At 45.6% G+C, this 61,928-nt stretch overlaps 1 protein-coding gene across 1 annotated transcript; it reads left to right on the forward strand.

Moving 5' to 3' along the window:
- Nucleotides 1–34,408: 34,408 nt before the first annotated feature.
- Nucleotides 34,409–60,657, forward strand: LOC113450199 (membrane-spanning 4-domains subfamily A member 8-like). Its single transcript, XM_087920800.1, has 7 exons — nucleotides 34,409–34,486; nucleotides 40,610–40,857; nucleotides 41,574–41,702; nucleotides 41,882–41,938; nucleotides 50,861–50,975; nucleotides 56,444–56,598; nucleotides 59,795–60,657. Exons 2-7 carry the CDS (start codon nucleotides 40,642–40,644, stop codon nucleotides 59,906–59,908), a joined length of 786 nt encoding a protein of 261 aa, XP_087776926.1. The 5' UTR covers nucleotides 34,409–34,486; nucleotides 40,610–40,641; the 3' UTR covers nucleotides 59,909–60,657.
- Nucleotides 60,658–61,928: the final 1,271 nt, after the last annotated feature.

The following is a 61,928-nucleotide window of genomic DNA, read 5'->3' on the forward strand; positions in this document are numbered from 1 at the left end:
CACAAACAAAGTCATCTTCTTTCTTATTGTATCTATTAAAAAATCCTTAAAACCTCATCATTCAGTCCTGGTTGTAATAAAAAGAAAAACCAATAAGATTTAATGGCGGAAAAATCCTATCTATTTTAACCTTGGTTGAATAAGCATTGATGGAATGTACTGGGCCTGATTTTGAGGAGGGAGGGGTTGAATTCCAAAGAAATGAGAGACTTGGTCTGAACATTACATGGAGAGAAAGAGGGTGAAGACAACCCCTCCCTAAGAGTACCAAGTTTATATGCTTCATGTAGGTAGTAGTCTGCAGTTTGGCAAGATTCACTCTATAGGTGTAAAATAATAATCTGCTTAGAAGAATCGCTATATGTCATCTGTACATGTAGTGATTCTTCCAAGCCAGACATGTCAAACTCAAGGCCGGTGGGCCACATTTGGTTAGATCTGGCCTGTGGAGTTGCCCTGAGACACAAGGGGGCAGCTGCTGCCTCCTCAGCCCTGGTCCAACCCAGTCCAGCCGGGTGCTGGTGGTGGACACAATGCTGCTGGGGCAAGACAGTGCTCATCAAAGGTCAGCTGCATGCCATGTACCTCCATCGCTTCCATGGCCCCCACATAGCCCCCTCAGCCTGTGAGCAATTCCCTTTCACCAGAACGGACCCAATCCTACCCCACCTCCCAGAGGTGGTATTCAGCAGGTTCTGACCAGTTCTGGAGAACCGGTAGCAGAAAGTTTGAGTAGTTTGGAGAACTGGCAAATACCACCTCTGATTTTTACAGTATCCTTCCTTCCCCTGCCATGCCCACCAAGCCACGCTCACAAAACCAGTAGTAAAAAAAATGAATCCCATCACTGCCACCTCCCACCCCACCCCTGCGTGAGAAAGCTAGTTTCACCAGCAGCACTATCACCTTCTACCCCTCCCCTCCTCCCTTCCTGGTTGTGGAGGGAGGGAGGGAGGGAGGAAGGAAGGAAGGAAGGAAGTAAGGAAGGAGATGCTATAATAGAGTCTTTGCCTCTTGTTCTTTTGAATCCATTTCAAACAAAGCTGAAAAGGCCAGAAAGGCAACAAGCTCTGGGTGTGTGTATTTTACAGATAGATAGATTAAGACTTCCCAAGGATGAGATTCTCTAGAATAGAATAGGCTGCAAAGTGGTCTGGTAAGTGAAAATGTGTGGATATTAGACATAGTCCTTCTATCAAGCTTAGTTCTTTATATTCAAAGGCTACAAAAATCCCCTATTTCCTCAAGACTGAGATACAAAAGATGGCTGTGACTTCTGGTTATTTAATGAGAAGGGAAAAGCTGCGTACCAGTGCTGAAATGCACCGCAGAGTTGCTGGGCATGAGAGAACCAGCCCTCTCTTATTGATCATAAGGATGGTTCACATTCCTTCTCACTCCAAGGTTCAAATTCCTGCTCCTTCATAAAGCTTACTTATTGACCTGGTCCCATTGCTGTTTTTAGCGTTTAGCTAATGGTAGGGAAACTCTCTACATTGGACTTTGGAAAAAAGATTAGATGTTGGGCAATGAATCAAAATAGATATTCAGATTTAATTTCTGGTGAAGCCTTGATCCACCCACTTTTCAAAAACTCATTAAGGAGCTGCACTCCAGAACTAGGCATCCTTTCCTGTTTTTTTTCTTAAGCCTCATTGTATTCTTACTGAAAAGTGAATTACGATACATATCTAAATCTTGCACTGGTTGTAAAGCTTCAGCAACTCTGGATAAAGTGCTATGGGTCATCTTTTTCCAATAAAAGTGTAGCCTAGAGATAAAGGGGGGCTGACATCTTTATCGTAATGTGTAAGGTGCTGGACTAGAAGGCAGGTGTCTGTGAGTTCTAGTCCTCCCAGAGGCATGTACTTCCCTTCTCAGACTTCTCAGACTTCCAGACTTGGGGTATGAACTTAGTAATATGGGCTGTAGGCTTATCTTTTCAGAGGTTCTACCAGTATACAAGGAACAAAAAGGGAAAGGGCAGCATGTACCAGAGTTTAATATGTGGCTAAAGGAGTGGTGTAAAAGGGCTTTGGTTTTATTAGTCATGATGTCTGCAGCTGGTCCAATGAAAAACTGTACAAAAGAGATGGTTTGCATCCATCAAAGAAAGGGACTGAGTTACTTGGCATTAAATTCACAGATTTCCTGATTAAACATTTAAACTGAACAGTGGGGACAGAGAATTAATGGATTCAGAACATTTCTGTCCCCAGCAACCTAAAACTAATAAGGATACCAGTGCATGCAAAATAGATGTTTGTGCAGGTAAGATTATTAACCTTGATGCCAACCAAAACCAGGCATTTAATAGTGAGTGACATACCATGTGCACTAATCAAACAGGTGGCAAGAAAGTAGGGGCAGGCAGGCACAACACAGGTTATATAGACAGTAAACAGACATAAAGAACTCAAGTGCCTATATACAAATGCACAAAGTCTGGGGAACAAACAGGGTGAACTCGAACTACGAATACATTAAGGTAAATATGATATAGTTGGAATAACAGAAACTTGGTGGGGTGAAACCCATGACTGGAACATACTGGTAGAAGGATACAAACTATTCAAAAAAACCAGACCCCATAAAAGAGGAGGTGGAGTTGCACTGTATTAAAGGACCACTATATTGCTACAGCAATGCATGAAACCAAAGATGAAAACCTCCTAGAATGCATATGGGTCAATATAAAAGAAAAAAGAAGTGACATGACCATAGGTGTATATTATAGGCCACCCAATCAAGCAGAAAATATAGATGTCCTTTTTGCCAGACAACTGACAAGCATATGCAGGAAACACACAACAATAGTAATGGGAGACTTTAATTATCCTGATATCATTGGAAAACTAATTCTGCACCAAGTGAGAATCAGATAAGTTCCTAGCCAACCTAGCTGACAATTTTGTTGTCCAAAAGGTAGAGGGTGGAACTAGAGGGACAGCCATACTGGACTTAATTCTTACAAACAGGAGGGAACTATTACAAAAGGGAACTATTTATCTAACTATCTTTGTTAGTGTCTTGGAAAGAAAGGAAAATTAAAATAGATTCCATGGAAAAGGCCCAGGAATTCTATGAGCGGCTAGTGGGTCCGGAAGACCAGAGCAGTAAGGAGGAACTGGAAACAAACTCCCAGGAAGATCACAGTTGTTACAAAAATAAAGATGGAACTGTAGGAAATCAAGGAAATACTCATTTACATCAGGAGACAGAAGAAACTACACACCTTCAGACACAAGGAGAGATCGGAGTCATTACAAGACGTTACAAAAAAGAAAGGGATTGCAGTATATGTTAAGGAGGATTTAAAAGCAGAGTTAATATGATCAGATTCTGAGGGAAGAACTCTGGTTTTGCAGATCTGGATCAATGCCATCCCAATTCTCTTAGTGGTAATCTACGCCCCGAATGGAGATCAAAAAGAGTTTTTAAAGCATCTTTATGGGAAAATGGTAGGATTGGAAAAAAGAAATATTTGTATCATAGGAGATTTCAATTTTATTGCTGATTATCAAAAAGACCACAGTAAAGGAGGAAAGAATAAAGGGGGGAAAAGAGAGCTTCCCAAGATTTGTAGGGAAATGAAGGAGTTAAATTTGACTGATATATGGAGAAGATTACACCCCGAGAAAAAACAATTCACATTCTACTCAAATCCCCATCAAATATGGACACGAATTGACATGGCATGGATGAATGGGGAAATAGCAAATGAGATAAAAGAGATTGAAATTTTACCTAATGAATGGGCAGATCATAATCCAATTCAGATAATATGGAAGGGTAGGGCAAAACCAAAGAAAAGATGGACGCTAAATACTCAATTAATAAGAGAAAAAGAATATACTAACAAACTCAAGGAGGAATTAAATTATTTCTTAAAGGAAAATGATAATGGAGTAACCACGAAACAAAACATTTGGGGTACAGTGAAGGCAGTAATAAGAGGTATAACAATCTCTTATAATGCCAAGAGGAATAAGGAAAAATATGTCCAGCAAAATAAACTACAACAAAAAATTAAGGAACTAGAAACTCAATTACAGAGTACCCCAAAGGATTCAAAATTGCAAAATCAGATAATGATAGCTAAACATAAATTGAATTTAACTGAACAAGAGAAAATGATTATAAATTTGAATTTGACTAGACAAACCTATTTCGAGCATGCTAATAAGCCAGGAAGATGGCTATCTTATAAACTAAAAAAAAAGGAAAGAAAAGAGACTGATATATCAGCTAATAGATGGAAAGGGGGATATACAGCAGGAGATAGAACAGAAAAAAGAAATTGCTCATAAGTATTTTGAAGATTTATATAAAAAGGAAGGTGTTAATGAGGATAGAATAAGAAACTATTTAGATGAAGTGAAGGATAAAGCAATTGGGGAAGAAATGGTAGAACTATTAAAAAAAGACATTACTCGGTTGGAATTGAAATCAGCAATAGAGAACCAGAAAAACAACAAAACCCTGGGCCCAGAGGGGATTCCAGGGGAGCTATACAAGGCAATTGCAGAACAAATTGGACCTCTTATGGTGGAAGTTTTTAATGATGTTTTATTGGCAGCCAGGATGCTGGACTCATGGAGGGAGGCATTGATTTCGCTGATCCTGAAGGAGGATTCGGATCCCCAATATATAAACAATTATAGGCTGATTTCACTGTTAAACGCCGACTACAAAATATTTACTTCTATTATAGCAAGCAGACTAAAAAGAATGCTAAACGCGCATATACATGAAGACCAAAATGGATTTCTCCCAACCAGACAAATTAGGAACAATTTAAGAACAGTACTAGATGTCTTAAAATTTTATGAAGCTCACCCCGAAAAACAAATTGCACTTATGTTTTTAGATGCAAAGAAGGCCTTCGACAATTTAAATTGGCAATTTTTAATCCAAAAAATTATAATATGAATTTAGGCACCAAATTTGAAAATATTATAACAACTATTTAAAATACACAACAAGCTAATATTATAATAAATGGGGAATATACCCACCGAATAAAAATAGAAAAAGGAGTCAGACAGGACTGCCCACTCTCACCCCTGCTCTTCATATTAGCATTAGAAACATTATTAATACGAATTAGACAGAACCCAGACGTAAAAGGATTAAAGGTTAAGAAAGAAGAATATAAGTTGCAAGCGTTTGCGGACGATATGATTTTTTAAATTGAGGAACCAATAGAAAGAGGACAAAAACTGATGAATGAATTAGAACAATTTGGAGCAGTAGCAGGACTCAAAATTAATAGGAAGAAAACTAAATTAATGACTAAAAATTTAACAGAAAAACAGAAAAAAGAGAAGTTATGGAAATACAAGTGACAAAGAAAATTAAATACTTAGGAATATGGTTGACAGCACATTGTAAGATACTCAAGGAAAATGATTATGATAAATTGATGCCACAGGTAAAGAAGGATTTAGAATCATGGGGTAAGTTGCAACTTTCATTATTAAGCAGGATCGCTGCCATTAAAATGAATATTCTTCCAAAATTTCTATATCTATTTCAGACGATCCCAATTAAAGTACACAATTTTTTTTGAAGAACTCAACAAAATAACTGTTAAATTTATTTGGCAAGGAAAAAAACCTAGAATAAATTTAAAGGCAATGCAGGATATGAAGAGCAGGTGAGGACTGGCACTTCCAAATTGGTATTATATTGCTGCCTCTTTAGTATGGTTGAAGGAATGGGTGAATTTAACTAACAAAAGAATATTAATTTTAGAAGGCCATGATTTGCAGAGGGGGTGGCATGCTTTTTTATGGGATGTAGGGAAAACTAGTCAAAAATATTTCCACAGACATCTAATCAGAGACTCATCATTAACTAATTGGAAGAAAATACGGAAAAAACACTATATAAAAGTACCAATCTGGATTTCAACAATGGAGGCGATGATCCACCCAAATAATCTGGATATCACTAAAATGATTAAATATAAGGACCTATTGGATACACAAGGAAATTTGAAATCTAGGCAAGAACTTCAAGAGCGAGGACAAAAAATTGATCAGTGGGCATACCTTCAAATTCAAAGTAGATACAAACAGGACAAGAAACAATTCGGAATCAACAATAAACTCCAGCAATTAGATAAAATTTTATTAGGATCAGGCAAAAAAACAACAACAAAATTTTATAATTATTTATTAGAAGTCGAATTAGAAGAAGAAATTGTAAAAGGGAACATGATTGCCTGGAATAGAAATGTAGGATGTAGTATTACCTTAACAGAATGAGAAAAGGTCTGGGGTAGAAACAATAAGATTACAAAATCGGTAGCATATAAAGAAAATGCCTATAAAATGTTTTATAGATGGCACCTTCCTCCTTCGAGATTAGTGAAGATGCACCCCAATATGAGTCCGAATTGCTGGAAATACAAAAAAAAAACAGGGAACTTTTTTCCATATGTGGTGGTCTTGTACAAAAGCTCAAAAATATTGGCAGAACATTAAAATTTGGCTGGAAGAAATGACAAAAGAGCAGATCGAATATAACCCAGAGTCCTTTTTGTTAGGGATCTTTGACAAACAAATATCAAAAAAGCGAAATACATAATAATACACATTTTGACAGCAGCCAGATTAGCCTTTGCCCAATGTTGGAAGCAGCCTCAGGTTCCTTCAGAAGAAATGATCATTCAAAAAATCTCAAGTTATGCAGAAATGGACAAATTAACTCTGGCACTAAAAAATAAAGACACCTCAATATACTACAATAGCTGGAACTGCTGGTACAAATGGATAGACCAAAGATAGATTTTATACTATAAGGCAAAAGAGGATAGGATAAATCCATAGCAGTGATATAGAGATATATGTAAAGATTAGGTGTGTGTATATGGCATAAATTAAGGGTTAAACAGAGAGTGCCACCTAGTGGTAAAAGAAAATTTTAAGCCTGGCTCTTTTAAAAGTGGAATTTGATAACAATAAGAGAAAATGTGGCAATAAAATAGAAACCCTGGAAAAAGGAAATACAGAATATTAAAATAAAAGAAAGAAGCAGGAAGAAATTACTCTGGGACTGTTTGGTGATCTTGGTACAAATTTAAATTTATGGACATTGGACTATCTGACGAATCTGGGAAAAACTTGGAGGAATTAATAAAAACTGATCGTTGGAAATTAATATTAAAGACATTGGTTGAATTAAATTACTGGACAATCGGATTGGATTTAAAGAGTAAAGAAAGAAAAAAAAGAAAAAAACAACAAAAGTGTTTAAAATGGCAGAACCTTTTTTGGAACTAAAAATGGAACTAAGAAACAAAAAAGAAATGTTACATGAAAGAGGTGACTTGTGCTGCCTTGCCTTACAATCATTAGAAATGGTGATTCTGGACTATGAAGAAAAACAAGGAGTGCCAGAAGGGAAAGAGTTGGTTAAAGAAGAGGCCATCTTCAATGAACAATTGGAGCAATGAACATTAAAATGAAGAGGAAAAAGAACGGGAATTAAAACTTCAAGGAGGCAATCAAAAAGGGGAATGTCTTGAAAGCCAAATCAAGTAAAAGGAAGCAGAAGAAAAGGGAATTACAGAAGAAAGCTTTAAGAGGGAGGGGGATAAAAACTGGAATAAGAAAAGGAAGGGAAAAAATGAAGGGAAAAAAAGTAATAAGAAAAAGAACCAGGAAATAAAGAGATTTGGAAATGGAACAAAAATGAAAATAAATTGTTTATTTAACAGACATAGAGATAATGGTTAGATAAGGATTAAGAAAGGGGATTCTGCATGGTAATGTGATGTATTATATATGTATTTGAAGTAATTACTTAGAATGTAGGAAAATATAAAATTTTTAAATGAAAAGAATAGAACTGATGTTTTTTTAAAATTAGAATATTTGCTTTTTGTTAAATTATATACAGAGATATATGGAATAAATGTGAAAAAGAGAAACTCTGATAAATACATTAACTATGTTTAATAAATTTAAAAATATAGTAGAAACGAATTATGAGGATTGCTGTAAAGAAATCAACATCAGTTTTTATGATCAATTGAATAGATTAATTTTTTTCTTTGAAATTATAAATGATTTCATGTAACTGAAGGGGAAAGTGCCATGCGGAACCTGGCCTAAAATGCACATGTGCTACATAGTTGTTAGGAGATTATTGTTATTAATCTTTAAGGTGATAATTTAAAAGTCAAATTATTATTGGGAATTAAAGAGGAATTAACTAAACGATGTATCAGGTAAAGGGGTGGTACATTCAAATGGGTAACTGTGGGGGAAATCTTTTGAATAGTTTGAATTGGGAATGGAAGTTTTGAAATGATGATATAAGAATTTGCAATGAAATTGCAAACCTGACAGATAAAAGTATGAAGTTTAATGAATGTAAAGATATAGGAATTATTTAAAGTTAAAAGAAATAGGTTAAGAAATGAAAAGAAAATATATAAAATAAGTTTGAGAAAAGTATTTGAGAAAATTTATAGAAAATATGTAATGTAATGATAGGATATGAAATTAAATGTGAAAGATGACTATGTAACTAAGGTCATGTTTGTATGAAAATGTGAAAACCTGCAATCATGCTGTTCACTAAAAAAGATGTTTTTGAAATGTGAAAAAATTGAAAAAACTTTTTACAAAAAAAAAACCCTGACAGTCATAGATTGAAGCACCAAGCAGTTTATTGTAAAATACGTTCTTGCAAGAACAGGTGACCAGCAAGTAGGCATACCCAACCATAGACTTCAGCAACTTTTTATTCTCTAGACCCGAGCACAGTTCCCTCCCCTGTATTCCCATTTGAAGAGGAACATCGGGTTTACAGCCTATCCAAAATGCCTAATCAACTCTAATCAAAATGCCCAGGATCTGTTTCTTGTTATTTGTTAACATAGACAGAAGATGATGATAAGCAGATAATATCTTTACTAGTACAAGCTAATGTGGTTAAACAACCTGTTCTTTGAACTACAGATGTTTCCCATTACTTAACTTTTGCTCTTTCCACTGCTCCTGGTCACATACATATTCCCAAAGGGTGTCAACATGGTTGATGCAAAAACAACACTTTACTATTTTCCACACTAAGCATAACACATCTCCTTTTAAAGTCCAAATGAGGAAATTGTCGAAGATACTATTCTAATTTATTATTTATATACCATGTTTCCCTACTCAGAAAGTAAGTCCTAGCTTGATTTTTACACATGCGCACAATATAAGCCCTTCCCCCCAAAATAAGCCCTAATTAAGACCCTTCCCACTCCAAAAAAATAAGCTAGGGTGGGGATGGGGTGTGTGTGGAGCTTTCCTGCTACTTACCTTCGGACAGTTGCAGCCAAGCCTCTCACACCTTGGCCCATTTCTTCTGCAGCCAGGAGGGCTTTCCTGAAGGCCTCTGTAGGTGATAACAGAGCTCCAGATTGATCCAGAGCACTTTATAGGTTACAGAGGCCTTTAATAAAGGCCTTTCCTGAAGGCCTCTGTAGCCGATAACAGAGCTCTGGGTTGACCTGGAGCTCTGTTATCGGCTACAGGGGCCTTCAGGAAAGCTTTGCTGTCTGAAGAAGAAAAGGGCCAAGGTGTGAGAGGCCTGGCTGCAACTATCCAAAGCTGAAGTAGTTCCTGAAGGCCTCTGACACCAAAAAGGAAGCTGTGGGCAACGTGCACAAGTGAGGTGATTCCATGGACAACATCCCACCCCAAAACAAGACCTGGTGCCTTTTTTGGTGGCAAAAAAAGGTCAGAGTCTTATTTTCGGGGAAACACAATATCCCTTTTAGCATTTGAAACATCATCCCGTGTGACATTTTTTTCTATATAATTTTTATAGCTTTTAATGTTTTAAATTGGTATCCAAAAGAGCCTGATCCTCAGTTATATTCGTTTCTAACACCTCTTCCAAATCCATTTTTATGATAGCTGATAATCTTAAATAGAAATTTCGGAGTGCACTGTTGCCAAATATATTTACATTTCAAAATTTGGTTTCCAATCAATCTGGCCTTGTAATTCATTTGTTAGTTTCCAAAATAAAGTTCCAGTCATAGCAATTAAGCATTCATGTCTACCCTCTAAGATCAATTCTGCCATTACAACATTGTTCTGAAAACATTTGTAAATGTTATGAGTGGGGAATTTTGTTTGATAAACATTTTACAAACACAGCTAAATGCAGACATGCTTAGTTGAGATCAGTTAAATTAGTGTTTCCCAACTTTCACAGCTTTAAAATGTATGGACTTCCAGAATTTTTTCTATCCATGGTGTTCTATATTAACATTCTCGAAATCCTGAGTTCTGATTGGTCCATGCGGACCACAACCTGATTGGCTAACTAAACTACTGTGATTGGTGCGCTAAGAATCCACCGCAATCGGCCGAGCCGATCGCGGGAAATTCAAAGAGCTGCCATTGACCGCCGAGCCTCCAGCCGGCTGAATAAAGCCAAGCGGCTCGCAGGTCTTGGACCGAACTGTAGGGGCAGTCCTCAGTCACACCCTACCAGACGGGAAGGAAGCACCCATCGCCTTCTTCTCGAGAACGCTGTCCAAGCCGGAGAGGAATTACAGCCAGCTGGACAAAGAAGCCCTCGCAATCATCTCCGGAATGAAAAGTTTCCACGAATACCTTTACGGTAGGACCTTTTCAATCATCACGGACTACAAACCTCTACTTGGGATACTGGCAGGGAACAAAGCCACCCCGAACATCCTGTCACCCCGGATGACAAGGTGGTCCAAGTTCCTTGCCACCTACACCTAGGAACTGACACACCGGCCCGGCAAGGACATTTCGCACGCAGACGCGCTAAGCCGATCCCCCCTACCAGATCTGGATGATGACCCAGTGCCCACGACAACAACCCTGCAAATAGAGACTCTACCCAGCCCGCTCCTAACCGTGCCAGACATTGCCCGAGAAACAAATAAAGACAAACGGCTGGTGCAAGTATTGAGCTGGGTAGAGAGGGGGTGGCCGGAAAGCAACAGCAGTGAACAGTTCAAAGCCTTCAGGAACCGGCAAACCGAACTGTTAACACAGAAAGGGTGCATACTTTGGGGAGACCGGGTGGTTATACCAGAGACACTACAAAGAAGAGTACTAGCAATGCTACACGAAGGGCACCCGGGCATAGTCAAGATGAAAGCCCTGGCCAGAAGTTATGCTTGGTGGCCAGGGATGGACAAACAAATCAAGACATGGGTAGCCGGGTGCAACAGATGCCAAGAGACGAGATCCACCACCCCCCGCCGCTCCAGTCCTGGAATGGGAAACCCCCAGAGGCCCTTGGTCGCGAATACATATAGACTTCGCTGGGCCGACCAAGGGACATACATTCCTCATCACTGTGGATGCCTACTCCAACTGGCTGGAGGTAAGCACCATGAGAACAACAACAACAGAAGCCGTCATAGATAAACTTAACAGACTTTTCACGACACATGGTTTGCCAGATGTTCTAGTGTCGGACAACGGCCCACAGTTCATGGCACTAACATTTGAAAAATACCTGGCCGAACGGGGAATCAGGCACGCGTTAACCTCGCCAGCTCATCCGGCGGCGAACGGACGGGCGGAACGGAGGGTTCAATACACAAAGAAAACCATCCAAAAAATTGAAACTGGCGAAGTACAGGAGAAAATAAACAAAATTCTACTCATACAGCACATTACACCAAACACGACCACAAATAAAAGCCCGGCAGAACTACTGATGGGCAAAAAACTAAGATCCCCGCTGGACCGACTACACCCCACATACAACCCAGAAAAACCCCAGACTCATCCAGCAGGCACTGAGCATTTAACATCTGGGACACGGTCTATGCGAAGAACTTCACGGGAGACCCACTCTGGGTACCGGCGCAAATAACCCAGATAACGGGACCCCGGTCGTACAGACTGCAAACCACCAATGGAAGGAGCTGGAAGCGGCACATCGACCAGCTACGGTCAAGACTAACCGCCAACAGCCCCGACACCCCAACAATGACTACAGAAACCAGAGGGGAGGGGAAACTACAACAACCAAGCAGGGGGAAGATAAAGGGCCTAAAACGCAAAGAGAACACCCCAAAACGCAAGCAGAACACCCCCCATCTAGGACAAGCCAACCCCAAATAATAAACCAGCCATACTCACCAGTAGACCTCGAACCGTTGCAGATGGGAGCTTCACCTGGAAGGAACAGCCAAGCCAGTTCAACCAGCCCAGAAAGACCAGGCGGGAACAGCAGAGACCGCAGCTCGACCGACCCAGGTAGACTGGGCGGGAGCTGCAGCAATAGGCCTGGCTCACCCTTCCAGGCGGTTCCATCGAAGGGGTCGAGAGCAACGAGGAGCCTGTCCGAACTGGCTGACGATCGCACACAGACTGAGCCGTGCAAGTCAACTAGGCAAGTACGGAGCCCCGCCTACCTGCGTGATTACATCACCACACTTCGTTGGGCGAAACCAAGAGGGGAGGGGTGTTCTATATTAACATTCTCAAAATCCTGAGTTCTGATTGGTCCATTGGCTAACTAAACTACTGTGATTGGTGCGCTAAGAATCCACCGCGATTGGCCGAGCTGATCGCAGGAAATTCAAAGCGCTGCCATTGGCCACCGAGCTGCCGGCTGGCTGAATAAAGACAAGTGGCTCGCAGGTCTTGGACCGAACTGTATATTCAATAAAGAGCTGAATGTGCACTTTGAGTCTCGCCTCTCTATGCGACCCGATCTACCCGGGACCGATCTCCCGGACTTAACACGTTATCTGGGGAAAACTGGGAATTGAACTCCACATGACTTAAACAGGCCAAAGTTGCAAAACCCTGAGTTAACTCATAGAAGTCAAGATTGCAGCAACAAATGAAGCTCAACCTTATTGGGATGATATTAAAAGTCTAAGTTTATTTGAGTTCAATTGAAGTTAATACATATAGTGTGGCCTATTTTGTTATCTGCAGCTCTAGTTTGCTTCCCAACATAATTTGGCCTATGTCATCTAACAAAAAATACTACCTAGAAATTGGTGAACTTTGCACTCATATAATATCTTTAGAAAATGGATGAAAAAAAAGTGACATTTTAAAAATACAAATGTAGGAGAAAACAAAATGAATAAATTTGCCTTCCCAAACAGAATGCTTTAAAAGAGACTTCCTTCTTAAAATCTGGCTCTGAATCCTTATGCTCTCAGCCAGACTTTGGAAGCTGAATTTGATTCATTCCCTTCTTCTTTGTTCTGATGGTTCCCCCATATTTAATAATTACATGGCAGGCAAATTTATCCTGGTTTTTGGCATGTTAGATAGAGCTACTGACATTGGGAAGACCAAATGGGCGAGTTAAGTTTGGTTTGCTTGTTATTATAAACATTTGCCAAAATTCATATATTTCTACGATATGAGTGGAAAGAATTTTATATCCCCAAAATTTCAAATGAGGGAGTTACATCTGATCACATCTGAATGAGGATCCTAGTTTTCTGATTGTCTTAAACATCTGTCATCGGAGAAGCTCCTTGATTCTACGCATATCTGGGCAAATGACTGGGCAGCTGTGAATTTCTGCATCTATGGAACTAACAATTTAGAATTACCGTTGGATTGTTCTTCTCTACTTCTCTACTTTATTATCCCACATGAACAGATTTTTGTGGTGCGTAAGGGAGTAACATGGCTCAAAAATGTGTGCTATTGTGCAAATATGGGTCAGAAATATGACTAATCTACATTTGACTTTTGATATCTGGAATTATTCTTTGGAATAGCGCAAAACATAAAAATGCTAGTATTCTGTAATCCACTGTATACTGTCCTGATTTTTCCTGGTACAACTGTTCCTCCAATTGATTCCAAGGAAGCAGCTGGAAGTCCTTTCTAACAGTGCAGCACTTAGCTGGACCAATTTCTCAGCAAATAACAACTGTATGTTTGCACATGTCTCCATATTCCACAGAATGCTGCCCAAGATGGCCTCTCTGGTGTGCTACTGTTGTTCAGCCTTCTGGAATTTTGTATCACTGTTTCATTTGCACATTTTGGGTGCCAGAGAAATTGCTGTGCTAATTTGCAGGTAAGTATTTGATCCTTGGATAATAGTTTTAGCAGTTCTTATTGTGTCTGGACCAGGTGGGCAGATTTTTATCAGATAAAGGTGCTTAATGGCCAGAAGCTAAGTCATTTGGATGTTAATTCATATTTTAAGAAATTCTCTATCAAGGGTTTTGAGCTCTCAAATTGTTAGAATTATTACAACAGAAATTCAAATCCAGAAAGCACACAGAAATATGCCTTACATCCCTGTAAATTCAAACCTTCTGTAAACTGGTCGATCTTTTGCAAAACTTTGAAGCTGGCATGGTCAAGCTTTCTGTGCAAGAGATGAACACATGAATCATGCTGTGCCACATTGCCAAATGTTTGTGCACACGGAACATTTTGTCCTTGCAACACATAAAGGTTATCTTGCTGTATGCCTTTTGCACATACAATCCCATTTTGCTTTATGAGACACTTCCCATTTACAAATGTGGTCTCAACCCTTGCTTGTCTAAACTAGAGTCACTCAACAAATTATGTTCCATTTCAGGCACACATAATATATCATTAAACCTTGTTTCTAGATATGGAATTTGCACATTGCCTCTTCCAATGCCTTTAGCCTTTTTGCCATTTGCTAAAGCTATTGCATCTCCAGCAGCTGGTTCCATCCTGTAAAACAATTTAGAATTATTAACAATTGTTTGACTAGCCCCACTGTCAATTAACCATTGATTTCTACTATTACAATTGCTGGCTTTTGCCACAGCAACTTGTCCATCTGCTAATTGTCTTCCTTTCAAGTAGTTGCTGTCTTGCAAATAATTTCTTCCTTGCAAAGTTTTTCCTTTGCAAACAGTCCCTTTTTAGGTGTGTCTGTTCTCCACAGATAAAGCACCGCCTCTGTTGCTGGGCTGTAATCAGATCTCTTCTGCTGCTCTGGTCTCTGGAGACAGCCAGTCTGTGGAATTTTCCATTCTGCTCCTTGGGCCCACTCCTCAGGAAGTTTTCCTTGTAGCTTATTAGAAAAGCTTTTAATGCCTCCAAATGCAATTCCTGCTCTGATTTGCATTCAAATATTGCAGAAACAATGTCCCACGAGTCATCTAGACTGTTTAAAACCAACAGCACTTTTTGATATTCAGGAATCTGCACTCCACGCTGTTTTAATTCCACAAACAAAGTTTGCAAATTTACCAGATGCTGCTCAACAGATTCTCCTGGTTGTATACAGGCTCTGTATAACTTTCTTGATAATTGTACAATATTGCATGCAGATACACTCACATCCATACTTCTTAACTTCAGCCAGACTTCCTTTGCAAGTCTTTAAATCAGCTACATTGATAAACTGTTCATCTTGTAAACATAAGATGATATAAAGCCATTGCTTTATCATGCTGCCTCTGATTGACAGCAGCTAATGGTCCTTGGGGTGGGTTTTCAACAATATACCACAGTTCCTTAGCTTTCAGGAAACATTCCATCTTTGCAGTCCAAATAATATAATTCTTGTGACCCAAACGAGGTAGAGAGCTCTTGTTAATTTTCTCAGCCATCCTGCAAAGCCTTCTCTCTGCCTTGTTTCTCCTTTTTAAACACAGACAGTCTCTCTCAACTTAATTACAGTTCAGTCTTTTTGTGTGCTGGGCTTCTGGGCCCATAACCTGTTAGATTTTGCAGCAGAAATTCAAATCCAGAAAGCATACACAGATGACTGATTCAGCAGGATTCATTAATTTCTTTATATACATTATAACATGTGAAGTAAAGTTTACAATACCAGTAGTAGATTCTTCCAATATGGAAAAATTACAAGCAAAACACAAGCAGCAGCTTCAGAGCTTAGAGCAGAGACTAGTTTCACTTTAGAGCTGAGAGCACAGAGCTAAGCCACGCCCAGACTCCTTCCAGTCTCAGCCCCCAATTGGCTCCCACTGGCTGACCTTTCTAACCATGTCTCTGCCAGTTCATGAATATTCTGACAGGTTTCAATCTATAGTTGTGGCTCCCAGCTTATTCCAGGCAAGCTCAGTGCTAAAGTTAAAAATACACAATTGGGGAAGCTATTCCTCCTCCCTGGAGTCAGATGCCCCCAAAGACACAATCCATATTTTTGTGCATAAGTATTATTTTCTGTTACAGAGAACCCCGGTTTTTGTGCCTTATCAAGTCAACAGAGATGCAACATTTGCATGTGAACCCAATCAACATTTTCCACCAGCCTATGATAATGTGGTTACTGAGCCATAGTGGGGGAAAACAAAACAAAAATCGCACCAACACCAGGAAGTAATTGTGATGTACCAGATGTCTCAAGAGAAGCAATAAATTTCATGCTGTTTTACTTTTGTCCTCCAACTTGTTTATTTTTCAATTATAGCCTTTAAGTACCACGTTAAATGGTGGCAAGTTTTAAAAGTGATGCTTCTTACCTGATTAATTATAATGCCTACCAAGAGGCAAGAATTTATGCTGCAGATCATCTTTCTGAGGAAGAATCTCTACAATGGTTGATGCAAGCAGCTTGCTAGTCCTTTGTTTATATTCTGGGTGGCATTTAATTTTTATGGCAAATATTGAATTGAATAGGAGGTCTGAGGCTACAGTTAAGAAAAACAGTAAAAGTAAAGCAAAAATTATTAATAAAATGTGTAATTGGCATAATAGTAGCAGTTACTTAATCACTCTGATCCCAAAGAAATTTGTAGAAGTCTGTATATAATTAAAATCAACACTATAGGTTTATGATACTGTTATTTCCTGTACATGTACAATAAATCTAATTAGTAGTGCTAATAAAATGTGTCTGTATGAAATGGGCTATCCACTAATTGAAAGAATGTTCCAATTGCATATTCAAATATCCTCCCTCCCCTAGAAGATGTTTTTAGAAGACAAGTTACAGAGAAGGAGGATCAGAAACCATAACATAACTTTTATCGTCTCCTTCCTGATGCCTCCACACCAGCCTTAATTAACATTTTTACTGGTAGAATCTGCAGTTCTGATCATCTGGCTGTTTGGAAAAACAAAAGCTCCAAAAATCTAGGATACAAATATCTAGACAAATTCAGAAGATTTTAAAGACTCGGGTTGTCGCAGCGAGCGACCGGTCCGTTGTTCCGTCTGCGTTCTTTCGCTGCCTATGGAATTCCCCGCAGGGAAGAAGTTTAGAGGGACCCTCGCAAGGGTGAATACCAATAACAGACACCAGACATCCGATTGTTTTCATAGGAGGGAGCACTTCACACCCGGGGCAGATGGAATGACCCAGGCAGCAGCAGCCGCAGCAGGAGGAGCCCCGAGTGCTTTGCACAAAACCTCATTTATTGTTCTATTTCAAACGGGAGGGGGAGCACACAGGGGGTAGCAGAGTTTTACCTTATATGGAAGAACTCATAAACAAAGAACAAAGAACAAGGCATATGATAGTTTGCAAGTTTTGCTTATCATACTGAGCTAACGTGTCCTGGGATGGAAAGTAACAACAGTCAGTGTTTCGTGATCATATTGAAACATTTTGCAGTTGGCTAAAACAAGGTCATTAGATACGTGCAAACATCCCAGTATCCGTGTTTGACAATGTCTGCTTAATGGTGGAATAGCTACAATTCCTCCTTTTTATTATTTTTGTGATGCCGTCTCCAGGTAAAGTCCTTTTTCCTCTGAAATGGATTCAAAGGGTGGCAACAAACCCTTCGGTTTGTTGAGACCCTGCTGCACCAGTTCATACGAGGAGGAACACTCACCTTCTGACTCTTCATCACTCATATCCAATAAGGCTCCTTTGGGAGCATAGGAGGCATTTGTATCTATTTCATTCTCTGACTCTTCATCAGAAGACCATTCCAGCAGAGGCTGTTTAACAGAATCCTTGGATACAATAACAGATGTGAGAAAACTGACCGTTTTTTGAGTATTACTGATTTCACTATCAAGTGCTTGTAAGCGACCTTGTAAGAATTTTAGCAATCGTCCCATAACACATGGACCTCTTAAACAGGCAAGGCATAGCAATATCAGAGGACCGGCTACAGCAGACAACAAGGTAGTTAACCATGGAGAATAATTGAACATGCCTTGATACCATGCTTGATTCTGCTGTCACTCATTTTCTCTATCCTTTAATCGTTTGCGTAATTCAGCCATTGAATCTTTAACAATACCTGAGTGATCAGCATAAAAACAGCATTCTTCTTTTAAGGCTACACATAATCCCCCTTTGTTTAAAAATAGCAGATCAAGACCTCTTCTATTCTGCAGAGCGACCTCAGCCAGAGAAGTGATCAAGGCCTGGAGAGCAGAGATCGAGGTCTCAATACATTTGAGATCCTCATCTACTTGTAAACTGAGTGCTGCTACTTGTTGATGACCAACAGCCAGAGCTGTGACCCCAGTTGCTGCACTGGCAGCACCAAGGCCCAACAACACAGACAATGTGAGAGCTGTGACAATTTCTCTTTTTTGACGAAGTGGAAATTTTGGGGGTTCTAACACATTAACAAGTTCTGGCTCTGGGTAATAAGTTATCTTGGGGAGCAATTTTACTTGTATGCAAAAGGATTTTTGAGCAATGAGAACGTCCCCATGAACACAGGCTGTGGCTCCCGTGGAGCATGCCCAAACAGAGTTGTTTCCCGGAATGAAATACTGACCCCGGAGGCGAGCAGTTATGTCGTCTCCAGAAGAGGTATATAATGGGTTATATCCACCATGCCCGGTAAAGGATGTGATGGCTAACCGTTCTTTGGTCAAATAGACTTGGCAATGATGACCTAATGAAACATTATGACAATACTTGGAATAATTAGCAGGGATATTTCCCAAACAGCATCCCTGACCTACTATGTCAGTAACCGTGATGGAAGAAGTATTCCATCGGCATCCGTTATCTGAGGTGGAATTGCAAATGGGTTCATCTGAGGCTACTGCATCATAAAAGGGTGGCAGGTCAGATAGGCAGAGCCAGCATTGGTCCGTTTTGGAGGAGTCATTAAGGGTGGCTTTTAACAATGCAAAAGAAGAATTAACCAATTGAATTAATGGATTGGCCTGAGTGTCAGATTTTTGTAAAAAGGCAGACTTCAAATTTTGATTTGGACCTATGTCATACGTGGGCAAAGACATTGTTAAACGAATAGTGAAAATGTTGCCTTCATCCTTTTGACCATCCCATTGGCGTCCCCCCCATGTAAACCCTGACATCCATTGTTGTTGAGTCAATGTCTTCCCTTTTTCGGTAAAGGTAATGGTGAGCGGGTTCAGTCTCTGGCCACAACATGGCCACGAAGAGCAGGGAAGGTGCCCATGAGTGCGGGTAATGTTGATATAATCTCCTTTGGTAGGGGGTGACCACCGAATGTGGCCAGTGGACACACAGTTCCATTTTTTACAATACCTATCGATTGGACCACCACAAGCAGCGCGGGATTCGCCGGTACTGTGAGCAGGACAAAAGTACAAAGGAAAGTTATGAGCAGGAGCTGGAGAGCAAGAGCCCTGTTTGTCCCATTTATCAGCTTGCAGTTTTTTGTCAGCAAATTTCTCGACCCCAGTACCCATTTCAGCAAAGTCCATGGATAATGGGGGAAACCATGGCCACCGAGTGTAGTTGGTGGTGCTATTAAGAACTTGTCCTTGAAAGTCCAGGATAGTCCAGGTATAGGTATGTGGCTGATGTGCATTCGTGGAGACTGCTCGAGGGGATCGACGGACACAATGAGTGATGTGTGGAGCGTGCTGTTGATACAAAGTGAGAGTCAATCGGGAGGGAGTAGCAAATCCATTGACCATTTTTGTAATTTCACACTGGTAATGTCCATAGTTAGCCAATCGCACATGGTGAAGGGCCAGGGTTGTAGCACGAAAATGAGAAGTGATGGAATATTGGGTGTCATCTGTCAACAGAGTGTCATTTCGAAACCACCTCCAAATAGTTCCCTTCTTTTTTATCGGAGAGCGTTGGACACATTCCATGGCGTTGGAAATGGAGCTGAGACCCGGAACCGCAGGGTATCTGAGGCGATGCGTCCGGATGAGTGTGGTTGTTTTGTGAGAAGTGCCATCGAGGATGAGGCGATGTCTGCAGTCCGAGGGTGGCTTATAACGGCCTGGCCAATAAGATGGAAGAGTGGATCTCCAAAGGGAGGCAGCAGAGTCGCAGGGTGGAATGCAGCAGTGAAGGTGTCTCTCCAGACGTTCCGAAAGAGGAGAGATGTTGGAGTCAAGCAGCTGTAGCCAGGATAGAAACGGTGGGGATAGGGGAGGAAAAGCAGAAGAGGGGGTAGACAATAAGAGAACAGTATGATTGAGGTAAGTATGATTAAAAGAAAAGCCTAAACAAGAATAGGAGCCAATTGTTCGCGAAGTTACCTGTATAGTCAGAGAAATGAAGCAAGGGAAATAATAATATGAGAGAGTGATTTCTGAAGCAGGCAGAAGAGGGCGGCCATTATGCTGAAAGGCATAATTGCAGGCAGGAAGAGAATTGTCTTCATAAGTAAAGGTTACTGTGCTGTGAAGGGGGGCTAGGATAACCCCCGGAGATGCATTAAAGAGTGAAAAGACTGGAAATATCATTGTCAGCAAGAGGGTGAGAGATAGAGGAGTCTTGGCCATTGGGTGGCCCATGGTAAGGGTGGACACAACGAGCAGGAACCCAAAGCACTTTGTCAGGAAGTTGTACTGCAGCGTATCCTTTTCCCCACGTGATGAGCTGTGCAGGGCCTTTCCACGCAGGATCCGGGAGTTGCCTGAAATAGACAAGAGGGCGAGAGGAGGGGGGCACTGGCTTGGTAAAATGGCGAGAAGCAGCCGTAGAAGAGGGAGAGCCAGTGAGGTTAAGAAAGTTAAGAGCATAGAGTGTAATGTTCAAGATGTTTTGTAACGCCGGGAGGTTCGGGGGGCCTAAGCCCTTTTTTCCCGTTTGCCGATCAAGGGCATTTTTCAGAGTTTGGTTTGCCCTTTCCACAATAGCCTGACCCTGGCTATTGAATGGTATACCGAATTTATGAGTGATGGCCCACTTATGACAAAACTCAGCAAAGGGAGAGCTGACATAAGCAGGACCATTATCTGTTTTGAGAATTTTTGGACATCCCAACGTTATGAATGTTCGAATACAGTGATTAATAACATTTTTAGTTGCCTCTCCTCTTTGCAATGTTGCCATAATAAACCCTGAATAAGTGTCTACGGACACATGAATGTATTTCCAGGGAGCAAAGGGAGGATAATGAGTAACGTCCATCTGCCATGTGTCACAAGCTTGGATACCCCTGGGATTAACACCCTCAGGGATACCTCTAGCCTGGAGACTACATGTGGGACATTGTTGGATTATTGCTGTGGCTTCCTGGTACGTAATCCCGAATTGCTGTACCAGGGCCTTCTTATTTTGATGGAAATAGTCATGACTCTCCCCAGCCGAAAGTGGTTGAGGAAAAGGGGAGGAGGTCATGATTTTGCAGGCCTCATCGGCCATATGATTGCCTTCTGATAAAAATCCGGGCAAGTGTTGATGACTTCTAATGTGAGCCACAAATAAGGGCTTACTTCTTTCCTTCAGTAGCGCTTGGAGCTGTAAAAAAAGTGTCATGAGAGAGGGAGGGGTAACAGGGGAAATATAGGCATCAAACATGCAAACAGCCATTTGAGTGACATACATACTATCAGATATGACATTTAAAGGTTGCTGTGGAAAAAGAGACAAGGCCAATGAGAAAGCAGCCAATTCAGCCTGTTGTGCTGATTTCTGCGGGGTTAAGCGTTTATTCCATTGAGCATCTATGTACCACACACAAGCCCCAATAGTCTTAGAGCCATCAGTGAACACAGTAAGGGCTTCTTTCAAGGGCTGTTGAACAAAAGGTGACTTCAGAACAAAAGGGACTGTTCGCAAAACTTGTAGCCGAGTATCAGGGGGAAGATGGCATGACACTTGACCACACCAATCTTCCAATGCATCCTGCAATACCATGGAGGTTTGCAGGAGAGGTTCCCATTGAGCAATCTTAAAAGGGATATATAGTGTAAAAACATCCATTCCCATCAAGGCTTTGGTTCGTTTTCGCCCCTTCTCTATTAGGGAAGCCATCTGAGCTGCTCTAGTGGTTATAGATGTCTTGGGAGTGTGTGGTAGGTGTAACCATTCCAAAATGTGGAGGCGTTTTTCATCCGAAATTTGAATCACTATAGCAGTTAATAGCTGTTGGGTAGAGAGAATGGCAAGGGAGGGTGGTCTATCAGTGAGGGCACGGTCCACCCATCTAGTGGCTAAGGCTGTATTTACCTGGTGCAAAGCGTGTAAGTGTTGTTCTGAAAGATAGATTTTGTCTGCTGGATGTTTCAGTCCTACTAATGCCTGAAACAGAGGTGACAGCATATGTGTGGTCAATGCAAGATAAGGTCTAGCCCAATTGATGACCCCTAGGCATTGTTGCAGCTGAACCAAGGTGGTTGGTTGAGGAAGTGTAAGTGAGGGAATAGATGGAGAAGCCGTGGAGGCTAATACCTTGTGACCTAAATACTGCATTGGGTAATGAGACTGGATTTTTTCAGGTGATATGTGTAACCCTGCTTTTGCTAATGTGGTTAAAAGGACTGGAAAGGTTTTCTGAACTGTTCCTTTTGGCCCATCTGCAGCAATCAAGATGTCATCCATGTAATGATAAACAAGAAAAGTGGGAAATTGAGACCTATAAGGCTGTAACGCCTCGTTAACAAAAAATTGACACATAGTTGGTGAATTTAACATGCCTTGCAGAAGGACCTTCCACTGGTACCGAGCCGTGGGCTTTGAGTTGTTGAGCTCGGGTACTGTAAAGGCAAAAATGATCCTGTCCTTTTGTGCTAAAGGTATGGAGAAAAAACAGTCCTTCAAATCTATAATGATAAGATCATATCCGACAGGAATTAAGTTAGGATTAGGCAAGCCACACTGCAGAGGTCCCATGGGCTGCAAGATAATATTCACAGTCCTTAAATCTTGTAATAAACGTCATTTGCCTGATTTCTTTTTGATAACAAAAACAGGAGTGTTGTAAGGACTTGTAGATGGCTCAATATGCCCCTCCGTAAGCTGTTGCTGAACAAGAAGGTGCAATGCTTCTAACTTTTCTTTGCTAAGAGGCCATTGATCAGTCCATACAGGCAAAGATGTTTTCAATGTGAGAGCTAATGGTGCAATAGACATATTGAAAGAAAGCAAAGATTTTACACAGAGGTGTTAGGGTAGCTGGATATAGGCATGAAACTGAGAAAGCAAATCACGTCCCCACAGATTGCAGTGCAGGGGAAGAGCATAAGGCTTAAGGTATGCTGTTATAGTTGAATGTGGAGTAGAAGCAGAGAGCCAATTAGAGCTGACCTTAGCGGCTTGAGCTCCGCCTACGACTTGCACTGAAGCAGCCTCGGTAAGAGACCATGTAGGGGGCCACTCAGCAGAGCAGATGACAGAAACGTCAGCACTGGTGTCAATCAGGCCATCAAAAGTGTGACCATTCAAGGTAACAGACAGGGTAGGTTTAGAAGCGTGTACAGGTTGCTGTAATGCAAACAGGAAAGGCGGATCAGTAGGTGGCATTAAGATAAGCGTAGCGACCACGGTCCCCTTTTTAAGGAAAACAGCGATCCCCTATTGCAGCGAGAGCCAAGTTATTGAGAGCAGAGGAGTCATATAGGTAAGGAGCAGCGACGATACCTTCTATGGTAAGAGTGGAATTGGGAATGAGCAGAATAGGCAACGAGGGAGGCAAGGGTGTTAAAAGAGTTGCAGTTAAAGGAAGCGTTACAACAGCACCAGGGTCATCATACACAAGGTCTTCAGATAACACTACCGGGAAAGTGGTAGTGGGGAGGTCAGCCTTGGTAGCGGGGCTAGCTGAAAGCCCCATAGTTAGTTTCCCGAAGGCTGAGCAGAAGGGGGGTTACTACGACACTGCGAAGCCCAGTGAAAGCCTTTATGACAGCGAGGACAGATAGTTTTTGGTTTTTTAGAATCAGGAGGCGGAGGGCCCCTAGCTTGGCCGCGGGGTGCCCCTCCTCCTCCCGGCATCCGACACTGATTTTTAAAATGTCCAGGCTTGCCACAGTTGAAACAGTTGCCATTACGAGTTAAAGCAAAAGCGTCGGGAGAAGAAGCAGAAGCAGGGAAAGAAGAAATAGCCGCTGCAAGCGCATCCATTTTATGGGAGGTTGTGCCAACAATTCTACAAAGCTGGAGAAACTCAGCCAAAGTGACCCCTGGCTTGTTAGCAACAGGTTGCAAAATCTTTTGACAGTCATGATTAGCATTAGAAAAGGCCAATTTCATGAGTAATTCCTGTTTAGCAGTAGCGTTATCAATCTGACGATCCAATGCAATTTGCAAGCGACTAATGAAAGAGGCATAGGATTCATCAGGATTCTGCATTACTTTTAAAAAGGCTTGGGTGGATTGTGAGTCTGTATCATCCACCCGTTTTAAAGCATTCATTGCACACATATGAATGATGGCAAAAGCACGGCGGGGACAAGTCTGTTGTTGAACTAAAGTGGCAAATTGCCCTGTCCCTTTAAGATGGCCTTCCGTGACTGCTGCCGGCAAACCTTGCCGTATTTCTACATCAACACATTTTTCATACTCAGACTGCCACACAACATATTGTGCTGGGGTCATGAGCATAGAAAACAACATTTTCCAATCATAGAGCAACATGACAGTATTACCAGAAACTAAGGAATCAAGTATGCCTCTAGTGTAAGGTGAGTGCAGACCATAATTAGTGGCTGCATCTTTTATGTTTTTCAAGACCTTAAATTCAATGTTAGTATGTACAGGGTTGCCGCCACCTCCCGGGGGAAGGGCAAGAGGGAAGGCAGAAAGAGTTTCAGAATCATCCAACGGTAGAGGGGAGGAAAGGAGATTGCTAATAAGGCCTCCTCGAGGAGTTAGTGGAGAGGAAGAAGGAGTGGGGGCAGAAGGGGGAGGATTAGAAGATTCTGCAGGATTGGTGTAAGGTGGTGGAAGAGAGGGAGTTTCCACCTGTGCCACAAGAGGATCTCTAGATTTAGCAGGATTAGTAGAGGAAGAAGAAGAGGGAGGGGGAAATTCAGAGGTAGGAGGTGCAGCATTCTCTTTTGGAGGATAGAGTGTGTTTAATGCTGCCATGACAGCCCGCCAAGATGTTAATATTTCAGGCGGGGCTCGGGGGATATCGTGTAGGTACTTCCCCAATTTCTGCCATGAAGAGTGTCGAAGTGTTCCCTTCTCAGGATAAGATGGACAATGTTCCTCTATATATGCCAATAGGTTAATGATTTTTTTGAAAGAGGATATACAGTGGTGCCATTAAGTTTTTGAAATGAATTAGCCTTCTTCACTATAGTATAAAGTTCGTCCCTATGACTTGACGAAACTTTGGAAAGTGAGGAGCCCATTACTTACGATTGCGCGATGCCTTTGCCAGGTGCGTAAGAATGGGAGTGAAGGAGATGCACCTCTAGACAGAGATCACACCTTTGAGACAGCAAAAGGCAGACGGATCCCGGACGAGCCCCCAGTTGTCGCAGCGAGCGACCGGTCCGTTGTTCCGTCTGCGTTCTTTCGCTGCCTATGGAATTCCCCGCAGGGAAGAAGTTTAGAGGGACCCTCGCAAGGGTGAATACCAATAACAGACACCAGACATCCGATTGTTTTCATAGGAGGGAGCACTTCACACCCGGGGCAGATGGAATGACCCAGGCAGTAGCAGCCGCAGCAGGAGGAGCCCCGAGTGCTTTGCACAAAACCTCATTTATTGTTCTATTTCAAACGGGAGGGGGAGCACACAGGGGGTAGCAGAGTTTTACCTTATATGGAAGAACTCATAAACAAAGAACAAAGAACAAGGCATATGATAGTTTGCAAGTTTTGCTTATCATACTGAGCTAACGTGTCCTGGGATGGAAAGTAACAACAGTCAGTGTTTCGTGATCATATTGAAACATTTTGCAGTTGGCTAAAACAAGGTCATTAGATACGTGCAAACATCCCTGTATCCGTGTTTGACAATGTCTGCTTAATGGTGGAATAGCTACATCGGGTAAAATTAAAACCAGAGGCTTTTCTTCAAGATAAATGGACAGAGAGCGAGGGAAAAAGGTCGTGAAACTTTGTTTTTTTAGGCATGACTGTTGCAGGCAGATTACAAAATGCTCAAAAGTTATATAATCCAGAATAGAGGAATGGTTGCTGAAAATAATGGAATTTGCAGATGTGACTAAATTGACTTCCTTGATTAGAGAAAAGACTGGAAACCCCTTGGAAACTTTTTGCATAAAACAGAAAAAAAATGTGTTTGCAACTAGACTTTTTGATGATTTAAAAAAAATAGATAATAGAAAAAGGATCACTTTTGTAATAACAGATAATTTTTGGAATTATATTTGCATTAGAATAGATACTAAGGGTGTAGGAAGCTTTTGTCTTCTATTTTTGTCTTTTTTTCTGCACTTTTGTTTTTATCATTTTCTCTCTGTTTTCTTTAGTTAGTACTACAGAGTACTTCTGATATTCAGTTGTTTTTTGCAATAAAACAATATGTCCTTTATATAAATTAAATATTGATATTTTTATATAGCCACATTGTCCCTCAATACATCATCTCACTCTTGGGGTTTTTTTTCAAAATTTTCCTTTTCTTTGCACCTTATAAGATAACCATTTCCTGTTTATTCACAAATTGAAAATGTCTGTGTTGTGCATAATTCAGTTTTATTGCCAGTTATTTTATGGTTAACATGGGTAAGTGTTGCTATAAATCTTAATTTCTTGACAGATTTATATTCCCTAGGAAATTCTTTAACACATATTTTTATTTCATCCAAAATATTTTGGGTTTCCTCTTGCCTTTTCTTAAATTCAGAATTATATTGTGTCAGGTAACTGGACCTGCCACATTCAGAGCTGGTTATCTTCCCAGTGATAGAAACACCTGCTTAATTTCCCCTTGAAATGAACTGCTAGTGTGAGAAGCGTTAATAAAGAATCCTTTTTATGACTCAAATCTCATGTTGAAAGATAGATTATGTCCTTGGAGTAAGGGAGTGCAGTACCAGGCATATGCCTTTGAAGCGCTGGGAATTATCACACTCTTTTGGAATGTCTTTGAAATGCCAGATACCGGGTAAGAAAGTGTCTGTTATGTGCTGGGTACCAAAAAGATAATAAAATGTAACTTGTATCCTGAAAGATGTATTGTAAATCAAGTCATTTGTATACGGGGGAGGGGGAAGGGGGGGTGTAGTTTTAAGGTATAAGAGTAGAGCAAAAGCTATGCTTTTTGTTCCTCCCAGCTGCCAAGGGTGGAACCCATCTGCAGATGTATATCCAATAAAGCCTTTTTCCTTGGATCAACTTTGAATCCTGGTGGTTTTTCTTTAGCCACAATCTCACAATTTGGGGGCTCGTCCGGGATCCTCGATGGTGGTCAACTGGAAAGCGGGGACCAGGTAAGAGAGTGGCCACAACCTCCCATTGAGAGGCACCTCTCCCCGAATTCGGTCAGACTCCCGAGGTGACTTTGAATCCAGACGGTCCTTGGAAAAAGAACTGAGACAAAATGCCGGCTGAGAGTTTGTGAAATCGATCTGAGTTGGGGACGCCCACACATCCTTTGACTGCGGAGAGTCCAGGAGGGATCAGATCAGGTAAACTTTGTTCCTTTCATTTGTAGCCCAAAAGAGAAAGATCCTTAAACTCCCTGGGGGAATCCAGCACCTGCTGGAGGATTGGGACTAGGAGACTGGAAGAAAGAGGTCCTTAAACTCTCTGGGAGAATCCAGCGCTTGCTGGAGGACTGGGACTGGTGAGTCAAGGCTCTGGGAGCCTGAAAGAATAGAGATGGGAAAGGGACAAAGCGAGGGTCTTGGAGACCTGGAAGAAGCCTGTCTGGGACAGGGAAGATTTGACAATGGCAGAAAACCTATTCCAGTAGATTCGCCACTGGGACAACTACTTAAGCAGTAGTTCTCCCCGAATCTAAAGGAATTCACCAGACATCTCGAAAAGAAAAACATGATTTATCTTTGTCGAAATAGATGGCCAAAATACCCTCTGATTGATCCTAAATTTCCATATCACTGGAGTCTGAGGGGAAAACCAGTACCTATTGGATGACCCAATTGCGAGATTATATTCTCCAACACAAAATGACCACCCAAATTGCATACATAGAGGTATGGTTTCATGTGAAATTTGCAACAGGAGGGCAATGAAAGCGAGACGGATGATTGGCTTCAGAGTCCACCGCCCTCAAATCCTAACTTGAATAATGTACCAGCCAATGTTCCAGCGGCCCCGCCATTGCCGGCACCACAACCCCCTCCTCAGCCGCCTTATCCGCGGCTGAGAAAAGAAGTGGAACAGTTGAGAAGAGATGTTCAAAATTTTCCCTTCAGCCAAAAACCTGAAGTGGATGCATTTCCTTTTAGGGAAGTCCCTAATGGGATCAATGCTGCAGGCAATCCGGTGACAGTCTTTGTGGCTGTCCCCATAAAACCAGCCGAGTTGCGAGAATTGAAGAAGACTCTTCCAAAGCTTCATGAAAATGCTCATGAGGTGGCCAAACAGTTAGAGCTATGGTTGGGTCCGAATGATTACACTTATCAGGAGCTGATGTACATTTTGGGACATCTATTTACTCCTGAGGAGCGGAATCTCATCCAGACCTCAGCCTGGAGAGCGTGGAATGAAAGAGTGAATGGGCAACAAGGGGCAGTGGCAGGAGATCAAAAATTCTCCATAGAAAATTCAGAAAATAGATAATTGGGGAGCTGTGGGAATGGTTGATCTCCTGAAAGCAGCCCAACAAGTTTTTGTGAACAGAGACACTGTAAAAACCAGACAGAAATCACAAATGATGGTTGCAGCTGTACAGGCTGCAACAAAGAGCGAAGTAAAGAAAAGTGGGAATTTTGGGAAGGGTCCAATTGGAGAAAGAAGAGAGAATTTTGGGGGATACAATCAGGGAGGTTTTTGAGGTAGAAGAAGAGGTTCCAGAGGAAGAGGCATGGGAATGAGACAGCCTGGAATGGATAGGAGTTGCTTCAGGCGTGGGAAGGAAGGTCACTTTGCGCGCGAGTGTTCTACCAACCGAGAAGAGTGGAGTTATGCATTGTATGATGATTAGGGCTGTTCCAGCTCCTTTAAGAGGACCTGCGGGGAGCCATTGGTAAACATTTTAGTGGGTCCTAACCATCAGGAGCGGCTGTTCCTGATAGACACCGGCGCAAGCCAGACTTCTGTGTGTGACCTGGTAGAAGGTGCACATAGATCAAGGAAAGTGATAAAAGTAGTTGGGGTGAGTGGAAAATCGCAGGATGTGAGTGTGTTTGAACAAATTAGACTGGAAATGAATGAAGTGGTGACTGAAGCTGAAGTGTTGTATATTCCTGATTCTGGAGTGAATTTGCTGGGGAGAGATTTGTTGCCTATGTTCGGTATCCAGCTGTGGGATACTGGGAAGGGAATAAGGATGATTAGTTAATGATTTGAGGAGGATCTTCTGATCCCGATACTATCTTGGGACGAATTCCTCCCAAAGACAAATGGTTTACTGTGATAGATCTGAAGGATGCCTTCTGGGCATGCCCCCTTGAGGAGGGAAGTAGAGACCTGCTTGCATTTGAATGGGATGATCCTGAGACTGGGAGAAAACAGCAATTGAGGTGGACAGTACTTCCCCAGGGCTATACTGAGAGCCCTTTGTCGTTTGGACAGGCTTTGGAAGAAAAGTTAGTGTCTTTTGAGAAAGGGAAAGGGATCGTGTTGATTCAGTATGTGGATGACTTGTTGTTGACTGGGGAGAAAGAGAAAAAGGTTAGAGCAGCATCTGTGGCTTTGTTAAATTGGCTGAAAGAGCAAGGATTGACAGTTTCAAGGGAAAAGATCCAGTTTGTGGAAAGGAAGGTGAAATATTTGGGGCATTAAGTCAAAAGCCCTTGGATTGTTGGGGTATTGCAGAGTCTGGGTGGACCAGTACACTGTGTTAGCTCAATTCCTGCACAGGAAGCTGGTAGGAAAAGGAGAAAGTATAGAATGGTTAGAGGGAGATGATGAAAAATGGGAAGGTTTAAAGAAGGCACTGTCATCCGCACCGGTTTTGGCTTTGCCCAATTTAGAGCTCCCATTTCATCTGTATGTGTCAGCAGCCCAGGGAACGGCACTAGGAGTGTTGGCGCAGAAGAGTGGGGGGCAATACCAGCCCATCGCCTTTCTGAGCAAAACTCTGGAGCCGGTGGTGAGGGGATGGCCAATCTGTGTGCAGGCTGTGGCTGCTACAGCTATGTTGGTGGTAGAGAGCAAGAAGTTAACCTTGGGGGGGTGGGGCTTGTGGTGCATTCTTCTCCTCAGGTCACTTCTGTGCTAAGTCAGTTGGCAACAACTTGGATGACAGAGGGGCGGATTCTCAAATATGAGACCATTTTGAGAACCAGCCCTGATGTAGTGATTGGGACAGACAGGAATTTGAATCCAGCAGAATTCCTAGAAGGGAGAAGACAGCAGTGGGAAGCTGAGGATCATGATTGTTTGTTGCAAGTAGATTTGATGACAAAGGTGAGGGAGGATCTGGAAGAGACTCCTTTGAAAGATGGGGAAAGGTGGTTTGTGGATGGATCAAGCAGGGTTGAGGAAGGAAAAAGGAAGTCAGGATTTGCAGTCGTGACAGGAGAAGGGGAGGTCATAGAAAAGGGCTCTCTTCCTTCCTCATGGTCTGCACAGAAGTGCGAGTTGTTTGCTCTGAAAAGGGCCTTATAGTTGGCTGAAGGAATTGATGTGACACATCTGGACTGATTCCAAATACGCCTGGGGTGTGGTCCAAACCTTTGGTAAGATCTGGCAGGAGAGGGGCTTTATCAAGGCTGATGGGAAACAAGTTGAACAATTACAGCTTGTGGAACAGGCCTTGGAGGCCCTGCAACTGACAGATCAAGTGGCAATAGTGCATGTGAATGCTCATCAGAAAGGGAACACCCCAGAGGTAGTTGGGAACAGGTGGGCAGACTAGTGGGCTGGCCTTTCCAGAGAGCACAGATTGATTTCACTGAATTACCAGAGAAAGCGGGGTGGAAATATTTACTTGTGATTAAAGATCATCTGACAGGGTGGGTGGAGGCCTATCCGACTAGGAGAGCCACAGCACCCACAGTAACCAAGATCCTGTTAGAACAGATCATTCCTCGTTATGGGATGATGGAAGCTATTGATTCTGACAGGGGGACACATTTTACACAAAAAGTGTTACAGTCTGTGATGGGAGCTGTAGGGGTGAAATGGGATTTACACACCCCGTGGCACCCAGAATCCAGTTCTAAAGTGGAGAGGGGGAATGCGGAATTGAAGAAACATTTGACCAAATTACAATTGGAAAATGGGTTACCATGGATAAAGAATTTATCCTTGGCACTACTCAGAATCAGAACATGTCCAAGGAAAGACACTGGGGTCTCTCCATTTGAGATGCTAATGGGGCGACCCTACTTGGCAAAAATAGGGAATCCAATTCCTGAATTCAAAGATTTGTTCTTGAGAAAATATTTGCAGACACTGTCCAGGTCTTTGCTTTCTCTTCATAAACAAGGATTGTTGGCGCAACGACCACCTCTTGCTGGCAGCCAACATCCCCATGAAGTTGTAGACTGGATCCTGATAAAAACTTGGAAGAGCGAGAAGCTGCAGCCCAGCTGGGAAGGCCCGTACCAGGTGCTGTTGACAACTGAATCTGCAGTTCGCACTCAAGAAGGAGGCTGGATGCATTACAGCAGAGTCAAGAGGGCACCGGAATCTGAGAAACCTTGGAAGGCCATTCCAGTGGACGGTCAGCCGTTGAAGTTAACTCTGAAGCGGTAACATGCAGCTGATTTGCCTAGTGACTATTTACCTACTCATGAGCAGGATAGGAGGAGAGACTGAGATAAAGACAAAAGCTAAGACTGAGGGACAATGTGATCAATGCATAAAAACAACAAAAACAGGGACACAAGTGACAAAGACTCTAATTTTCCATACTCAACTGAGTTGCAGGAAAAGAGACTCCGGGACTTGTATCTACAATGGGACATCTTACTCCATTTGTAAGGATGGAGGGAGTGTCAAATGTTATGACCCGAATGGTCCCACACATAGGTACTATAAAGATTCAGGCAGGGAACAAGGTAATGGTGAACCATGACTTCTATAACCCCAACGTGTCACAGTCAGTAACCTTTGATGCCTGCGAGGCAATGGATGAGGGAGATAATGGGTGTGGGTCTTTGAGTTGTAGTAGAAATAATCACAAATGAAACTATATTGACTATGACACATTTAGCTAAAGAAAGTGCACGCTCAAGAACATATATAATGCAAAATCGCTTGGCTCTGGACTATTTGCTTGCTAAGGAGGGAGGAGTATCTGGGAAATTTAATCTAACAAACTGCTGCATCGAAATTGATGAGAGTGGAAAGGTGATCCAGGAGATAGCAGACCGAATGGTAAAAGTAGCCCATGTACCAGTCCAGACTTGGGAAGGATTCAATATGGGGAACCTGTTTGGATCCTGGTTTCCTAAGCTCCCAGGGTTACAAGCCATAGTAGCACTCATTGGTATCATTGCAGCGGGATGTGTAATACTACCATGTGTTCTTCCTATAGTCATCCGCATGATGACTAGCACTCTCTCCCTGATAGCCGAAAGGCAGGTTGTTGAACAAATGATGGTGTTAAGACAATAATATAACCCATTGGAGAACCTGGAGGAATCTCCTGAAGAAGGATGGAAGACAGCAGACTTATTATTAACTGAGTTTGAGTCAAGGATGGAATGAGAACAGGGGGGATTGTGAGAAGCGTTAATAAAGAATCCTTTTTATGACTCAAATCTCATGTTGAAAGATAGATTATGTCCTTGGAGTAAGGGAGTGCAGTACCAGGCATATGCCTTTGAAGCGCTGGGAATTATCACACTCTTTTGGAATGTCTTTGAAATGCCAGATACCGGGTAAGAAAATGTCTGTTATGTGCTGGGTACCAAAAAGATAATAAAATGTAACTTGTACCCTGAAAGATGTATTGTAAATCAAGCCATTTGTATACGGTGTGTGTGTGTGTGTGTGTGTGTAGTTTTAGAGTATAAAAGTAGAGCGAAATCTATGCTTTTTGTTCCTCCCAGCTGCCAAGGGCGGAACCCATCTGCAGAGGTATATCCAATAAAGCCTTTTTCCTTGGATCAACTTTGAATCCTGGTTGTTTTTCTTTAGCCACAATCTCACACTAGGAATTGAATTAAAGACCAAAAAGCCAATTATAATATAGGGAAATTATCTTGGCATCTAGAAGAGATAACGGCAAGCAACTTTTTAAAAAAATGAAATCTAGGAATAGCGTAGCTCATAGAGGGGGAGGGAGGTTAGAAGCCGCCTCCTATTCCAAAACGCTATTAAAGCATTGAAGCGACCTGCTCTCCACACCCCCAGAGACATTCGTAGAACAGCCAATGCAAAACAGCAATAGGAGGATCAGGACGCCAGAGGGCGCTCCCGTGTAACATACAGAGTGAAGGAATGGGCTCTCTCAACAGAGCAGAAGTTTATCTCGCCAGTGAAGGCGAATCCTGTTATAAACGATCTTCTAAAGAGAAAATTCTCTCTATACTTGGGAGGAGTCAACCAAAAAGCAAATGTTCAGTGCGGAATCCGTGCAAAAGGAAACATAATAGGTTAACCCAATATAACTTTGCCAATGCACGGAGGGGACTTCTGTAGCATCTTCTAAAACCACCTGGTCCAGGTGTTTCAGCGGCTTTTTAGGTTCTTGGAAGCTTTCCAGGGAGAGTTTCGCCAGGAGCGGAAGGAGGCTGGGATCGACTCCCACCAGCCTCCCCTTCATGCCGTTGCGGCTTCGCCTGTTCAAACGCCTGAAAGAGGAAACTGAAAGCCGTAAGGGGCGTCCGTGGAGGGAAAGATGAGGAAAAAAATCTCCTCCGCTGGACAAGGCAACTTAAAGAGATCTGGGAGGGGGACGGACGGACGGACGGATGAGAAGGCTGTGTGGTCGCAATGCGAGTCCTCTTGTTTTTCTTTTGGCGATTCCTGCAAAGCCTCCGAGGGGTTGAAAACGAGCCCCTCCAAGCGCGGGTCTTACGTACTTTGGGAGAAAGAGAAGCGAAAGAGATGCGTTTGATTTCAGTGATTCGTTTTAGCCTGGGAATAACAGGACTTTATAAACTTAGATAATTGTCCTCTCGTCTCTGAACAAGCAGAAGGTTCCTGGCCCCAAACTGTTATTTGTTGCAACAGTTGAAGGGACAAGAAAGAAGGTTTACATGCGGTCCCCGATTAAGGTGAGTAAATCCCGCCTTTTAGTAGGCAGGGGAGCTCTGCCCTCCATTTGTTCTCTTTAAGGAAACTTTCGTTTCCCCTGAGGCTTCCGTGTACTTCGTCTTGAGCGGTCGCCGTGAGTAAATTCTGGTTACTTCTTTAAAAATTAATATGGAATTAATACGTGGACCATCCCGTGCCTGCCGGTTCTTCCCTGCAGCCATGCACCCGCGGTCCTCTCAGCCACCTGAGGTCTTCTAGATGGGAGTGTTCTGTATTAACATTCTTGTAAACTCGCATTCTGATTGGTCCACCCGGACCGCAACCCGATTGGTTCACTGAACGCCTGTGATTGGAGCGCTGAGAATCTACCGCGATTGGCCGAGCCGATCGCGGGAGATTCAAAGCGCTGCCATTGGCCACCGAGCCGCCGGCCGGCTGTATAAAGCCGAGTGGCTCGCACACTTTAGCTGTCCGTGTTCTGAAGTCACAATAAAGAGCTGGTTCACTTTCGCGTCTCGCCTCTTATGTGACCCGATCCACCGATCTAACACTGGTGACGAAGGTGGGATCGTGAGGCGAGGACCAACTAGCACGTGGCAAACGGCGCTCAACGACCTGCAAGATGGCCAGCACCCCGCCACCCGCTCCGTTCGACCCAGCCACCGAGGACTGGGAGTCATACACCGATCACTTCCAGATGTTCCTGGAATGTAGCAACCTCAAGGACGCCAACGGCCAGAGGAAACAGGCAGTGTTTCTGACGCACTGTGGCCCCACGGTATTCAAGATGGCCAAGGCGCTGGCCAAGCCCGCCGATGTAAAGGAGATGGACTGGGCTGACCTCGAGCCCATCTTGCGCTGCCATTATGCCCCTGCCGTGCCCATCCTCATCCGTAGGCACGACTTCTACCGCCGAGATCAGCGCGAAGGCGAAACCATAGGTGACTTCGTGGCTCAACTGCAGAACCTGGGAGGCCCCTGCGGATTCCCTGACCTGGACGAGGCACTTCGAGACCGAGTTGTCCTCAGACTCAGAGACCCCGTGTTGCAGAGCCGGCTAATGGCAAAGGGCAACATCTCCCTCGCCGACGCCCTCGCCGAGGCCACCGCCACCGAGGCCACCCGCCAGTCAGCAGCCCGGATGCGACAAGCAAACACGACTAAACGGCCACCGGCCAACGAAGCGACCCCAGCCTCAGCGAAGCCCGGAGAAGCCAGCCGCCGAGAAACAACCACACATCATGGTGACCTCGAACCCCAATCCGACACCGAGGACGAAGACGAGGAGATCCATCGGCTGCAGACCGAGCGCGACCTCCGGGACCGCAGGGGACGTAAGTCAGGCTTCCATTGCGCTGGCTGTGGCGGTGACCACCCCCACTCCGAATGCTGTTTTCTCGACGCCATTTGCCGGCATTGCGAGAAGCGGGGGCACATCGCCAAGGTGTGCCGGAACAAAAAGAGCTACAGCCCGCAACGACGAGGAAACAGCCCCCGACGATGAGACAGCACTCCCCCCAGGCACCGAGACTGCCAGACCGAGAGCCGGTGGAGCCGCGACAGCCGCAGCAGACGACTCAGCGAAGCACAGCGGCGCGAGGAAACCCACCAGACAGTCGTCATCGGCCATTCATCAACCATGGATGCCCGAAAGGTACACGTGGCGCTGTGCATCGAGGACCAGCCCTGCGAGATGGAAGTGGACTCCGGGTCCTACCTCTCAATGGTCTCTTGGCACACAATCAAGCGCCTAGTACCGAGCATCCGCCGCAACGAACTAGACGACCAGAAGCTAATCCTGAAAGACTACCAGGGAAACCGCATCCCTGTGGCCGGCATCGGGCATTTTAAAGTCACATTCAAGAACCACACCGACATCTTGCCACTCACAATCGTGGACCGGGACCGCCCCAGCTTGCTCAGCCTGCAATGGTTCTCCCCGCTGGGAATCGAGGTGACGGGCATCCATCACACGGACGAGGCCGACTGGGAAGCGACCCTCGTAAAAGAGTTCCAGGAGGTCTTCGATGACTCACTAGGCAAGTACCGAGGGCCCCCTATCTCTTTCAACCTTAACCCTAACGTCGCCCCAATCCGCCTCGGCGAGTGCCATTTGCGCTCAAGCCATTTGCGCTCAAGCCGCAAATCGACGAGCAGCTAGACAAGCTCGTCGCACAAGGGGTACTAGAACCCATCGACCATGCCCGCTGGGAAACGCCCATAGTCACCCCCATCAAACCCGATGGCTCCATAAGAATCTGCGGTGACTACAAGGCCACCCTCAATCACGTGCTGCAGCAAAGCGCCTACCCCGTCCCAGTAGTACAGCACCTTCTGCACTCACTGGGGGGGAGGCCGGGTCTTCGCAAAACTCGACTTGGCACAAGCGTATCAGCAATTGCCGGTCGATGCGGAGACAGCCGAAGCGCAAACGATTGTTACACACCGGGGGGCTTTTCGATGCAACCAACTCCAATTCGGAGTCAGCGTCGCCCCAGGAGTCTTCCAAAGTCTCATGGAAAGGCTCCTCCAGGGAATAAAAGGAGTGGTCCCTTACTTTGATGACGTGCTGGTCGCAGCCGCCAACAGAGAACAATTGGAAACCCGTTTAAGGGCGGTGCTTAGCAAATTCAAAGACGCCGGTTTTAAAGTCAAAAGAAACAAATGCCAACTCCACACCGAGAGGGTCGAATTCCTGGGGTACCTCCTGGACCGGCACGGAATACACCCAACCGGGAAGAAACTCAGAGCCATCAAAGAAGCCCCCACACCAACAAACAAGGCGGAACTACAGGCATTCTTGGGACTGCTTAATTTTTACAATGTTTTCCTACCCCAGAAGGCGACCGTGGTGGAACCCCTACACCGGCTACTCGATAAAGCAGCCATCTGGACCTGGGGAAAGTGGGAGGAGACTGCGTTCCAACAAACAAAAAACCTGCTGACATCAGACACAGTCCTGATCCAGTATAGCGAGACTCTACCACTCACGGTAACTTGCGATGCATCACCTTTTGGCATCGGAGCGGTCCTCAGCCATACCCTACCCGACGGGAAGGAAGCACCCATCGCCATCATCGCCGGAGTGAAAAGGTTTCACGAGTACCTTTACGGTAGGACCTTTTCAATCATTACGGACCACAAACCCCTGCTTGGGATACTCGCAGGGAACAAGGCCACCCCGAACATCCTGTCGCCCCGGATGACACGGTGGTCCGAGTTCCTTTCCGCGTACTCGTATGAACTGTCACACCAGCCCGGCAAGAACATTCCGCACGCTGATGCATTAAGCCGGTCACCACTACCAGACCTAGACGATGACCCAGCGCCCACAACGATGATCCTGCAAATCGAGACCCTACCCAGCCCACTCTTAACCGCGCCAGACATTGCCCAGGAAACAAATAAAGACAAATGGCTGGCACGGGTATTGAGCTGGGTAGAGCGGGGGTGGCCGGAAAACGAAGGCGGCGAACAGTTCAAAGCCTTCCGAAACTGCCAAACTGAGCTGTTCACACAAAGGGGGTGCATACTCTGGGGAGACCGGGTAGTCATACCGGAAGCACTACAAAATAGAGTGCTGGCAATGCTGCACGAGGGACACCCGGGGTTGTCAAGATGAAAGCCCTGGCCAGAAGCTACGCTTGGTGGCCAGGGATGGACAAACAAATCGAGACATGGGTCGCCGGCTGCAGCAGGTGCCAAGAGTCGAGAGCCACCACCCCCCGCCGCCCCAGTCCTGGAATGGGAAACCCCCAGAGGACCATGGTCGCGAATACACATAGACTTCGCCGGGCCAACCAAGGGGCATACATTCCTCATCACCGTAGATGCTTACTCCAACTGGCTGGAGGTAAGCACCATGAGGGCAACAACAACAGAAGCGGTCATCGACAAGCTCAACAGACTCTTTGCAATGCATGGGCTACCGGATGTCATAGTGTCGGACAACGGGCCACAGTTCACGGCACTGGCATTTGAAAAATACCTGGCCGAACGGGGCATCAGACACGCCTTAACCTCGACGGCTCACCCGGCGGCAAACGGTAGGGCGGAACGGATGATCCAATACACAAAAAAACCATCAAAAAAATCGAAACCAGCGACATCCAAGAAAAAATAAACAAGCTACTCTTCATACAGCACATCACGCCGAGCACGACCACGAACAAGAGCCCAGCGGAGTTACTGATGGGAAGGAAACTGAGGTCTCCACTGGACCGACTACACCCCACCTACAACCCAGAGAAACCCCCAAACTCCTCCAGCCGGTACCGGGCATTCAACATCGGGGACACGGTCTACACAAAGAACTTCACGGGAGACCCCCTCTGGGTACCTGCACAAATAACACAGGTAACCGGGCCCCGATCATACAGACTCCAAACGACAGACGGAAGGAGCTGGAAGTGGCACATCAACCAGCTACGGTCCAGACTAGCCGCCAACACCCCCGACGCCTCGGCAACAACAACCAAGGAAAGCAGAGAGGGAGGGGAAGCCTCAACAACCAAGCCGGTAAATGACGAAAGGCCAGAATCGTCAACGGCACACCCCCCAACGCAAGCCGAACACCCCCCACCAGAAGACAGAAACATTCAAATAAATCAGCCATACTCACCAGCAGACCTCGAACTGTCGCAGACGGGATCTTCACCTGGGAGGTACAGCCAAGCCAGCTCAACCAGCCCGGAAAGACCGAGCGAGAGCAACAGGAACCGCAACTCGACCGACCCAGGTAGTCCGGGCGGGAGCTGCGGCAACAGGCCCGGCTCACCCTTCCAGGCGGTTCCATCAACGGAGTTGAGAGCGACGCGGAGCCCGTCCGAACCGGCCGACGATCACACACAGACTGAACCGTGCAGGTCAACTAGACAGATTCAGAGTCCCACCTACCTGCGCGCGACTACGTCACGACGCTGCGTCGGACGAAACCATGAGGGGAGGGGTGTTCTGTATTAACATTCTTGTAAACTCGCATTCTGATTGGTCCACCCGGACCGCAACCCGATTGGTTCACTGAACGCCTGTGATTGGAGCGCTGAGAATCTACCACGATTGGCCGAGCCGATCACGGGAGATTCAAAGTGCTGCCATTGGCCGCCGAGCCGCCGGCCGGCTGTATAAAGCCGAGCGGCTCGCACACTTTAGCTGTCCGTGTTCTGAAGTCACAATAAAGAGCTGATTGTTCACTTTCGCGTCTCGCCTCTTATGTGACCCGATCCACCGATCTAACAGGGAGGATTTCAGGGGAGAATTAGCGGACAGGAAAGAGTTTGCAGTTAATCTTGTGATGGATGTGCCCAACGCGCGCAAAGGCGCCGTGTAAACTTACTAAGATTCAATATTGAAGTCCACCATTCAAAAGAATGTAGATGGGTCGACTCTCACTTAACTTTGACTTCCAATTAATACAGCTCAAAAGGGAAGTAGCTTCCTCTTAAGGGCTGTACAAATCCTAACTGGTGGGATTAATTCGGGGCCTTTGGTCAGAGTTTTAAAAATCCGGAGGGCTATTAGATGTGATGGCAATTGGAATTTTACTGTACCCCTTCCCTGCTTTCTGAGGTTGTCCAGAGTTTTGTTAGGAAACCCAGGCTGATGGTCCAGTTGTGTCCTGATAAGAAACCTCACCACATCAATGAAGCAAAGGTGGGATACAGATCCTGTTCTTGAGTCCTTCCCAGTAACTTATGTCCCAATCAGTACGACTTTCCTGGAAGATGGCAATCAACATGATCATCCATGCTTGATGCCTTTAGATCCATTTGCCAGTAATAGGACAAGAGGGAAGTACAATAAAACCTTGCCCAAATGGAAATGCCATTTAGCTGGGGATTCCGAGGTGGTGCTAAGATCAGAAAGAGACCTTTTGCATTGAAAAATATTATGTTCTCTCTATTCTCCTTAACTTTTTCTCAACTGATGTCCATGGAGATTCTCAATCTTCCAGGTCATGGTTGTCCCAAAGATGCTTTTCAAAAAGCAACTGGAGTCTTTTGGGGTTTTTTCCTTGAAAACATTTCACTTCTCAAGTAAGAAGCTTCTTTGTTCTCGCTAAATGGTAGGCAAAAGGAGGATTTCTATCCCTGAGAAAGTCGTATGTTTTTACTACCTGTTCCCTGAACCCTTCTGACAATCTTCTTCAGTTTCACTACAGGCAAATATTATCTCGTAAAGTGAAATTAAGGAGAAGGACCAGAATTTGCCTCCTTGATGTTAAGACCTTAACTTTTCCTCACTTGTTTGTTTGCAGGTAAATTAGCTGTGGCAACACTGCCAGCAAGCATGGCCACTGAAACCACAATTGTCATCCCCTCTAATGGAGCAAACATAATCCAAATGACCCCTGGATTGCCCAGTGTTGCTCTTCAGGCATCTGGAACAACTCCATATCCTCAGTATGGAGCTCAGCAACTTGGGATTTCCACCAGTGCTCCTCAACAAATCCCACAAAAGAGTCCTTTGGAGAGATTCCTCAAGGCTGAGCCCAAAGTGCTTGGGGTATGCATGCTTTGTTATGTTCCTGTTTGAAGTCCATTAAAGTTTTAGAGCTATGTAGATACCTGAGACCCTCATGTTGAATTTCTTGAAGTTGGCTTGTCTGTTGTCTGGTTCTGGAATCTACTCCAGAAACCTCTGTTCTTCCTGGTAGTTTCATTTGTGATTATGCAAAACATTCTGACTCAGATATTCATTCTTTTGCTTTGCTCCTTAAATGAGAAAGTGGAGCTCAGCCAGTTGAGAAGTGCAACTGTTGGGCATTTCTCCAGAATGACTTAGTCATGGATTGGTTCCAGCCCAAGATGGTTGAAGTCACTTTGCGCTTATGACTGCATATAACTTCCTACTTCAGAGGAGTCTGCAGTGAAAGACATAGCATTTCTCTCTCAAAGGCCCAGTATGATATTTTTACAGACCATCTTCCTGACAAAAACTGTCCCAATGAGGGTCAAACTAGATCATAGTCTGAAGTAAATGTCCAGTACATAGTGACAACGGTGTCTCAAACTGTCCCTTCTCCCCATTAGGATTTTTCACCATAGGAAACCAGGACTTAGGTCAACACCTGCACTGCAAGCTTAGAAGCCCCAACCCCCTTGAAGGATTTTTCTAAGATGGATAGAAATGATATCTTTCCTGGGGTGGTAACAAATCAGAATATTTTTCTCAGATTCAGCAAATGAAGTTGTCTTATTTTGTGTGTTTTCCTTCTGCAGGCTGTCGAAATCATGATTGGGCTGATCCACATTGGCTTTGGAACTGTCTCGTTTTCTTCATTGGTTTCCTCTTTCAGGTTTCTCCCCATCTCTGCAATTGGAGGCTACCCCTTTTGGGGAGGGATATTTGTAAGTATGTGTGAATTTTCGTTGAGTCATGCACCATTGTAGTAATGGCTAATGGAGACTTATAAAAGTTCTTGTTTGCACTGGAACCTCCCTAGCCTCTCACGGGTGTCATCATTTTGTGATAATTTCTCTCTTTTATTCCCAGTGGACCACCATCATTTGTTTTTCTTTTTCCATAGTTTATTTCTTCTGGATCACTTTGTGTAGCAGCTGCGAACCTTCCAAATTGTGGTTTGGTTTCTTTTATGCTGCTTCTTTGTAAGCACTCGTCCTTTTATATGGTCTCCAGATACTGCTCAGTTTTAAATCAACATTTGTGAAAGAAAAGCAATCTCAAAAGCACACACACACCCCAATCAACAGTAGAGAATGTTGAACCATCCAGAATTTGAGCCTCCCTTAGTCCCCATTCTGTGATGGGCTTCTTCCCAAATTCCCTTCCTAATGTGCAACCTGCAACACTGCAAGTTCTATCAGTTCCATGATGAATATGAGAGATGCCTGAGAGAATTAATGACCATGATGTGTGTTGTGTCCCTGACAGTTTCCGTTATGTCTTTGGAACTGGTTGGAGTCCCCAACCAGGTCCGCTGTTTGAGCAGGAACACCAGCCGCTCCCATTGGTTGGCTCCGTTTGACAGTCGGCTATAAAAGCCGGCTGTCGAGCAGAGCAAGCCAGCTCAGCTCGCTCGCTCGCTCAGATCTCTCGCCCTCTGGGCTGCCTGCCCAGCCAGGGCAGCAGCTCGCCCTCTGGGCTGCCTGCCCAGCCAGGGCAGCTCTTGCCCTCCGGGCTGCCTGCCCAGCCAGGGCAACCGCGGCAACCTGTTATGCTTCAATAAAGTGATGTTAGCCTTCAGCTCCGTGTCTGCCTCCTGTGTCATCCGACTACACAACACTGGCGACGAGGGTGGGATCGCACAAAGGAGAGGCAACCGGACTGAATCAGCTGAGCTAGTCACTGAGAGCGAAATCACGGGCCCTGAAGCCGCAGCCGCCGGCGCTCACAAGGAGCACGAATTCAAAAGCCTCTGTAGCTTGAGCTGAAGTCGCTAAGAGCGAAGCCACGGGCGCTGAAGCCACAGCCGCCGGCGCTCACAAAGAGCGCGAAATTCAAAAGAGCTGTGATCACTAGAGAGCGAAGTCACAGGCGTTGAAACCACAGCCGACGGCGCTCACAAAAGAGCGCGAAATTCAAAAGCCTCCTCAGCCGAGGAGACAGACAACGCCTGACAGGCGCAGCAGCAAAAAACGCTCTTCTCAGAGCGCAATTTTCGAAGCCTCCGTTTGCTGAGGAGAAAATGCCCCCCCGCTGGGCGCTGCCGCCGGCGCTACTGAAAACACGACGCGCCCTTGCTGAGGAGAACGCCCCGCCAGGCAGCGCTGCTGAGCACGAGAACGCCCCTCCGCCGAGGCATTGCCGCTGGCACTACCGAGAGCACGACGCTCAGAACCTCCATTTGCCGAGGAGAAAACGTCCCCCGCCAGGCACTGCCGCTGGCGCTACTGAGAGTGCAAAGTTCGAAGCCTCCTCACTGAGGAGACGAATGCTGCCCACAGGTGCCACTGCCGCCATTTCCAAAAAGCCGCCGAGACGAGCCGGTCTACCTGTCAAACCTCAAGGAGCCGATCTACCTGCCAAAGGCAGAGACGAGCCGGTCTACCTCCTGAAAAGCCGGTCTATCTGCTGAAGGCAGAGACGAGCCGGTCTACCTCCCGAGAGCCGATCTATCTGCTGAAGGCAGAGACGAGCCGGCCTACCCTGAGAGCCAACCTATCTGCTGAAGGCCGAGATGGGCCAGCTACCAGTCAAGCCCAGAGAGCCCGATCTACAAAGCAGACGTCCAACGGGCCTGGTCTACCTGTCAAATCCAGAGAGCCCGATCTACCAAGCAGCTGTCCAACGGGCCCGGTCTACATGTCAAATCCAGAGAGCCCGATCTGCTCAGCAGTCGTCGACAACGATCCCCAGCCAAAAGAGCCTGGTCAACCCGCCGAGAGTTCCCTGCAGGGCCCGAGCTACCTCGCCGACGCCGAGAGCTCTCTGCACGCTCCGGTCTACTCACCCAACGCCTAGACCAGGTCTACCAACGAAACGCACGAACTCCCAAACAAACGGCCCGGTCTGCCTTGTCAAACCCCGAGAGCCTGGTCTACCAAGCCAAGAGGTCCCTGTAGGGCCCGATCTATCTTGCCTAGAACTACGCAGGGCCCGGTCTACCGAGCCAACGCCGCACGTTCCCTGAAAGGCCCCGATCAACTCAAGAGACACTGAACACTCCTCAGCCGGACCCGGTCTACCGGCAAAGGTCTACCTCAACTGGGAATCCCCTGGGACTGGGGGTCTAATTGCAGGTCTACCTTGTCCCTGGCCATGGGGAAGGGGTGTGTCCCTGCCTAACCACAGTCCCCAGCCTGGGCTGCCGTATCCCTGGCCAGGGGGAAGGGGTGTGTCCCTGACAACTACAGTTCCCAGTCTGGTCTGCCATGTCCCTAGCTAAGGGGGAAGGGGTGTTGTGTCCATGACAACTACAGTTCCCAGTCTGGTCTGCCATGTCCCTAGCTAAGGGGGAAGGGGTGTTGTGTCCCTGACAACTACAGTTCCCAGTCTGGTCTGCCATGTCCCTAGGTAAGGGGGAAGGGGTGTTGTGTCCCTGACAGTTTCCGTTATGTCTTTGGAACTGGTTGGAGTCTCCAACCAGGTCCGCTGTTTGAGCGGGAACACCAGCCGCTCCCATTGGTTGGCTCCGTTTGACAGTCAGCTATAAAAGCCGGCTGTCGAGCAGAGCCAGCCAGCTCAGCTCGCTCGCTCGCTCAGATCTCTCGCCCTCTGGGCTGCCTGCCCAGCCAGGGCAGCAGCTCGCCCTCTGGGCTGCCTGCCCAGCCAGGGCAGCTCTTGCCCTCCGGGCTGCCTGCCCAGCCAGGGCAACCGCAGCAACCTGTTATGCTTCAATAAAGTGATGTTAGCCTTCAGCTCCGTGTCTGCCTCCTGTGTCATCCGACTACACAACAATGTGGGTGCTTGTTCTACCAGAGCTTCCTTAGTTGCTACTAGTAATGGTGAGCTGCAGTGGGGCAATGGTTAGAATGCAGTACTGCAGGCTACGTCTGCTGCCTGCTGGCTGCCTGCAATTTGGCAGTTTGAATCTCACCAGGCTCTAGGTTGACTTAGCCATTCATCCTTCCAACGTGGGTCAAATGGGGACCCAGATTGTTGGGGGCAATATGCTGACTCTGTCAACTGCTTAGAGAGGACTGTAAAGCACTGTGAAGCGGTATATAAGCTTAATCGCTATTAGTATTGCAAGTCCTGAGCAGAGGTGCCTAGCGTGCTCTAATCTTGAAGCAGACTTTCAATATTATTCCTCCTCCTCCTCCTGCTCTTCCTCCTCGACAGATGGTCCAGTTTCAGAAGTATTCCTACATGAAAGCAATATCAGAAAGAAGCTCAGCATGTTAGGAGTAAAAGTATGGAACTCGAGTGGGAATCCTTCTGGGAATCAAAGGGAGGAGAGAGCTGATGGTAGCTCTCCTACAAAGAGCTTGCTTTCTCCCCTCCTCTTGATTTAAAGTGTGTTCATAGCAACACAGAAATGTTTTTATCTTGTAAAGGAACACAGTGTGGATTGAAGAGAAGAAAAATGATCATCTTGATAGAAAAATACGACAGAGCAATTTTTAAATGTTCAGAATTCTCACTACTGGCTCCAAGGATTTCTCCATTCCCACCTCTCTAGTAGCCTCTCTGTAATGTCTTATAGCGAAAAGAGCATTTAACATTAAAATTTAATACTTAGAGCATACCATATCTTACAATAAATAGTGTGGGATTCCGTTAAGCAAAATGTTAAGGGATGAAAAAGTTGTAGCATTTTTCCTGTCCCTTTTAACCACAAGGCCTTAAATGGAGGCTGACATCTGGAAACAGAAAAAAGGAATTTGACAGTGTTAGAAAAGTTAGAAAATGGAGTTGTGGGCTTTGCATTTCCACTGTGGGAAAATGTGTTGTTGCTGATGTTTGATTCCTAGGATCTTTGTGGATGTTGTCTGTTATAGAGCGGCGGAGGAACGAGGCTGAACCAGAGTGCAATGTAACAGGCTTTATTACAATGAATAAAGGGTTGCCGCGTCTGCCTTCTCACTAGGCAGGCTAGCTGGTGGCAACGGGGCTGGCACTGCTCGGCAGCCGTCTTTTATAGCCGGCTGTCAAACGGTGCCAGCCAATGGGAGCGGCTGGTGCTCCCGCTCAAACAGCGGACCTGGTTGGGGACTCCAACCAGTTCCAAAGACATAACACTCCTTTCCCCCAGCTGGGAGCATGCGTAGTCCTTCAGGTAAGTTGGTTGTCTGCGCTGGCGGCCGGAACGTCGCAACCCGGGCAAGCTGCTGGCTGGCGTCAAGTCCTTGCCCCCAGGCATCGTCTCAGAGGTTGTCGGGAAGTGGGTTCGGTCAGGTGTGGTGCTCTGTGAATTAGGTAAGTCCACATTTTCGGGTTGACCTTGGTGAGTCGCTTGGTCCGGCTGGCAGGCTGGTTCGCTTGGCTGTTGGCTCGGTGTCCCTTGTTGACAGCTCGGACCCTCCAGCAAAGCCTCCTGGTCGATGGGGTAGCTCGGATCCTGCAGGGAGCTCCCGACTGGGTAGGCTGGTAACGGCAGGGAGTCCTCGGTGCTAGGAGGCAGGGTTGGGTTGGTATTAGTTGTGCTTCTCCATCGCCTTCGGAGCTGGTCCACGTGTCTACGCCACAGGCGTCCATCTTCCAGGAGGATCCTGTAGGATCTAGGACCTGTGACTGACACAACTTGACCTGGTATCCACAGAGGATCCCCTGCATAATTCCTGGCGTACACCAGGTCATGCAAGGCAAAGTCCCTGACCAAACTGTCAGATCCCAAAGGGGTCTCTGGGCAGTAGTGGGGGTGCAACCTGTCCAGGGTGGTCCTCAGGCATCTCCCCATCAAGAGTTCGGCAGGGGATTTATTTGTAGCGGTGCATGGCGTCGTATGTTGGCTCAGGAGGTAACGTGACAGTTTGGAATGCCAGTTTTCCTGGCCAAACCTGGCAAGTGCCTCTTTTGCTGACCTGACTGCCTTCTCAGCCATCCCGTTGCTAGCGGGGTGAAAGGGGGCTGTAAGGATGTGTCTGATGCCCAAGTTGGCAACGTACATGCTAAACTCACATGACGTGAACTGGGGGCCATTGTCAGACACCAGTGTGTCAGGGAGCCCATGGGTAACGAAGAAGCGGGTCAGAGCCTTAACAATTGCTTGAGTGGTTGTCGAGGGTAGTAGGGCCAAGTCTATCCACTTGGAATAAGAGTCTACTACAACCAAGAAGGTCCTGCCATGTACTGGTCCAGCCAGGTCGATGTGCAGGCGAGACCAAGGACCACTAGCGCTCTCCCACTTGGTAGGCGTGGCTGCTGGTGGGGCAGCCCTGGTTTCTTGGCAAGGTTGGCATGAGCTTACCCAGTTGGAGATTTGGGCATCCATGCCGGGCCACCAAACGTAGCTGCGGGCCAGAGCCTTCCTCCTTACGATGCCCGGGTGGCCCTCATGAAGCACCTTCAGGATGGGTACACGAAGAGTGGCTGGAATGACTACCCTTGTCCCCCACAACAGACATCCTTGTAGTTTCGACAATTCCTGCTTACGGGTTTTGAAAGGAGCAAAGTCAGCTGTGTATTGCGTTTCCGGCCACCCCCTTCCCACCCAGTCCATAACTTGGGCAATTATTCTGTCTTTTTTTGAGTGCGCAGCAATGTCCTCAGCTGTAACCGGCAATTTAAGTTCGTTAACTTCAAAAATGGCATGAACAGGTGCTGGGTCTTCGACTGGGACTGGTAGGGGGCAGCGACTAAGGGCATCGGCGTGACCCAAGTTTTTTCCAGGGCGATGCACCAACTTGAATGAATAAGCGGCCAGGAACAAAGTCCACCTGGTCATTCTAGGTGATAGTACCTGTGGGGTTTGCTTATCCCCTGATAACAGCCCCAGGAGTGGTTTGTGGTCAGTTATAAGTTCAAAATGGTGTCCAAACAAAAATTCATGAAACTTTTTTACTGCAGCTACTGCAGCCAAGGCCTCCTTATCAATTTGGCTGTAGTTCCTTTCTGCAGTAGAGAAGGTCCTAGAGAAGAAAGCGATTGGTGCCTCGGAACCGTTGGGAAGCCTGTGGCTCAGAACAGCCCCAATCCCAAAGGGGGATGCATCAGCAGCTAGGACCAGGGGAAGTCTTTGATCAAATTGGATTAAAACTGCATCAGATGTGAGTAAGGATTTGACTGCCTTGAAGGCATGGGCTTCCTTGGGTCCCCAATGCCAGGGGGAATCTTTGTCTAACAGTCTGTGTAAGGGTTCAGCAATAGACGCTTTGTGCGGGAGAAATGAGGCGTAAAAGTTTAGTAGCCCCAGAAAGGCTTGGAGTTCCGTCTTGTTAGTTGGTGTAGGCGCCTCATGGATAGCCTTTACTTTGGATTCGACTGGGTGAATGCCAGAGGCATCTATCCTATATCCCAGAAAGTCCACTTGTCTAGTGGCGATGGTGCACTTCTCCCTTTTAAGTTTGAGGCCATGCTGCCTAAACTTCTCTAGGACTGCTCTGACTCTCTGTATGAGTTGGGGTCTGTCAATTGCTGAGACTAAAATGTCATCGAAGTAAGGGACAACCCCTGGGAGACCTTGGAGGATCCTTTCCATGAGGGATTGGAATATACCCGGGGCTACACTTACGCCGAATTGGAGGCGTTTGCACTTGAATGCCCCTCTATGTGTGACTATGGTTTGTAACTCAGCTGTCTGATCATCCACAGGGAACTGTTGGTATGCCTGGGACATATCTAATTTGGCAAAGATGGTGCCGGGTTTGAAGGTGTGTAACAGGTGTTGAATAACAGGGACAGGGTAGGCGCTGACCTGTAGATAACGATTGAGGGTGGTCTTATAGTCTGCACAGATTCTTAAACTGCCATCTTTCTTGAGTGGGGTGACTATGGGGGTCTCCCACTTGGCAAAGTCAGTTGGTTCTAACACCCCTTGCTTTAGTAACTTATCTAATTCTAAGTCTAACTTTGGACGGATGGCGAAAGGCACCCTGCGTGGCTTAAGGCGAAGAGGGATTGCCTGGGGGTCCACAGAGAAGGAGATGGGGGTGCCAGAATAACAACCCAGCTCGCTGCTAAAAACATCAGAGTAATCTGAGAATAGGGCGTCTACGTCAGAAGTTGAGACAGCATGGATCCCAGTTACACTAAGGCCAAGGGAGGGGAACCAATCTAGCCCCAACAGACTGGGGAGGGCACCATTAACAACCACCAAAGGCAAATGGCCTTTAAAGGCTTGGAATTGAACTAAAAACTTGCCTTTCCCGAGGACAGGGATGTTCTTGCCCTGGTAGTACCGCAGTGTCAGGTGGCATCTCTGCAGCTTCTTCTTCGCAAATCTGGGATGGATCTTCTTTAGGGTTTCCCAGGAGATGATTGAAAGTGCAGACCCCGTGTCTACTTCCATCCTGCAGGGCTTACCTTCTAAAGAAACAGAAATAGTGATTTTATTAGGAGTCTGGGAAGTTTGGTTAGCATGGTAGCAGGTATAGCAGTCCTCCACTCGCCTTTGGAAAGTAGTAGGTGGTGGAGGTCTTTGAGGAAAAGTTCGCCCTGCTTGGCAGATTCTAGCGAGGTGGCCTTTCTTTTGACAATTCAGGCAGATGGCGTTCTTAAACCTGCAGGATGCCCTAGAGTGGGAGCCCCCGCAAGCTAGGCAAATGGGAGGTTGCTTGGGGGCGAAGTTGTTTCTCTGCCCTGCTCCTACCTGTGAAGGCTTTTGTTGCTTAAGGCGGTTAACGTCTGTTGAGTCTATGGGGTCTTCTTCAATGGAAACTTCCTCTGAATGGATGGTGGAACTGCTGGGTTTTACAGGAGTTCCTTGAATTTCAGCTGCTGATTGGGCAGAGAGCTCAGCACCTTGGGCTTCCTCCACGGCTAAGGCTAGGTTTAAGTCCTTTTTGCTAGCAAACGTCTTTGAAGCCTAAGGTCTGTAACCCCACAGACGATCTGGTCTAGTAACATGTCTTCTAGGTAGTCTCTGAAACCACACTGTAAGGCAGCTGTCCTCAGAGCTGCCACATACTTGTTAATTGACTCTCCCTCAGCCTGTTTTCTGGTTCGGAAAGCATATCTCCTGGCTATCTGGGATGGCTTAGGTGAGTAGTGGTTGGAGAGGATCTCTTGGAGTTCATCCCACGGGACGCTCCTGATAGCGCGAGGGGCGACTAGTGCTGTAGCGGTGTCAAAAACCGCAGCCCCACAGTAGCTGAGGAAGTAGGATTTTTTCCTGTGCTCAGCAGCATCCGCTAAACCGATGGCATCGAGGAAGTAGGTGAAACGATTTTTATATGAGTCCCACGTTTCCTCGGCTGGCTTGAATGGTGGGAATGTCAGATTGGCATTCATTTTGGAAACGGCAGGGCTCGTCCCTTCAGTCTTGATTCAAAGTTCGCGCTCTTAGAAGAGCGCTTGCGGCTGCACTTATCCGGCGGTGTCTGTCTCTCTGGCTACGGAGGCTTTTGAATTTCGCGCCCTTTGTGAGCGTCGGCGGCTGCGGCTTCAGCGCCCGTGACTTCGCTCTAGTGACTACAGCTCAAAACCCGGAGGCTTTTGAATTATGCGCTCTTTGTGAGCATCGGCGGCTTCAGCTCTTCGGAATCGCACTACTGGTAGCCTCTGATCGCATCCCGCCCTCATCGCCAGTGTTATAGAGCGGTGGAGGAACGAGGCTGAACCAGAGTGCAATGTAACAGGCTTTATTACAATGAATAAAGGGTTGCCGCGTCTGCCTTCTCACTAGGCAGGCTAGCTGGCGGCAACGGGGCTGGCACTGCTCGGCAGCCGTCTTTTATAGCCGGCTGTCAAACGGTGCCAGCCAATGGGAGCGGCTGGTGCTCCCGCTCAAACAGCGGACCTGGTTGGGGACTCCAACCAGTTCCAAAGACATAACATTGTCTGGTTCACCCACTGACTGGTTATGTGTCATTAAACACCCACATAGAATTTCTTTGTCACTGTTTTTACCATAGTTGGGGTAATTGTTTTTATACTTTGCATTTAATAAGACTTATGCTGACATTGTAATTATAATTTCTCTCCTTCTGGTTTATTTCTGTTTCAGGTGAAATCCAGTGTAGGAATGAACATCACAAGTGCTATCATGGCATTATGTGGTATCATCCTGTATATGTGCGAGCTGATAATCTACAGTCCTCTTACCAGACATCAGTATATCAGTCAGTATACCAATGACCAATCTGTAAGTAAACCAATCTTGTCTGACATTTTGACTTCATGTGCAGAATCCAGAAGGAGATTATATATGCAGCCGGGATATTTGACATTTGTTTGAAAAATTTTCCTTGAATAAGTCTCAGTCCCAAAGAAATGTGTTCTATTTCATTTGAATTTTTAAAATATACATATATTTTTAAATAAGGGCAAGCAACCTTCTGGTCATCAAGGTACAAAGTGCTTAGGGCTTTGTAGATTTCATTTTCTCCAGTTTTTTCTTTTTGGTGGGAGGCGGACATATTTTTTTAAAAAAAATGGTAAATATGTTTTACACATTTTTGACTATGTCGCTGTACAGTGTACACATTTGGTTGCTTTACAGTAAGGCTTAGGTACTGAAAAACAAAGGAGTGCTTGAGAATTTTATATAGCATAGAATACAGCTGTACATGTTGAAATCTATCCCGGGTTTTCCTGCCACCCCTACATCCTCATCCCTTCTTTACATTTGCCACCCAGTTTTAGAAAACTGAAATTTAGGTAAGTTCTGAACTCTGGACAGTTTAGAATCACACCAATACCTGGGATTAATGGCTTGATATTTTAGTATTTTGTATCCTTTGTTTTCTTATTAGGGTTAAATCATAGTAGTATCACATCTAAGGTTTTTCTCCTTTGCAGCTTGTATCCTTATTGATGAGGGGAAACTATATATCTTAGACTGGCTGAATCTAAATCACGTTGCTGCCCTTAACCACACTCTGTTGATGCCAATTTTCCCATTTCCTTTACCTTATTCTCAGCCCATGAGTAAGATTTACACCTGATGTGAGTAAATCACCATTAGTTGTATTAGTGTAAAAGTAGTCTTTTCCCCTCCTCTTATTCTGAGCCCATCCAACAACAGCCTCAAGGCGTATAAAATCTATTTCCCTTACCCCATTATCTTGGAGGAAAAGTCAGGTGACCAAGAGTGGATATGTTAGGACAGTGGGGAAGCCTGTCAATTTTCCACTTTGGACTAGCCAGCCTCTGTCTTAACCGTTTCTCTTTCTCATTCTCCCTTCAGCACTTTGTTTCTTGAGGTTCCCTATCCATCCACTCTCTCCATCATCCCAAAGGTGCTTTTTCTTGTTTTCCTGTGGAGACATTTCATTTCTCATCCAAGGAGCTTCTTCAGCTCTTACTAGATGGTGGCCTCAACAGCTCTCTGAAAGGATGCAAATGACCAGCTGTCTGCAAGGATTATAAATTCTTCCATTTCCCCACCATCCAGTCAGAGCTGAAGAAGCTTCTTGAATGTGAAGTGAAATGTCTCCATAGGAAAAAAAAAGTCCAGTTGCCTCTTGAAAAAGCACCTTTGGGACAACCATGATGTAATGACCCAGGGCATGGCACAAAAATAACAAAGTCACAAAAGTAGATACATCCCCCTTAATACCTCTAACTTGGCTCCCAATGTCCAGTTATCCTTGGCTGGAGATCAAACTCTTCCCAAAACAGTCTACAAAGGGAAGAAATGCAGTCCAAACCCAAAGTACAGATAAATTAGAAATAAAAAACCAACACAACCCACGCTGAAGTAATTAGCACAACAGGCCAGGATAATAAATTGCAGACTTCCAAAAGATAACAAAGCACAAACAGTTGGGAGGATGCCAAAACCCAGATAAGCCTTGACAGAGATAATGCATGGTTTGCTTCCAGCAAGGTGCCGTGTGCAAACACCCTTCTTATATCCTGTTCTCCCATCTGCAACTAATGAAAGGGATCAGGGGCCTTTTCTCTCCCGTAAGCCGCGTTGCTCCCTTCTCCGTTCCTCCTTGCATGCCCTAGGATGAAGAGAGGGTGGCCCTGGTCTTCCTCTGAATGCCCAGCCAGACTGTACCCATCCTCCGCTTCTTCCACAGCCACCAGAGCCACATTCCCACTCCCTGTCAGCTGCTCAATCTCCCCCTCAGAATCAGACTCCGACAAGGGCATGACACATGACCTGGATGACTGAGAATTACTTCTCTCCAGGCAACAGGAAAACTGACCCTCTAAATTTCCTATTGGGAAATGGAGGGGAAGCAAATTACATCTATTTACTTTGACAGTGAGATAGGCAGCTTCTACATTTGATAAATAAGCAGAATAAATCTCTTTACAATACTGTTTAATCTCTTTGCCCAGAGAAGATGGCTCCTGCTAGTCTGTTTCAGATCTTCTGTCTTGCAGGAAACCTCTACTTGTGGAAGAAGTTGTTTTCCCCTTCTCAGAAGATTAGTAGTGCTTGTGCTATCAATACCCAATGTCTTTTCATATGTATCTTTATTTTACCTTAAATTTAACTTGGGAGATGCCCAAACTGAGAGTGGAAGGAAGGTGCAGCAGACACGCCATTTCTGTTGTAATACCCTGAGTGAGTGATGGTTTCCTTACTGATTGATGATATGCTGAAAATGATTGGCAGCTAAGTCAGAGGAGAAAACCAGTCTGTAACAGGTGGGATTTGTAGAAGCCAGGAAAGGGCAATAGCATTCAAGAGTAAATCAGAACAGGTGCAACAATGGGCAGTAAAGGGGCTGGCCATAGAGACTAGGCATTTGATGCCTTCATTATTTATGGTGTTAACACGAAAATAAATTACACACGCCAGTTTATTAGATTCAGGAGATTCTACACATTGAAACTGTTGTGTTTTCGGATGACGCAGGAGGCAGACACGGAGCTGAAGGCTAACATCACTTTATTGAAGCATAACAGGTTGCCGCGGCTGCCCTGGCTGGGCAGGCAGCCCGGAGGCGAGAGCTGCCCTGGCTGGGCAGGCAGCCCAGAGGGCGAGCTGCTGCCCTGGCTGGGCAGGCAGCCCAGAGGGCGAGAGATCTGAGCGAGCGAGCGAGCTGAGCTGGCTGGCTCTGCTCAACAGCCGGCTTTTATAGCCGACTGTCAAACGGAGCCAACCAATGGGAGCGGCTGGTGTTCCCGCTCAAACAGCGGACCTGGTTGGGGACTCCAACCAGTTCCAAAGACATAACGGAAACTGTCAGGGACACAACACCCCTTCCCCCTTAGCTAGGGACATGGCAGACCAGACTGGGAACTGTAGTTGTCAGGGACACAACACCCCTTCCCCCTTAGCTAGGGACATGGCAGACCAGACTGGGAACTGTAGTTGTCAGAGACAAAACACCCCTTCCCCCTTAGCTAGGGACATGGCAGACCAGACTGGGAACTGTAGTTGTCAGGGACACAACACCCCTTCCCCCTTAGCTAGGGACATGGCAGCCCAGACTGGGGACTGTGGTTAGGCAGGGACACACCCCTTCCCCCTGGCTAGGGAAATGGTGGACCTGCAATTAGACCCCCAGTCCCAGGGGATTCCCAGTTGGGGTAGAGACCTTTGCCAGTAGACCGGGTCGGGCTTAGGAGTGCTCAGTGTCTCTTGAGTTGATCAGGGCCTTTCAGGGAACGTACAGCTTTGGTTCGGTAGACCGGGTCCTGCATGGAGCTCTAGGCTTGGTAGACCAGGCTCTCGGGGTTTGACAAGGCAGAACCGGGCCGTTCGGTTGGGAGTCCATGCGTTTCGTTGGTAGACCGGCTCTAGGCGTTGGATGAGTAGACCAGAGCCTGCAGGGAGCCTCGGCGTCGGCGACGTGGCTCGGGTCCTGCAGGGAACTCGTCGTCGTTGGCGAGGTAGATCGGGGCCTGCAGGGAACTCTCGGCGGGTTGACTGGGCTCTTTTGGCTGGGGATCGTTGTCGACAGCTGCTGAGTAGATCAGGCTCCTGGATTTGGCAGGTAGACCAGGCCCGTAGGACAGCTGCTTGGTAGATCAGGCTCTCTGCGCTTGACGTAGCTGGCCCATCTTGGCCTTCAGCAGATAGGTCGGCTCTCAGGGTAGGCCGGCTCGTCTCTGCCTTCAGCAGATACATCGGCTCTCGGGAGGTAGACCGGCTCGTCTCTGCCTTCAGCAGATAGATCGGCTCTTCAGGAGGTAGACCAGCTCGTCTCTGCCTTTGGCAGGTAGATCGGCTCCTCGAGGTTTGACAGGTAGACCGGCTCGTCTTGGTGGCTTTTTGGAAATGGCGGCAGTGGCGCCTGTGGGCGGCGTTCGTCTCCTGAGTGAGGGAGGCTTCGAACTTTGCACTCTCAGTAGTGCCAGTGGCAGTGCCTGGCGGGGGGGCGTTTTTCTCCTCAGCAAATGGAGGTTCTGAGCATCGTGCTCTCGGTAGCGCCAGTGGCAGTGCCTGGCGGGGGACGTTTTCTCCTCGGCAAATGGAGGTTCTGAGCATCGTGCTCTCGGTAGCACCAGCGGCAACGCCTGGCGGGGGCGTTTCTCCTCGGCAAACGGAGGTTCTGAGCGTCGTGCTCTCGGTAGCGCCAGCGGCAACGCCTGGCGGGGGGCGTTTTCTCCTCAGCAAACGGAGGCTTGAGCATCATGTTTTCAGTAGCGCGGCGGCAGCGCCCGGCGGGGGGGCGTTTCTCCTCAGCAAACGGAGGCTTGAGCGTGTTTTCAGTAGCGGCGCTGCCGGCGGCGGCGTTCTCCTCAGCAAACGGAGGCTTGAGCGCGTGCAGAGCGCGGCGCACGCCCGGCGGGCGTTCTCCTCAGCAAGAGCGTTTTTCGCGCCTGAGAAGAGCGTTTGCGGCTGCGCCTGTCAGGCGGTGTCTGTCTCCACGGCTGAGGAGGCTTTTGAATTTCGTGCTCTTTTGTGAGCGCCGGCGGCTGCGGTTTCAACGCCTGTGACTTCGCTCTCTAGTGATCACAGCTCTTTTGAATTTCGCGCTCTTTGTGAGCGCCGGCGGCTGTGGCTTCAGCGCCCGTGGCTTCGCTCTTAGCGACTTCAGCTCAAGCTACAGAGGCTTTTGAATTCGTGCTCCTTGTGAGCGCCGGCGGCTGTGGCTTCAGCGCCCGTGATTTCGCTCTCAGTGACTAGCTCAGCTGATTCAGTCCGGTTGCCTCTCCTTTGTGCGATCCCATCCTCATCGCCAGTGTTGTGTTTTTGGATGACACAGGAGGCAGACATGGAGCTGAAGGCTAACATCACTTTATTGAAGCATAACAGGTTGCCGCGGCTGCCCTGGCTGGGCAGGCAGCCCGGAGGGCGAGAGCTGCCCTGGCTGGGCAGGCAGCCCAGAGGGCGAGAGCTGCCCTGGCTGGGCAGGCAGCCCAGAGGGCGAGCTGCTGCCCTGGCTGGGCAGGCAGCCCAGAGGGTGAGAGATCTGAGCGAGCGAGCGAGCTGAGCTGGCTGGCTCTGCTCGACAGCCGGCTTTTATAGCCGACTGTCAAACGGAGCCAACCAATGGGAGCGGCTGGTGTTCCCGCTCAAACAGCGGACCTGGTTGGGGACTCCAACCAGTTCCAAAGACATAACGGAAACTGTCAGGGACACAACACCCCTTCCCCCTTAGCTAGGGACATGGCAGACCAGACTGGGAACTGTAGTTGTCAGGGACACAACAGAAACAGGGCTCTTCCAAAGCAACAGCTGCAAATCAGAATCTTTCCAAATGTCTTCCTACTATACAGATAGTCGGTTATGGCCTGTCCTGTGTGTTGCTGTTGTTCAGCATGCTGGAATTTTGCATCACTGTTTCCCTGGCTCATTTTGGGTGCCAGGCAACTTGCTGTAGTGACGCCCAGGTAAATATTTGATATTTCAATAGTAGCTTTAGCACTTCACATTGTTAAAGAATGTAAAGAAGATTATCCATTTTTCTTCTTTAGACTCCACCTAGCCTGACCTTTTGCTGATTTCTTTGCTATTACCCTGAATAATAGGTGAGACTGGCTACTCAGGTTACCCAATAAGCTTTATAATGAGAAGACGCTTGAATTTTTACCCAACATCCTTTTATTTATTTGCTTCTGCATATGACTAATTGGATGATGGAATTTCCTCCCAGTTTCTGTTTTGTTTGAGAGTGAATGTCATGAATAAAATGCAGTTTGTGTTGTCTCTCTTTAATTCAGTGATGCAGAAGATTGTGTCCTCATTTAAGAGGGCTCAGTTCTAAATGAATATATTTACATTAATTTAAAGGTTCTGTCACTTGATCACATTTTTCCAGAATACTACCATTTGGGGGGGGTCTTTTTCATTTTTTAAAAAATAACATTTTTAATTTTCAGACAAACAGCTAAATACACTGCTCAAAAAAATAAAGGGAACACTTAAACAACACAATGTAACTCCAAGTCAATCACACTTGTGTGAAATCAAACTGTCCACTTAGGTAGCAACACTGATTGATAATCAATTTCACATGCTGTTGTGCAAATGGAATAGACAACAGGTGGAAAGCATAGGCAGTTAGTAAGACATCCCCAATAAAGGAGTGGTTCTGCAGGTGGTGACCACAGACCACTTCTCAGTTCCTATGCCTTCTGGCTGATGGTTTGGTCACTTTTGAATGCTGGCGGTGTTTTCTAGTGGTAGCATGAGACGAGTCTACAACCCATACAAGTGGTTCAGGTAGTGCAGCTCATCCAGGATGGCACATCAATGCGAGCTGTGTCAAGAAGGTTTGCTGTGTCTGTCAGCTTAGTGTCCAGAGCATGGAGGCGCTACCAGGAGACAGGCCAGTACATCAGGAGACATGGAGGAGGCCGTAGGAGGGCAACCACCCAGCATCAGGACCGCTACCTCCGCCTTTGTGCAAGGAGGGACAGGAGGAGCACTGCCAGAGCCCTACAAAATGACCTCCAGCGGGCCACAAATGTACATGTGGCTGCTCAAATGGTCAGAAACAGACTCCATCAGGGTGGTATGAGGGCCTGACATCCACAGGTGAGGGTTGTGCTTACAGCCCAACACTGTGCAGGACGTTTGGCATTTGCCAGAGAACACCAAGATTGGCAAATTTGCCACTGGCGCCCTGTGCTCTTCACAGATGAAAGCAGGTTCACACTGAGCACATGTGACAGATAAGACAGGGTCTGGAGATGCTGTGTGTCAGCAGTTCCTGCAAGACGAAGGCATTGATGCTATGGACTGGCCCGCCCGTTCCCCAGACCTGAATCCAATTGAGTACATCTGGGACATCACGTCTCGCTCCATCCACCAATGCCACATTGCACCATAGACTGTCCAGGAGTTGGGGGATGCTTTAGTCCAGGTGTGGGAGGAGATCCCTCAGGAGACCATCCGCTGCCTCATCAGGAGCATGCCCAGGCATTGTAGGGAGGTCATACAGGCACGTGGAGGCCACACACACTACTGAGCCTCATTCTGACTTGTTTTAAGGACATTACATCAAAGTTGGATCAGCCTGTAGCATTTTTTTCCATTTTTAATTTTGAGTGTAACTCCAAATCCAGACCTCCATGGGTTGCTAAATTTGATTTCCATTGATAATTTTTGTGTGATTTTGTTGTCAGCACATTCAACCATGTAATGAACAACGTATTTAATAGGAATATTTCATTCATTCAGATCTAGGATATCTTATTTTTGTGTTCCCTTTATTTTTTTGAGCAATGTATATGACTACCATATGCTGCTTAAGATCTTCAAATATAGATGTAGTCATAAAGGGGTTCTGCCAGCACTACAAAGACCTTTGAAAAAATAAGTTGAAAACAATTGTATTCCCAACCATGTACCTACATTCTGCCTGGACAAGTTTTGTGTTGGGTCAGAAAGCCATGTGCGTCCTTATTTTGCAGAAGCGACAATTGGCTTCCATTTGTACCAATAACAAACATGCTCTCAACCTTTCAGAAATGCTTTAGTTTAATTTGAGATGCAGAAAATGTGACAGAACAAAGACTGAAGGGGGTAAATAAGATTGGACCTGACAGAAGAACTCTAAGATTATTGTAAGCAGGTAAATTAGCATACAGAGATACCTGTCTTGGGGTTCTTGGTGCTCTCTAGCTTGGTTGGTTGCTTTGTTGCAGATGTTTCATTACTAAAATTAGGTAACATCATCAGTGCAGTCAGTGCCTATGGAGATTCTCAGTCATGGTTGTCCTAAAGGAGCTGAAGAAGCTTCTTGGATGAGAAGTGATACCAAAAAGTCCAGTTGCCTCTTGAAATAACAACTCTGGATCATCGGTGCAGGTTTATTCTTTGGATGATAAACATCTGCAAAGAAACAAGTAAGCTCAGAGACCATCATTTCAACCCTGAGCTACAATATTCTCCTTTATCTCTACCTGTATCAGTTCACAGCACTGTCATTTGAAGCCATTTCAGAAATAAAAAAATAACTTACCTTGAGGGGAAATGGATCTTCTCCGGGCCTTTAAATGGTTAAAATAAATGAAAAAATCATGAGAATATTATTTATTTACTCCTCAATTAAGCTGGAGCCTTGGAGGTTTATAACAATACAGTATTTACAAATACAAAACATAAAATATAAGCAATATAAAACTGCAATAAAAACTGAAGCACAAAATAAAACCAGTCCCCAAAGGTCCTCAGGAGAAGTGAGATCACTTCTCTTACCACTTAACCATTTTCCAGAGGACAATCCCAGTTGGTACCATCTTTATTTCAGAAGGTCATCTATTCCATACAGTGAACACTCACTGGGTGGATGAGGGACTTCCTGTCACACTTCTTGGTAGGAAGGTGGGAGATCCTGAGCAAACATTGTCCGAATGTGTGGATAAAGATGGCAGATTTGATCAGGAAAAGTTACTTAAATGCTCATCATTTGCATGTTAATTTATAGTTTTAAAGAATTCTCTATCAGGATTTTGAGTTATCAAGGATTTCAGCCTGTTGGTGAGACTCCAAAAACACACAAGTGGAGAATCTATTCTTCCTACTAGAGAAACAGATGCATTCCTGAGTATTTTTTGTCTTGACTATTCTTTTCTGTTACAGCCAACCATAGTTTTTTTGCCTTACCAAGTCATCAGAGGTGGACAAGTTGCAGCTGAACCAAATCCTCCTCCTCCTTCACCGACTTACGATAACGTGGTTACCAAATCTCAGTAAAACAAGAAGGAAATATGAGAATTGTTGGCAAAAGAGATTTGAGGAGAAGCAATACATTTCATATTATTTTGTCCAGCTTGCTTGTTTATTTGTCAGTTATAGCCTATAAACACCAAATTAAATGTTGGCAAGTTTTAAAAATTCTTCTATTTTACTTAATAGCTATAACTTTCCTGTATCTTGTACAGAGGTGGATTCATAAACTGTACAGATTCAGATAGATAACTCAACAAGACGTCCATAACAAAGAACATTTATTGGTTCATCAGGTATCCTCATAATTCACATTTGTGACAAAGTTCTTCTTTTATGAACAATCCTTTGTATATCTGCATTGTAGGTGAAAGATGGTTATCTCCTAACCCATCTCATAGCGGTAGAAAAGCTGCTATCAGTTCATGAGTCCAGGCAAGAATGGGGGGAAACCTCCCCCAAACCCTCGAGGGTCAATTTAGTGACCAATCAGGATTACAGATGTGGCCATGTGACATGAACTACATTTCCCAGGATACCTTTAACTACATTTACCATGATGTATTCCCTTAAGGCGACAGCTCATAATTCCTAAATAACTATCCAATTACCATAGACTGGCTGGGACAGCAGACTCCCCACCTGGAATTGTAAATTCCACTAGTAAAAGAAGAAAAAAAATTTAACTATAAACTAAGATAAGCAGTAAACAGTAATACTAACTGAATAGCATATAACTATATAACTAAGATAAACATTAGCTATATAACCAAGAAAAAACGGTAAACATTAATAAAGCATCAAACAAAGCAAAGCATACAAAGCTTGAGGTTCAATCTTGGCCTCTTGGTGCAAGTCTGCTGGTCACTTCTGGCAGTCTTTTAGGGTGTACAGGTACTCTTGTAGGCAAAGGTGAAAGTCTGGTGGTCACTTCTGGTGGCCTTTTAGGGTTGACAGGTACTCTTGTTGGCAAAAGTGAAAGTTTGGAGGTCGCATCTGGCGGCCTTTTAGGGTTGGAACGGTACCTTTGCTTCCACGATGTCAAAGGGCGTCAGGAAGCTGTTGGAAAGGGCGTTGCAGAGGCATATGCCTGTGCAGAGTGTCTTAGTGGACATCTGATGGTTATTGCTGGTCATTTAGGGTGTCCTAGCAAAAGCGTACTGATCGGCGGTGGTCTTTGAGGCTGGAACTTCGTTCTTGTTTTCGGTGGTGCTAAAGGGCATCGGAAGGCGGGTGGCATGGATGGTGCGAAGGTATTTACCAGGGTTGAGCCTGCATCTGGGCGTCACTGACAATTCCTACTATCCCCCATCCAAATGGAGATTTGATGGCCACTGGGCCATCTACAGGGCCGCTGACTGACTCAGAGAAGAGAAAGGTGCGTGGGGTATTATTTCCCAGCAAGAGTAGGATATCAGCCTCTGGATCTAGAGAGGAGAAGTGATGAGCAAGGTGCTGTAGGTGAGACATGCTACTTATGACCTTAGGTGTTGCGATCTGACTGCGGTTGTTCAGTATCCCATCACATTCATATGGGCGGTAGTGGGAATTGGGTACTTCCATCTAATGACTCTATGCAAAGTCCAGTAGCTCTCCTCCCCACCTTGGCATGTTGATACAATGAAGGGAAGTTTGTTCTGTCGCACCTCAAAGAAGTCGAAGAATGCAGGTTTGGCCAGGGTGCAGGTGCTTTGAGTGTCTATCCATACGTATATTTTCACGGCGTCTTCGGGGCATCCTTCAGGGTACACTTTGGCTACGCAGATGGGAAGACATGAACGAGAGTGTGGTGAGTTGGCACACAGTGCTGTGCAGTTGACACTCATGCTTGGTTTTCGTTGCGGTTTGTCAGTCTGCCAAGGAGCCCTGCATGCTTCTGTGTTACATTGCAGCTCCTTGTCTGAAGGAGGGTTATGAGGTATCTGCCATGGTGGCTCGGATCTGGATGCGGTGTAGTCAGGTGCTGATCACTTTTGTAGATGTGACATTGCACCTTGGTTGTGCAGTATTTGGGTGAATGTTTGGATTCGCAACACTTGTAGCAGTA

Source organism: Pseudonaja textilis, chromosome 1 (assembly GCF_049901715.1).
Source record: "Pseudonaja textilis isolate UNSWEBS1 chromosome 1, rPseTex1.2, whole genome shotgun sequence".
In the NCBI taxonomy this organism is placed as follows: domain Eukaryota; kingdom Metazoa; phylum Chordata; class Lepidosauria; order Squamata; family Elapidae; genus Pseudonaja; species Pseudonaja textilis.

Coding starts and splice junctions, on each gene's coding strand:
- LOC113450199 (XM_087920800.1), top strand. CDS start 40,642: ATGGCCACTGAAACCACAATTGTCATCCCCTCTAATGGAGCAAACATA. Junction 50,976..56,443: donor TACCAGACATCAGTATATCA/GTCAGTATACCA, acceptor CCAAAGCAACAG/CTGCAAATCAGAATCTTTCC. Junction 56,599..59,794: donor CTTGCTGTAGTGACGCCCAG/GTAAATATTTGA, acceptor TTTCTGTTACAG/CCAACCATAGTTTTTTTGCC.